Genomic DNA, 72,089 nt, shown 5'->3' with positions numbered 1-72,089 from the left:
TCTTGCTGATTCCATTAATCCTGCCCAGTCCTTTGTAAATTTTCTTCAGTTAAGTCCATTAAGTTGCCATCTGTTTCCTGCTAACCCCTAGACTGATACAAACACAAAGACATGCATAACTACAATGGAAGCAATGCATTCATTTGAGAGCTGTGCTGCTGGGATTGTGAGCAGGGAGGGGCTGCTGATAGCTGGCAAGGCTTCTCTGAGAGGCCACCTTTGAGCTCGGTCTTAAAGGGTGAATGGGACTTCAGCAGTGGGATAAGGTGCTGATGGATTTTGGGAAGAGGTATTAGCCTGAATAAAGGAACTGCTAAGGCCCAGAGCTTATTTGGACAACAGCCGCTCCACTGCATTTGCTGGAGCAAAGGGATTGTGGAGACAATCAGTTGGATCAGTTGGAGACCCAGCTAGAAAAGTCCCGGGAGGGAGGGCTTCAAATGCGAGGCTTCATTTTGGAATGAGTTGTTCAGTGAAGACCTTGCAATTTATAAATGGTTTTAGATGGGGTTCACTGGGAGTTACATAACCAAAAATAAATGGCAGTGTAGGGAACTCCAGGGCTCCACCTCCCCCCATAAAATAACAAATAAAATCGCAAAAACTGTCAGAATCAGCTTTTGGAATCTAGTCAGTGTTCAAGGGGAAATTTATAGCTGTAAACACCTATATGGAAAAAGAAGAGATATCTCTAATCAATAACCAAATTTGATGCCTTAAGAAAAATAAGAGCAGGCTAAACCCAAAGCATAAGGAAAGACGTAGCTGTATTTCACCAAACCCAATTAAAGTGGGTTTGACTCGCCAGCTCGGTGGCCTGCCTCTCAGAGAGCATGTCTATTGCTCACTAAAGGTCTGGGCACATGATTGGTGTTCAGTGTAGACTGGGAATGTCATTCTGCTGGTTCCTTACTGGTCAAGGGAAGAGGAGATCTAAGGAGCATTTTGAAAATGCTTTATAAGTAATTTGTAATAAGTATTTTGGAGCTTTAAAAAATTACAGTTATTGCTTTGACCGGTGTGCCTCCATTGGTTGGAGTGTTGCAATATACCCAAAGTTGGTGGGTTCAATTCCTGGTCAGGGCACATACCTAGGTTTTGGGTTTGATCCCCGCTAGGGGCATATATGGGAGGCACCAATCGATGCTTCTCTCTCAGGTACATGTCTGTTTGTCTCTCTCTTTCTCTCTCTACAAATTCAATGAAAAAGCATATCCTCACACTAGGGGAAAAAAAACCACCACCATTATCATTGGAATGCTAGGGCTCAGAAGCTACTAAGCATCCTATAATGCACAGGACAGCCCCTACAACAAAGAGTTACCTGACCCAAAATGTCAGTCCAAAGTTGAGAAATCCTAACTACATGGAGGAGGGTATAGGTTAGAGAGGTGTTGATGGAGGAAATGAAGGGGGGGGGGGGGGGAAGAGAATGGGAAAGGAAGGGAAGAGGAGGTGGGGGTGGTGGCCAGGTGGTGGGTGAGCAAAGGGGGCTCAGCACCTGGAGTTCTTTCTCCAGCTGAGTCTTCGAGTCTTCCGTCCCTGGAGACAGCGCCAGCCCCAGCTGGGCTGGGAGGCTGGTGGAACAATTTAGGACCATGGGGCTTGCACTGTTGAGGAGCTGGTACCCAAAGAGGGCATCATCCTCCCAGGAATTGCAAACCCACTCCGGGAACATCAGTGGAGGGGCACACTGTGAGCTGTGAGCTCCTGATCCTACTAGCACATCACTCTTCTATCCTCTCTCCCTCTTCTTTCAAATCCCTGGGTTGGAAGTGTGCATATAGGTTCTGGGAGGTTGTGGTAACTCACCAGCCAGGCAGTCTTTCCACGAGGGAATATATATGTATTTCAAAAACTTCCAGTCTTTTAATAGAATTTGTGAGATCCAGTGTCCCCTTGAGGGCCAAGTCCTTCAACCTGGGGGGGGGGGGGGGAGGCAGTGCAGAAAGATCAAGTGTCCCCTCAACCTGGCACTCACCCTTTTGCTGGGGGGGTAGGGGTGTCTAAATTCTTACCCTCAAGGAATCGCTGGTTCCTGGGAAGGTGCCGCTGAGTAGTTCCTGCCATGGGCAGGATTAACCCATCTTTCCAGGAGCCCTACCTGGAGGAAGAACATGGACTCGACGGTAAGCTGGGTGAGTTTCTCGGGATGTTGCAGGGAATCAGCTTTCTGGGACTCAGCAGTGCACCTTTCTTCTTTCCTCGCGCTCCTGCTCCCGAAGTCTCTTAACAGGTTCTGGGGTCATCACTCACGGCCCGGGCTGGGGAGGGAGACACAAGTGCACGAGGCCTCCCCCGACGCCCGTCTGCGCCCAGCCGCGCTCGGTCAGCCCCGGTCCTGTTTCACGTCTCCGGGTTGCTCCATCTCGCTCATGTTCGCTTTTCTAGAATAGCATTCCCCTGACCCCCTTCCTCCAGCCCCCCCAGTGCCCTCGGGCAGGCAGCCCAGCCCGTGGCCCTGCGCCCAGCGGGGAGGAAGGGTCTCGCCCTGGGCCCCCAGCCCGGTACTGCGATCCTCTCGCGGAATCTGTCCAGACCCAGCAGGACTCTGCGCTTGCGCAGCGTCTCCAGCAGGAGGCGTCCCAAGAGCAGGGGGGCGATGTTGACCTCAAACTCCGTCGCCTGCGGGACAGGACAGAGCTCAGACATAGGTTTGGGGGTCCTCAGAGAGGGCGGGTCAGTGAACTTTCAGAGAAGCCTGGCTTCGCTTTCCCCTCGGAGCACTGCCCAGGAGAGACCCGAATCTGGGCTGGAGGGGAGGCGGCACAGCCCACGCTGGAGGGGCGCTGCCTCCCGCCTCCCGCCTCCCCGCCTCCCGCCTCCCGCCTCCCCGCCTCCCCGCCTCCCCGCCTCCCCGCCTCCCCGCCTCCCCGCCTCCCCGCCTCCCCGCCTCCCCGCCTCCCCGCCTCCCCGCCTCCCCGCCTCCCGCGCGCGCCTCGCCCTCTCTGCTCTTCTCTCCCGGCCTCTCGATTTCTCTTTTCCTACCTGGCACCCCACCCGCGCCCGACCTCCTTCCCTGGCCCGGCTTCCCAGGCGCTTCCGTGGCCCAGGCTCCGGCGCGCCCCGCCCTTGGCGGAGTCCGGGTCCCCGCGCCCCGCCTGCTGCGCGCGGACCCGCAGCACAGTGGCCGCAGCCGCTTCCCCAGGTGCACCCGCCTCCCCGCGCTCGCCCACCAGCCACGGCTGCACCAGGTTGCTGGAGTCCGGCAAGACCGAGGCCCGGTGGCCGTGCGGAGCCTGCCCTTGCCCCTCCCGCTGGGACTGGAAGGTTTATCCCCTCAGCCCGCAAACCTTTGGCGGATGGAGGGAGGCTGTCGGGGAAGCACCGGGTATAGACTGCCCTGCGTAGCAGTAACTCTGCGGCACCAGTTGGGAAGCATCCAGGGGGACACTATGTAAAGTATATGATTGTCTAACCACTAAGCTGGACGCCTGAAACCAATACAAAATAAAATGGAAATAAAATAGCCGTTGGCACCCACACAAAACAAGAAGTGGTAAAAGGGGAACTAGCAGAATTCGAGAAACAAATAAGGAAAGGAAAAAAAAACCTGGAGAAACAAAGACAAAGTTAAAAAGAACACAACGGGGAATGGACACAGAAAGCACAGTAAGACTATAAAGGCTAGAAACCTAAAAGCAAATAACATATAACATAAACCAAAGTAATGACGAAAGGGTTAGGGAGGGAAGATAATGGGTGTAGATGACTGGCAGTGAAGTTTCTAAAGAAAACACAGTGGGCTAGGACAATGAAACATGTTTTAAAATATGTGTAATGAAAGGACACTCTCTGGAAATAAAAATCTACACATTGCAAGGATCACGTACCAGTGAAAACTGACCTAGAATTGTCATCTCAGAGATACATCCCTAAAGTTACTGGATCTTAAAGATGAATTAATAATCCTTTGGACAGAGGCACTTACAAGGAAAAAAATAAGTCGGTACTCAGACTGACTCACTGAAACAATCGATGCCAGTAGTTGTGGGTTAGGAAATATTCAAAGGAAAAGTGAGCCAAGGATTTCTTTTCCTGGTGAGCCCATGAATTCTTTCCTTAATGGTATTAAGGTGCACATAACAAAATTTACCATCTTATCTGTTAACAGTTTAGTGGTATTAAATACATTCACAGTGTTGTGCAGCCACCGCCATCTCTCCCATAACAATTTGCATCTTGTAAAACTGAAACTCTGTACCTGTTAAACAGGCACTCCACATTCTCTAGCCCCCCTACGCCCATCCCTGATAACCACCATTTCTCTCTTTATGATTTTGGCTACTCTAAGTATTTCATATAAGTAGTGTCATGTAGTATTTGTCTTTTTGTGACTGGCTTATTTCACTTAGCATAATGCCCTCAAGTTACATCCATGTTGTAGCATATTGCAGAATTTCCTTCCTTTCCAAGGCTGAATAAGGAATGTATGTACCACACTTTGTATGAGTATACCACACTTTGCTTAGCTAGTTACCTATAATAGCTAAAATGTGTTGCTTCCACATTTTAGCTATTATAAATAATGCTGCTATAAATATTGGTGTACAAATATCTTTCTAAGACTCTGCTTTCAGTTCTTCTGGGTATACACCCAGAGTGGGATTGCTGGGTCATATGGTAATTCCATTAAATTTTTTTTTTTATGTGTAAACTCCATATTGTTTTCCACAGTGGCTGTACTATTTTGCATTTCCACTAGAGTGCAGGGTTCCTATTTGTCTATATCCTTGCAAACCCTTGTTTTTCTGTTTTTGTTTTTTTTGAAAAATAGTAACCATCCTAATGGCTGTGTGCTAGTATCTCATTGTAGTTTCAATTTGAATTTCCCTAATAATTTTTAAAAATATATATCTTCATTGTTTTCAGAGAGAGGAAGGGAGGGGGAGAGAGGGAGATAGAAACATCAATGATGAGAGTCATTCATCGGCTGCCTCCTGCACGCCCCCGACTGGGGATCGAGCCTGCAGCCTGGGCATGTGCCCTGACCGGGAATCGAACCTCATCTCCTGGATCCTAGGTCGATGCTCAACCACTGAGCCACCTCAGCCAGGCAATGTTGGGCCTCTTGAAGTTGTCCCAGAGGCTCATCACACTATCTTCATAGTTTTAGATTCTTTTTTCTTTCACTCTTCTGAGTCAGTACTTTTTGCTTCCTTATGTTCCAAACTGCTGACTTGATTCTTGGCATCATCTTCTCTACTGTCGATTCCCTGCAAACTCCATTTCAGTGAGTGTATCCTTCATTTCTCACCAGTTCTTTTCAGTGGTTTCTATGTCCCTTTTCATGCTGTTGGGGTTCTCACTAAGCTTCTCGAGCATGCTCATCACCACTGTTTTGACTCTGTATCTGGTAGTTTGCTTGCCTCCATTTGATTTAGTTTGTTTTCTGGAAATTTCTCCTTTTCTTTCATTTGGGACCTATTTATTTGTCTGTGCATTTTGGCTGCTTCCCCGTGTTTGTTTCTATGTATTAGGTAGAACCGCTACATCTCCCGGACTTGATAGAGTAGCCTTGTGTAGTAGGTGTTAGGTGTCCTGTGGGGCACAGGGGCACAGCCTCCACAGGTACCCCGACTGGGCCCTCCAGGTTGGCACCTGTGTGGGCTGTGTGCACCCTCTTGTTATAGTTGAGCCTTGATTGCTGTTGGCATCACTGGGAGGGATTGACACCCCCAGGCCAATTGTCTATAAAGACTGCTGCGACTACAACAGAGGAGCTGCTGTGCAGGGGTCCACCCTATGGAGCAGGACTTGCTTCAGTGGGGCTTTGGTGCTCACCAAGTCCACCCCTTGAATGTATCACTTGTGGAGGTGGTAGGGTTGTAACCCAGTGTGGTCTGAAACTGTCCACTGGGTACGATGGCTCTGGGGCCTCCCAGAGGTGCAAAGTCAGCCACTGCCTGTGTCCTGCCTGGGGCCACTCGGCTCAAGAGAAAGAAGGATCTGCAGATGGCTACTGCTTGTGTTGGGCTTGGAAGTACCCAGGACAGGCCAAGCTGTGAACCAAGATGGGCTCCCACTAGTGCTGGGACCGGGGCCACTTAGCAAGAGGTTTGGGGTATACAAAAGCCAGATGCTGCTTGTTTGAGAGAGCTTAGAAAAGTCTGACATGTGAGACAAGAGAGGCCAGTTGTATGGACAAACCACGGGAAATGGCATGAATGGGCTGACAAGTTGGGCAGGGCAGGGACTCAGGGACTCATCAGGAAGGCAGGGCAAACAGTGTGAGCCAGGTCCATGGAGATTCAGATAAGGCACCTGCCTGCTGGCTCTTTGGGGGTGGGGTGGGGGTTTCAGAAAAGGAACAATGGCCTCTGCCAGGACTTGTGTCTGGCAGAAAGCCGCCCCCCACCAGCTCTCACCCTGATGCCAGATGCTTCAGTTCCTCCCTGTATGTCCCAGGTTTTTTTTCAAGCTGCTCCCCCAGCACTGGACTCAGAGGGAGTGAGTCCAAGTAAGTCCATGCACAGACCCTTGAAGAGGAACAGCCTGGGCCTCCAGTGGCCCTCTGCTCACTCAGCCACAATCCCTGCTGGTTTTTACGCTCAGAAGTTATGGGGACTTGTCTTGCTGGCACTGGAAGCCTGGGATAAGGGGCCACCAATAGATGAATGGATGGGCACAATGGAATATCATTAAGTTGTAAAAAGCAATGAAATTCTGACACATGCGATAGCATGGATGAATCTTGAAGACATTGTGCCAAATGAAAGAAGCCAGGCACAAAAGAAGAAATAGTGCACGGTTCCAGTGATAAGAGGGACTTAGAAGACATAGTAGAAGGAATTCCCCCAGTGGAAGGGGTGGGGGATTGTTATTTAATGATACAGTTTCACTTTGAAGTGATTAAAAAGTTCTGGAAATGGATAGTCCTGATGGTTGCACAACCATGTGAATACAGTTATACCACTGAATTGTACACTTAAAATGGTTACAGTCATACATTTTATGTCCTATATGTTTACCACAATAAAAATATGTATATGCATACACTCCTACATATATATATGCAGCACATGTCCCACTCTGTTGATTGCAGAAACAAAATATTGAAGACAAGCAGCACTTCTAGCAATAAGGAGGTTGGCTTCGTGTTGATAAAATGCTCAGTTGACCAGAAAGATATAATGATTTTAAATGTAAATGAACCTTATAACATAATCTCAAAATACAAGAAATAAAAACTGACAGAACTACATGGAGAAGCAGGCAAGTCCACAATCACACTGGGAAAGATTAATATACCCCTCTTGGCAATTGATAGAACAAACAGTGAGAATACAGATTTGAAATTGAAAAGTAAAAAATAAAAAGGAACAGAAGCAGAAAAAATGAATATAGATTTGAACGATACAATAAAGAAATGATCAAATGGACGTTTGTAAAACACAGCACCCAACACTGCATAACACACATGATTTTCTTTTCTTTCTTTTCTTCACATATTCCTTTCAAGAACACACAAAACCTTTACAAAAATGGACCACGGAACAAGAAAGCAAGTGTCAGCAAAATTACAAGACCGCAACCTGGCGAGCCCTAGTACTCAAGCCAGACACCAGCAGCAAAAAGCAGTTTCTGAAGACAGCGCGGGATCAGCACAGGGGCTGGCAGAGCAACTGAAGTGGAGTGGAGGGCTCAGAAACACGCCCAGGCCTCTGCCGTGTTGAGCGAGGTGGCGGGGTCACCAGGTGGGGAAGGGGGGGCTCGGTAATAAATACGCTGGATCCTCATCCGTATCATACATAAATCAATTTCAAGTAGATTACAGGTCTAAACGTAAAAGAGAAAACTATAAATCTTTCAAAAGAAAATACAGAAGAATACCTTCGAGACCCTGGGGAAGATTTCTTAAATAAGACACAAATAGTAGTAACCCCAAGGAAAGAGATTAATAAAATGGACTACACTAAAATTAAGAACTTCTGTTCATCAAAAAACATTATATAATTGCTGACGATAGGGGATTGGAATGTGGGGGTTTATTATATTTTCTTTCTATTTTTATGTATGCTTGAAATGATAGTTTAAAAGATTTTTAATAAAAGGTTTATAAAGAAAATGATAAGAGAACCAGTCATGTGGGAGAAGATATTTGCAGTACATATATCCTGAAGAAGACCAAACTGCTAGTATCTGGAATACAAAAAGAACTCCAATAAATCAACAAGCAAGAGACAACCTAATTATAACTAGGCAAACCCATTTGGACAGGTGCCTCACAAACAAGAGATCCATATGATCAATAGCATATTTCAAATTTCTCAACCTCATTAGTAATTAGAAAAATACAAATTAAACTTCAATGAAATACAACTCCATACTTGCCGAACAGCTAAAATAAAGACACTCAGAATACCAAGGATTAGCAAGGATGTGGAACATTTTTCAGTCACTGCTCCTGAGAGCTAAGTTCTTAGAGACACTTCATGAACTCATTAGCATTTTCTAATAAAGTTGAACTTGCTCGTAACCTATAAACTACCAATTTCAGTTGCAGGTGTACCACATTGAGAAACTCTTGTCCATCAACAGTGCGGTGGATATGTTAATTTTAGTATATTTATACAAGACAGCACGGCAAGATATGAGAATGAATGAACTGCAGGTACATGCAGCAATGTGAATTATATTACAAATATAATATTGAGCAAAGGAAGCAAGGTAAAAGGAAGTTAATGTGATTTTATTTATATAAAGTTCAAAATAGGCAAAACTAAGTAATGCATATATCCATGGAAAAACTATAAAGACAGGCAAGGAGATGATTATCACAAGGTTAGAAGAATGGCTATTTTCTGGAGGAAGCTTTGGGAAGTGTGCATAATGGCATGCTGGCAGTGTTTAAATGCTTTAAGCTTGTCTTTAAATTATATATATATATATATTATATATATAAATATAATATATATATATATATGCTCTTTTGTATGTTTTGTAGAGTCTACATTTTAAAAATTTAAGAAAGGAAACGTCATAACATATTTAAAAGATAACCATTACCATAAGTTAAATCACTGAGCTCCCAAGAAAGAGTTTTTTAAAAAGAGTACCAGAAAATGGTTCCTCAAACAGAAAAGTGTGTAATCAAAAGAACTAAAGCGCCCGGCTGGTGTGGCTCAGCGGTTGAGTGTCAACCTAGGCAGCAGGAGTCCTGGTTCCTTTCCTGGTTAAGGCAAGTGCCCAGGTTGCAGGCCTGATCCCCAGCAGGGGGCGCGCAGGAGAGGCAGCCTGTTGATGTTGAGGTCGACGGTTCTCTCTCTCTCCCTCTCCCTTCCTCTCTCTAGAAATCAATAAAAATCTGTTTTTTAAAAAGAGGCTATCTCTTATTTATTTATTTATTTATTTATTTATTTATTTATTTACTTACTTACTTACTTACTTACTTACTTACTTAAATATATCTTTGATTTCAGAGAGAGGAAAGGAGAGGGAGAGAGAGAGAGAGAAACATCAATGATGAGAGAGCCTGCAACCCGGGCATGTGCCCTGACCGGGAATTGAACCCCAATCACCTGGATCCCAGGTCGATGCTCAACCGCTGAGCCACACCCAGCCGGGCGAGAGGCTATCTTCTTGAAAGGCTTATTTAATCAATCTATCAACCAGTATCTATTGATCACCTATGGATCAAGACATCACTTCTTCATTCTCTGCCTTCCAGGAGGTTAGGACTTAATTCCCAGCTACCACCTCTTCTCCAGGCCAGTGAAGCCCAGGGCCTTCCTAAGCTTTCTCAGGTTGCAGCACATCTCTTGGTACCCGGGGCAGGCCCTAACAGACAGACAAAAGAACCGGAGCAGAGAGACACACAGACAATGAGGGACTGTTAAGATTAAGGTCTTGGTAAAGCCAATTCATACTCTACTGGTTAGAAATGCAAACAAGGAGCAGGTCATATCAAGGTAGATTAAGGAAATAGGACAGCTCGGTGGCTCTTAGCCTTTTGGATACACCCTGTCCTGAAGAATCCAATAAAAGTTAAAAACTCTCCAGAAAAATCACATTTACAGGAAATTTGTATCCAATTTCAAGGGCTTCACAGATGCATAAAACTCAGCCATGAATAAGAGGGGAAACTTCGCAAGAACACAGGCCTCAAATATTTTGTTCAGGCCTCCTGAGCCACAAAGTAAGTGATTTGGATCAGCCCAGCTCCTTGAGCAGCACAGGTTACTTGAGACCAATCTTCTGAAACCGCAAATAGCATAGAAAAGACCGGGGACGTCCCCACAGGATGGAGACCGCCTCAGAAACCTTCCTGAAAGTGATGAGCCGAGAGATGCTCAAACCGAGTAAAGGATCAAACCCTGCAGCCAGACCTTGGGGCTGGTTGCCAAAGCGGTCAGCAGTTCCCACGTGAAACCCAAGAGGCCATGAGTCCTGCGGGTGTTACAGGTTTGCACAACCCACTGTACTTAAACAGCAGAAATGGTGCTGAGCCCAGGGTGGGGCAGTTCTGTTCCTGGGTCATGCTTTAACGATGCCAGAAGTAATATGGGTATTTTTAGAAATACTCTATTGAAGATAACAGCAACTATGCTGTGATAATTGCAGGGTAAGGATATAGGCATATAAAATCTGTAATTTACAGCCTTGTAATTGAAAGAAGAATATATTGCTCGTGGACTTTCGATGGCAACTAACGTGCACCTGGTTATGGACTTATTGGTGATAGGTATTGAGCTTGTCAGCACCAGCTCACTGGAATAGCAGCCCAACTGTGTGATAGGCCTAGGAATATTGTGAGCTTTTAAGAATTTCTGTTCAAAAAATAGATTCCTACCTTCCACCCAATTTTTCTATAAACCTAAAACTCCTCTAAAAAAGTTTATGAAATCTATTAATTTTTAAAAAATGTATCCTCTGAATATAAATAATATTCCTCTTTAAAAACTTGTAATCTGTGTGTTTGTTGTTAAACAGTTACAAACCTACATTTCTTTTGTCTTCATGAAGGATGTAAGGAACACTAACTTGTGAAGTATGCACTTAAAATGAAGATGAATTACTGCTCCTGCTTAGACAAATCAGGAGAGGGTGTTAAACTGAGTGAGCAAAAAAAAAAAACAAAAGGTCCTTTAGGAGATGTGCTTTTGAGGACAGTTGAAAGTGACTGACCTGCACAACAATGAAGGGAACCAGGGACGTTTCACTGCTGGGGAGCAGTGTTGCTCTAAATAATTTTTGCTTTTACATAATTAACATAATTAAAATGCCCTAAATGGAAACGTAGTTTGGAGTATTGACTATGCATGTGATTACCCTCAAGCAGGTTATGGGTATAAACAGCTGTGCATTTTTGACACGACTGCAAATCAACAGCTCTCTTCAGAATCCCAGCCAGCCATCAACCCAGGTCAGATATATTTTCCATTCAGATGCACATTCCATACCTTAAGGCCTTAGGTAGTTTCAGAAATGACAGTTGTCCCGCACACTTCCAGGAACACCAGTTACCATGCTCAGAATGTTGCAGTAACTCTTCTATGTGTTACCTACAACTGAAGCTATAATGCTGGTTATTTTATAGTCTCTGGAACTGTGAAGGATAATCATGATCTAGAATTCCTGCAAACAGAGAGGGGAAATGCCTAAAAGAAAATGCTTAAATCACATAGTTAATCAAGCTGAGTTGTTAACATGCAATCTACGTTCTTTTTATTATTCGGGTAGTGTTAGGTACACTGAGAAGGCATCACTGGCCCAAGTTTTCTCCTCCTGGACCTGCTTGTCAAAGTTTTCTGATATGCCAGGAGAATGTCATAGTTGAGCACATTTGGAAGTCTCTTTAGATGAGTAGATATGGCTCTAATGAGGCATCACTCAGAGTGAAAGTTGGGAGAACAGAGCGATAAGGGGATAACTAATCAAGGGACCTCTGCCAGCAGCCATCTCAGCACCTTTCCACCTGCACAGCCATGTAGAGCCAAGAGCCGGATATTCCAGATCCTGATCTCCAGGGGAGCTTCTCAGAGGCAGATGTTGGGGACATTTCCCTGGAGCCAAGAGACTGAATGAAGTAGGAGGCAGACCACTCCAGTGTTACATGAGGAGTTTCTTAAGGGGACTTATGTAGGAGGCATGTCTTGAGTGGTGGCAGGACGACATGGGTGTCCTCTATGCCTGTGCCTTTGCTAACGAATTGGCAGGTGCTAAAGAATTACACACAGCAGGGCCAGATGGATGGGGTGCTGCGCCGTGACTCATCCCAGGAGAGGGACGTGCCTCATCCTGTGCGGCTGGGGCAGGGGAATGGCCTATTCCAGGGAGCAGCAATGGAGGGGGGGCACAGGGCAGGAGTCGATCAGATGGCCTCTGGGGAGATGCACTACAGGAAGCAATCCCTGTTAGGACCGGGACCTAGCTGGAGGGTCCCGCAGTGGCCACATCGTGGAACAATCTCTCCTCCACAGCAGACACGCTGCTGCTGCTTCTTTCAATTGTTTTTATTTGCAGAGGACATTTTTTAAAGCTGGGGGCAGTGAACCAAGAAAGGGCTTGCGTAGAAGAAGCAACAGGAGGGCGCCTAGGTGGGGCTGCTTTGACTCCCTGGGAAATCAGAGAGAAGGAGCCTGGGAGGCAGGGCACAGGCTTAGCCGGAGATGAGCTGCTGCTGCCCATCGCTCCCCTGGTTGCGGGTCTCACAGGGATCCTTAGAACTTCAGGAGAAAAAGCACGTCTGAGAAAGAGAGCGGGGAGAAAGGCGTGGGCATGACCCCGCAGGGAGCTCACCCAGAGATGCTTAACAGAGATTCTCTCTCAGTGTGGGTGGGAAAGACCAGCAGGTCTAACTCTGACTTGATACTTTCTTCTCTGATCATAAAACATAACAATAAACGTGCAAGACTGAGCCCTGGCTGGTGTAGCTCAGTGGTTGGAGGGGTGTCCCACGCACCAGAAGGTTGTGGGTTTGATTCCCAGTCAGGGTACACGCCCAGGTTGCAGGTTTGATCCCTGGTTTCGGTGCCTAAGGTCAGGATGTGTACGGGAGGCAACTAATCGATATTTCTCTTTAACATCAATGGTTCACTCTCTTTCACATCAATGGTTCGCTCTCTTTCCTCCCTCTCTAAAATCAATAAAAATTAAAAATAAATTTTAAAAAATGCAATACTGACAGGTCATGTTGATTCATAATAAAATGTCAAGGCATTAATTTCTCACATGCTTCACTTCAGAGGAAATTCACAATCTTTCTCTTCTCACATAAAGCACTTCTTGAGCCCAAGGAACAAACTCTTGAGGGAGCTACCCAGCCCTGACTAAACAGAGGCTTTGGCAGGTGTAAGCAGGTGGAAAGCAAAGCAGGTTGCTATGACTCACTGACGGCCATCAGAACAGTTGAACACCTAGGAAGCTATTTTGTTTTGATTCTTCCAGGCCCTTTGTACCGGATTATATTGGATCACATGCAGGATAGAGGCAGGCTTTCGCTGTGCTCTCACTTGCAATGCGTATTGCCTGCTTTAAACTCTTCTGAGAAAACTGCTTATTAATTATTTAAACCCACTATTTGATTATTTTCGGCGGTACTTTTTTTTGTTCTCATTTTCAATAGTTCACTTTATCTCCAATGACTTCTCTGCCTTCATCTTTGCAGCTTTAGTTTAGCCTTGCATCCTATTTATCTTCCCTCTCCTATTTATTTAGCTTTTTTAACTTGTATTCTCAGGATTCTAACCCATGCCTCGGCTAATAAATTTTCCAGAACTCCTAAGACTATTTAATTAAGTCATTAAACAGTGAAAAATGCCTCCAGCTCCTATAAACAATCACAAGAGCCGCCTGCTAAATGTAAACATACGTGTATGAGCCAGCGAGGTTTTCTGCTGATCACTAGGGACTTGCCCATCTGTGATTATGTGAAGACCTCAACAACTGAGCCATCCCCCCTTTTTATGGTTCCAGCACCAGCTTTTTAAAGTTATTAAATGATAATATGAACTATATCAAACACACAAAAGAATATAAGCATTTTATATACATATCACAAGATAAATCTCTCGTAACTCTCTTGTATCTTATATTATTCTGAATGACTTACAGTTTCAATTTAAAAGATCTGGGGAGCCAGACAAACACAAATACTGCATGGTATCACTTATACATGTGAAATCTAAAATAGATTTTTTTGTCAAACTCATAGAAACAGAGAATGGAACAGTGGTTGCCAGGGCTGGGGGTCGGGACAAGTGGGGAGAGATTGGTAAAAGGGCCCATGTTTTCAGTCATAACACCCTGGCCGGTGTGCCTTAGTGCGTCGGCCTGCACACTGAAGGGTCTTGGGTTTGATTCCTGGTCAAGGGCACATACCTCTGATGTCGGTTTGCTTCCTGCCCCCGTCAGGGTGCGTGCAGGAGGCAACCAGTCGGTGTGTCTCTCTCACATCAATGTTTCTTTCTCTCTACCCCACCCCTTCATTCCTCCCTTCTACCCTCTCTGGAAAAAGTATCCTCAGCTGAGCATTAACCAAAAAAAAAAAAATTGAATAAAGTCTGAGGATCTAATATATAACATGTTTACTATAGTTGATAGTGCTGCCTTGTACAATTAAAATTTGCTGACAGTAGAACTTAAGTGTTTATGTGAAAAAATAAAAGGTAACTATGGGAGGTGATGGGTGTGTTAACTTGACTATGGGATTCCTTTCACAATGCGAACATAAATGAAATCCTCATGGTATACACTTTACATATATTACAGTTTTATGTGTCAATTATACCTCAATAAAGCTGGAAAAGTTTGGAGGCCAAAGTACTTCTATGGGGGTTGGCCGCTTCCTTATGTATCTCGCTGCGCACAACATGCTCCCCATTCTCTTCCACTGGCTTACTGATCCGGCATGCTAGCAACTTTCCCCTCATGCCAAAATAACCCACGTCCATTGTAGAAAATGAAGGTAATTTGGATAAACATAAAAGAAGATAATATAAAAATTTTCCGCAATTCTACCTCCCAGAGATGTTACCTTTTTGTACATTTCCTTTCTGTGTAACCAGGGAGGAGGCCTACAGTGCTAACTCTGCCTTCCAAAGGAATTTACCCTTTTACAGCCCCTGTTGCTGCTGCGTCTTAGTTTATGCCAGGTAACTGCATCCCACAAGTCCCTCAGATTTGACCAAGGATGATGAACACGCTACTTGTACGAGTCAGGGTTTGGTCAGGAAAACAGACACCACCCTGGACTTTCCAAGCCAAATAAAGAAAATTGGTTACGCAGGAAATGGAAAAGCTCAGAGGCCAAACACAGGATGGAGATTAGCGACAGCTCTCATCAGAAGACACTGAAAAGACATGCCACAGACTGGAAGAAAATATTTATAAAGCGTATAGCATCTAATGGAAAAAATTGTAACCAGATTGTATAAAGAACTTTTATAACTGCATAATAAGAAGACAAACAGCCCAATAAAACAAAATAGGCCAAATATTTTAATAGACACATTACCAAAGAAGATCTATGAATGGCACATAAGCCCATGGAAGACAGTCAACGTCATCAGCCACCAGGGAAATGCAAATTAAAACTAGAATGACTAAGACTCAGAAGACTGTCGATGTCACGTGTTGGTGATGGTGGAGGAAAACGGAACATTGCTGATTGAGACTAAAATGGCACAACTACTTTGGAAAACAGTTGGACAGTTTCTAAGAAAGTTAAAGGTATAGTTACCACATGACTCGGCAATTCCCCCTCTAAGTGCTTATCCAAGAGAAATGAAAGCACCCGTCCATACAAAAACCTGATGATATGCGCTCATAGAAACAGTGAGTCATGTTCAAAGCAGCATTATTCATAAAGCCAAAAATTGGAAACAATCCAAATGTTTATCAACATGTAAGCAGATAAACAAATTGTGATACTTCTATACAATGAAATATCACTAGGCCAAAGAAAGGAATGGACTGAACAAGAGTTGGATGCAGGTCTCCTTGTACTTCCCATTAAGTCCAGCTCAAAATCCTGGGCATTATGTGTAAAACAAACACAAGAAGACTCTAAACAGTAGAGATAAGAAGACAGACCTGCCAGGGGCCCTGGGACCTCAGGAATGACATGGCAGAGAGTTACCTGGTTTTCCTTTTTGCCTCATATAACTGGGTCAGTATGCTTGAGAAGCTGCCAACTAGGAAACACCAATTGGCACAAACAAACCCCCCTGAGAAATCTCTCTGGCCAAAGGAAAAAGGAGCCAATTAACAGGACAGAAAACTTTTAGGCATTATCGCTCTATCCCAGCCAAACATCACAGAAAGACCCACAGTCATGTCACACACTCATCAGAAAATGCTCAATGGGGAGTCTAGACTTTCAGCCTTGCCTGGCTGTAAAGAGACACCTCTCAAGTCCCCCTCCTAGGGTGGTATCAAGAAGACTGGGTGGAGATTTGGGACTTTCACCCCCGTTTGGTGTTGCTGAGGCCTCCCTTCCAAAATGTCAGGGGAGACCACATGGGGATCTAGACTTCCATCCCACCCAGCGATACCAAGGTGCCACTCTCCCTCCCCACCAGAGTCAGAGGAGGCCAAGTGGATTGGCAGAGAGGATTTGAAAACATGACCCAACTATAAGCAAGAGCACTAAGCTGAGTGGGTGTGGGGGGGAAGCCAACCTCAAAAGGTCACATGTTATATGATTCCATTTTATATAACATTCTAGGAATGACAAAAGTATAGAGATGGAGACTGGATTAGGGATTGCCAGGGGTAAGGGACGGTGAAGGGTGGAGAAAGAGTGTGAAAGCAGGAAGGGCTTTGTGTTAATGGAATAGTTCCGGGTCTCACTTGCAGTGGGGTTTACACAAATCTACACCTGTGATAGGGCATAGAACGACACACACTCCTTGTGTTTCTGTTGATTTCCTGGTTGTGCTTTTGTCCTGTAGTTATCATTAAGATGTGCACGGGGCCTCTTTGTCTGATCTTTGCAATTTCCTGAGAACCTATAAATATTTCAAAATAAAATGCTTAATGAACCACTAATACCCATAAGAATGTGGATAAATCACAAAGACATTATGCTGAATAAATAAAGCCACGTGCAAAAGAGTATATGATGTATGATTCCATTTATATATAACTATAGAAAAGACAGATCTAACCTCTGGTGACAGCAAGCAAACATGGTTGCCTGGGAACACAGAGGTTGACTGATGCGGGGCACAAAGGAACACTGTGGGGCAATGAAAACTTTTCATACATTTATGTGGTCATAAATACAAGGGTGTATAAATCTGTAAAAACTCATGGGAATGTTTATTTAAAGTGAATGCATTTTGTCCCGGAAATAGACCCACGCCATTATGGTCAGGTAACATTTGAAAAAGGAGGCAAGAGCATCCAATGGAGTAAAGACAGTCTCTTCAATAAGTGGTGCTGGGAAAATCGGACAGATATATGCAAAAAAAAAGAAACTAGACCACCAACTTTCACCAAACACAAAAATAAACTCAAAATGGATAAAAGACTTAAATGTAAGTCACGAAACCATAAAAATCCTGGACGAAAACAGGCAGTAAAGTCACAGGCATCCCATGTAGTGGACTTTTCACTGATATATCTCCTAGGGCAAGAGAAATAAGAGAAAAAATAAACATATGGGACTATACCAAACTAAAAAGCTTCTGCACAGCAAAAGAAAACAGCCTCAAAATACAAAGGAACCCCAGAGCCTGGGAAACCATATCTGCCGAGGAAGTATCTGATGAGGGGCTAATTTTCAAAGTGTACAAAGAACTCATACTACTCAGCAAGAGGAAGACAAACAACACAATTAAGAAATGGGCAAAGGACCTGAATAGACACTTCTCCAAAGAGGACATACGATGGCCAAGAGGCACATGAGAAAATGCTCAACATCACTAATCATCAGAGATGCAAATTAAAACCACAATGAGCTATCACTTCACATTGGTAAGAATGGCTACATCAACAAATCAACAAACAACTGGTGCTGGCCAGGGTGTGGAGAAAGGGGAACCCGGTACACTGCTGGTGGGAATGCAGACTGGTGCAGCCACTGTGGAAAACAGTGTGGAGTTTCCTCAAAAAATTAAAAATGGAGCTGCCTTTAACCCAGTGATCCCACTTCTGGGAATATATGCTAAGAATCCTGAAACACTAATCAGAAAGAATATATGCGCCCCTATGTCATAGCAGCGCAGTTTACAGTAGCTAAGATCTGGAAACAGCCCAAGTGCCCATCAGTAGATGAGTGGATAAAAAAGCTGTGGGGCATTCACACCATGGAATACTACGCAGCTGTAAAGAAGAAGGACCTCATACCCTTAGGGACAGTATGGATGCACCTGGGGAAAATTACGCTAAGTGAAATAAACCAGGCAGAGAAAGAAAAACATCACATGCTCTCGCTTATACATGGAATCTAAAGAACTTCATGAACTAATGAATGGAATACATTCCATGATATGGAAGCATAGATCAGACTGACGAATATCAGAGGGATGGAAGAGGGCAGGTGGGTGGAGGGGGGGGAGAGTAACCAAAGCATTTATATGCATATATGCACAACCCAAGGACATGGACAATGGTGGGGAGAGGGACTGGGGAGGGGGATGGGACAGGATGGAATGGGTCATTGAAGAGAAAAAGGGATATCTGTAATATTTTAAACAAAAATAAATAAATAAAAATAAATAAAATGTACATTTTGGAGAAACAAGATGGCTGCGTAAGTAAAAGCTGAACCTGCTGCGTCTTGCAACCACATCAAAATTACAACTAAAATACAGAAACACCATCACTTAGAACCTCCTGAAATCTAGGTGAAAAGAAGCCCCACAACCAGGGAACTGAAGCAGCACCAAGACCGGTAGGAGGGGAGGGGACGTGGAGGGATGGGGCTGAATTGGGGAGACACAGCTGCGAGCCCACACCTGGTGCCTCAGGTTAAACCTGGGAGGGTTCTGGATGGTGGAGGTTTCCCAGAGCGAGGGGTCCCAACCCCACAGCAGGCCCCCAACCCAGGGCTTCAGGACCGGGAACAGAAGTCCCCACAACTCCGGGCTGTGAAACCAGCGGAGACTGTGGCTGAGGGTCTCGGAGGCTGCGGGAGCCCCAGCAGCTCCTCTCAAAGGGCCCCGCACGGACTCACTCGGACGCTCCCTCTGAGCCCAGCGCCGGGCAGCAGCCTGAAAGGACCTGGGACACTGGGGAGGAACTAACCTGCCTGAAGTCGGGGCGAGAGGTGGAGGGGCGGCTTCCTCCCAGGCAGAAGGGCTGGCACAGGCCATGGCTCCTTGGGCGAGTCCTCCCCGCACAAGGCCGGCAGGCAGGCGCCATGTTTGAATCGCCAGCACCTGACTCACACCTTTGGCCCCGCCCCGTGATTCCCGGAGGTCCCGCCCTCCCCACCTGCAGCTCATCCAGGCCATTTCCAGGGGCTTTTCTGTCCAAGTGGCCTCCTGAGCCCCATGCTTGGACTTTCCTAAAATCTCTCAAGTAGCAGTGTGCCCCATAGGGCTTGATAAGTGGCCCCAGGCCTGGCACCAGCGGCAGCCTGCATTGGCTCATATCTTGGCCTCTCCTGGGCACCTCCAAGCACAGCACAAGTAGCAGCCAACTACGGTTTGCTGTGTAGCTCATGCTGGGTGGCCCTGGGCAAGGCACTGGCACAGGCTGACTTTGCACCTGCCGGGAGGCCCCAGAGACGGTGCACTTGGTGGTCAGACTCGACCACGCTGGATTACAACCCTACCACATCCACGAGTGACACTCAAGGGACACACTTGGTGAACCAAAGCTCCGCTGAAGTAAATTCTGATCCATAGGGGTGTCTACAGCACAGCAGCTCTTTGGCTGTAGTTGCAGCTGGTCCTCACAGCTGATTGGCTGGGGGGTCATTTCCTCCCAGTGATGCCAACAGCAACCAAGGCTCAACTACAACAGGACAGTGCACACAGCCCACACACGGGAGCACCTAGAAGGCCCAGCTCAGGGGACTGGGGAGGCTGAGCCACTGGACCCTACAGGACACCTACTACACAAAGCCACTCTACAAATTCCAGGAGACACAGCAGCTCTACCTAATACACAGAAACAAACACCTGAAAGCAGCCAAAATGTGGAGGCAAAGAAACATGTCACAAAGGAAAGAACAGGAGAAATCTCCAGAAAAGGAACTAAATGAAATAAAACCAAGCAGGGTACTAGACACAGAGTTCAGAATTTTGGTTATAGGGATGCTCAAGGATATTAGTAAGACTATTATGAAAACAACTGAGACCATCAATGAGCTAATAAAGTACCAATCAATAATGAAGGCTGCACAAACTGAAATGAAGAATAATTTACAGGGAATCAACAGTAGAGTAGAGGACACAGAGAATCAAATCAGCAATTTGGAACATGAGGAAAGAAAAAACATCCAACCAGAAGAACAAAAAGAAAAAAGAATCCAGAAATATGAAGATAGTATAAGGAGTCTCTGGGACAACTTCAAGCAGCCCAACATTCGTATTATTGGGAATCAAAACGAGAAGAAAGAGAGCAAGAAACTGAAAACCTTTTTGAAAAAATAATGACAGAAAACTTCCCTTACCTGGGGAAAAAATAGACTTACAAGCCAGGAAGCACAGAGAGTCTCAAACAAGAGGAACCCAAAGAGACCCACAGCAAGACACATCATAATTAAAATGCCAAAGGTTAAAGACAAAGAGAGAATCTTAAAAGCAGCAAGAGAACAGCAATTAGTTACCTACAAGGGAGCACCCATACGAACTGTCAGCTGAGTTCTCAACAGAAACCTTGCAGGCCAGAAGGGAGTGGCAAGAAGTACTCAAAGTGATGAAAAACAAGAACCTACAACCAAGATTACTCTACCCAGCAAAGCTATCATTTAGAAGTGAAGGTCAGATAAAGAGCTTCACAGATAAGAAAAAGCTAAAGGAGTCCATCACCACCAGACCAGCACTAGAGGAAAATTTGAAGGGTCTTCTTTAAGAAGAAGCTGATGAACAAAGGAATCTGACAAACTAAATAGTTCCAGAGACAGTGCTGCATGTAAGAGATGATATTTCAGAGGAAAGAGGGAAGGGGGTGGAGGGTGGGAAGAGATTAACCAAAGAAGTTAAATGCATATATGCATAACCCATGGACACAGACAGTGACGGGGTGAATGCCTGGGGATGGGGTGGGAGTGAGGTGGAGGGGGTCAATTGGCCGAAAAACTGGGACACCTGTAATACTTTCAACAATAAAGAAAAATTAATTAATTAATTAATAAACTACTAATGATCAACAACAACAAAATCTGTATTGTGGGGTTTCTTTGCTATGGAGCTGAGCCTATACTTTCACTAACAAGAATACCTTTAAAATTCTGAGGGAACTGAGTTTCCCATCCAGGACTCTATTCCTAGGTAAATTACCAATCAAGTGTCAGTTGAATAAGGCCTTTTTAAAATATGAATGATATCAAAAAATGTACTTCTTAAGCACTCCTTTGCAGAAAATTTCCAGAACAGATGCTCCTGCCAACCTCCATGTGCAATGGTTACACAAAAAACAAATATGTAAGTACTGCCTCACTAACCATGGTTCTAAATATTCACGGATACACCACGGTCTCTCCCATGGGCCCATGACTTGTGTAATACCTTTTTTTAAAAAAATCCTCACCTAAGGATACTTTTTCTGTTGATTTTCTTAGAGAGAGTGGAGTGCAGGGAGGAGGCAGAGAGAGAGAGAGAGAGAATGAGAGAGAGAGAGAGAGAAACATCAATGTGAGAGAGACACATTGATTGGTTGCCTCCCGCAGTAATGCATTTTTAATCACATTGTTTATATAGATACAGGGCCTGCAAAAAAAGTTTGCTTGAGACCCTGCACATCCTAGAGGTGGACCTAGGCAAAGTAACAGAGACTTATACAACAATGAGCACACAGGGATGTAAGAATGAAGAGGTCATAAGTAAGATTTAGGATAGGATTCATCATAGTCATTAGGACAGAAGGTTTCACTGAGTGTCAGATAATGGGTGATGACAATATGAATGAACGAACCTATGACACTTTCTGGGTTAATCCACCCATTCCCTTCCTCGAGCTTTATATCCCTCATTTTTAAAGCAGGGATTACAAAAACTACTCTGGGTTTTGTAGGATTAAAGTAGACATTCATTCTCTTTTCACACACACACACACACACACACACACACACACACACACACACACACACACACACCTGATTGTCAGCTATTTGCCAGTTGTTGTTTGGAGATGGGGATGGCAGTGTATGAATCTCAAGAAAGTCAATCTTTGCCTCTTTCACTTTACAAACACTATAAAAAAGACAGTGATGCCTGAGAATTAATTCTGAAAATCCTTTGTTTATGGTGCAAAAGTAGCAACAGGCCTATAACTATTTACAAAACATCTGAAGAGCCAGTTTGGTTTTGGAAAGCCAGGAGGCAGAGCAGAGGAAAGGAGAGGAGACTATGAGAGACAAGTTGTTTTACATAATAAAGCAGGAATACTGACTCTCCTCAAGTATGCCATTGCTGGGGACAGGATGGAGGAGGGGAGGGGCGAGACAGCCTGGGAATCAGTCAAGGGAAGAGAAAGTACCATATTTCCACAACAAGGAAGCTGTGGGCTGGCCGTGGGGTGCTGGGGCTCAGCTACAGGGAAATTTCTGGTGGCAGGAATGACTGCAAAAGATGTTAAGATTATAGATGGTAATTTCAACCCTTACAAATGACCCTGTCTTTATTTAAAATTTTGATATTTTGTTCTTCATGGTTATTACCTTGATTACTGGGGTTTGGGGGGGGCCCTTCAATGTTGCACCTGAGGCTAAGTGCCTCGCTCGCCTCACCCTGGTTATTACCCAGGTTGGTGCCTTTTCAAACGTCCCGTGTGAGTCTGTTAGGTGGAGCAGCTCTGGGTCAGTGAGAGCTTTTAAACCTGGCTGAGCACAGGGTGGAGCAAGGTCCTCTACAGTGGGCAAGACATAAAAATTATCTAAAATCAGTGTGAGTAAGAAATTTGCATAATGAAGGATTACATGGTAAACCTCAGAAAGAGATGGAAACAGAGGGTGGGATGGTTGGGGGTGTTGGCAGGGACCCCGCAGAAGGAATGGGATATCTCTATCCCCCGGACCCTCTGAGGGACCTCACAACTCACTCGCCCTTGATCCTTACTTCTCAGAAACGGAGCGGGAAGTCCAAGATGCTGTGGGTCTGTCGTGCTTGCTGGTGAGGCCTGAAATGAGAGGCCCCACATTGGATGCTGGGTCCCTGAGGAAAACAGGTTCCAGTGGGGGGGGGGGGGGACCAGGGTTAACCTCTCAACCTCTTTATGGAAACAATGAGAAGAGCCAGCGTCAGAACCAGTTAATCCAAGTCATCTAGAGGTTCCAATCTCATGGCAAGAGGGTTTAGGAGGCTTATCTTGACACCACGTTTGCTTAAAACACAACTTGATAACAGATAAGAATGGAGCCTGGCGCCCATGCCTGCTCCGCCACTGAAGCTGGCAGGCTAAGGACAAGGGAGGGGCTCATGTCACCCTCTGCCCGACAGAGCCCCTGGATCCCTGTTCCACTCCCTGTTTTGGATGAACCCAACCTTTCATTTTCTTGTGTCAGCAACCAAGCAGCGAGCCCTGCTAGGGAAATCGCCCTGAGCCATGTTTCTCTACCTTTTTTCCATTACTGCCCCTTACAACGTGTTTTTCCTAGTCGCTCTCTGCCCTGGCTCCATGCGCTTGAACACGTTGGCATGTCTGTTTACGTGCAGGGCCCTGGGAGGGCCACGAGCACTTGCTGTCGCCCCACTTTGAGAGTGGACACCCTGAGGCCAGTTCCTTCACACACTTTCCAGGTTCTGTCTCCTTCCCAGGGTCTTCTCATCACTTGCCCTCCTTCCCCTGCCCCTCAGCCTCTCCCTCTCGCTGGCCCTGCTGGCCACCCGCCTCCAGCTATGGCCCTTTCTCGGTTCCCTTCCTGGCCTTATTTCTTAAATATATTTTTTTATTGACTGTAGAGAGAGGAAGGGACGGAAAGAGAGACAGAAACATCGATGAGAGAGAAACATCGATCGGTTTGCCTCCTGCATGTCGCCAATTGAGCATTAGGCCCAAAACCCTCATGTGAGGGCATGAGCCCTCACAGGGCATCAAACCACGACCTCCTGGTTCATGCGCTGACATTCAACCACTGAGCAACACCGGCAGGGCCTGCCCTTATTTCTTGAAAGGCCGGCCGCACTCCCATCTGCATTCTGCCTGCATCTCTCTACTGTTCTCCATAATTTCACAAATGAACTGTCTCCCACACACGTGCCCTTTCTCCCAGCAATCCCAGGGGAAAGAACTTTTAGCAGCACTTGCTAGGAGAGAGCAAAACGAATGCTGGTTGTTCACCACAACTGTTTCTGGCAAGCTGGAGGTGTCAAGTAACCATGGACATCGAGTAACACCGTCTTTAGTGGACCTAAGACCCCATCTGGTAAAGAACAGGACTTGTTTCAACCATGTACAAACCTGTGTGGTCAATCCAGCCTCTCCACGGAATAAGCTTAGAACTTTAATTAACATGAACATAATGAACACCCCCTTTGAAAATCCTTGACTTGTCCTGATCGGTTTGGCTAAGTGGTTAGAGCATCGGCCCTTGGACTGAAGGGTCTGGGGTTCGATTCCAGCCAAGGGCTCCTACCTCAGTTGCAGGCTGGATCCCTGGCCCCGGTCAGGGTGTGTGCAGGGTTAGGGTGGGGGGAACCAACCTCTCTGTCTCTCTCACATCGATGTTTCTCTCTCTCTCTCCCTTCCAACCCTCTCTGAAAAGCAATGAAAAAAACGTCCTCAGGGGAGGATTAGAAACAAATCCTTGGCTTATCCCTCCCCCTGACAACTCAGTCAGTCTGCTGCGGGCTGTGTCCCTCTGTCTGACAAGTAAGGACAGTCAGCTGTGTCGATTGTTCCTCTTTCATTTGCTTGTTTTATTTTGTTCCTGGGTTTTTGGTATTTTTAATTCTGGTAGTCTTTTATCCTTTGCACCCTTTTCTTGGACTCTCACCCAGAGAAGTAAAGCCATCAAGCACATAAGGATATAAGTGCAAACATGCCCTTTGTAGCGCTCATCATGTCGTAAAAGTGGAAACCACTGAATGCTCATCAGCAGAGGAGTGGCTCAGTGCACCGTGGAGCACCGTGCAGCTGCGGAAAACAACGGGCCAGATGTGTACCTACTGAGCTGCAGAGGGTCCGGGAGATCGACCTCTAGGTGAGACAAGCAAGCTTCTGGAAAGTGTATACAGTGCAGCTCAGGTTTTGTTTAAACAACCAAAACCATCAACTCCTAGAACTGTATCCATGATTCAAGATGATTCTATGAACCCATAGAAACTTGAGAAGACTCTTTGGCCTTGACCTGGGCACACCAGCTAGGTTTGGGGCAGCAAAGGTGAGGAAACAGGGCGCCGGGCAGCAAATGGACAGGACTCTGCCCGCTTTTGTTCCTTCTGAATGGACACAGCTCCTGGAAGAAAACACTCTCTGACTCTTCCCTGAGCCTGATGGTCGCCTCTCCAGCACCCTTTTGAGGTCCCACAAAGGCTGTCCCTTCCCCACCACAGCTGCCCCATGTCCCAACCCCCACTCCAATACTCCCTTGGGATCCAGAGTTGGTAAATGAGGAGGGGGGTGGTGTAAATCTGCATAAAGAGACTGAGACTTGAATTATTTTTTACATTGTTCCATATTAATCAAGTCCCTCTGAGAGACTGAGAAGGTTCTAATAGAGATCCACCAGCAGGAAAGACCCTAAGAGTACCAAGAAGGAACCCACTGGAAGGAGGGTGGCCTGGTTAAATGACCAGGCTCAACAGCAAGGCCTAAGGTTTGAGGCTGAGGCTGGAGAGGGCCCTAGCACAGCCCCTTAGCGCTACAGTCAGGCTTAGGGACGTCGCCCAAGCCTGTGTGAACTAAGAGTTGGGAAGTTCAAGTGTTTGTCACTCATGTGGCCTATGCAGGGATTCCTGCAGCACTAGAAAATGACCCATTAGATTGTGAATGATAATGTTTCCCTGGTTACACCTTTGAACAAGGACAGGAGCAAGGAACAGCAGTCAGAGAGGGTAGAGCTGGACTTCCTGCAAACAGGGATAGGTGGATCCTCAAATTAGTAATCGGAAAAACAGGTCATACAATTTCTACCCTGCAATTAGATCCTATATTTACATAGCTTAAAGTTTCGTACTTTATAATACCATGTTTGTATGCCCAATTTGTCCTCAAAGAACAAATACAAATTCATGGAGCCCCATGCCAAATGGGGGCTCCAAACACAGAGCAAGGACAATGGACTTGCCCTCTAGGTGGATGGCATGTGGAGCCACCTTGGCATAGGAGAAAGGAGGGGAGAAAATGATTCTTGTGTTTAGAAAAACACTTTAGCAGTCTTCTTTGTCTATGAAATGTAAGGTCCATCCCCTCACCCATGCCCTCTGGGGAATAACAGTGAGAGAAACCTTGATCAAGAAGCTAAATTGTTCTGCAAAAAGAAGTAATGAGAAGGTGGGAGTCCGTTACTGGCACAGAAACCAGGGCCCTGGGAGTTGAGAGGAGAGTTTAGCTTGGGCACGCACGTGTGGCAAACGTGGGTTTCCCTCCTGCAAGAGGCCCAGGCAAAAGCAAGCCCTTGGCCCATCCTGTGGCGTGCATAAGGAACAAACGGTAAGTGCAGGGACAAATAAAACATTTAAAGAAGGGGCTTGATTCTCCCTATTGAAAATAGATTTCTCCCCACTCTCCCTTTTCTTAGAGCATTCACTTTAGAAAACTGGTAGTTGGAAGTTCTTTCTGTCTCTTTAACATGTTTGTAGCTCTTTTTAGAAGCTAAATAAGCTTCTTACCAGCTTTGTGACCCAGGAACATCTTTCCCAAGGGCCTGGGAGCCATCTCTTTGAAATCAAGGAAGACAGCAGCCCTATCTCCCAGTTTCTGTGAGAGGGTGGGAGACCAACTGAGATGGGCTCCTTGCTCAAAGTTGCAAAAATACACCTTGTGGTAAAGATATAAAAACTTTGTTTTCCCTGTGATTAAGCCCATTAATAACACAGATGGCCCGGCCGGGCATGGCTCAGCGGTTGAGCGTTGACCTAGGATCCAGGCGATCCGGGTTCGATTCCCAGTCAGGGCACTTGCCCGGGTTGTGGGCTGCAGCCGATCAATGACTCTCTCATCATTGATGTTTCTATACCTCTCTCTCCATCTCCTTTCCTCTCTCTGAAGTCAATAAAGATACATTTAAAAAATAATAATAATAACACAGACGTTCACCAATTACCACGTAAGGTTAGAATGAACTATGCATGACAAACAGTGCCATCAAGCCCCTTACTTGAGAACCAGTTAGGGTTTACCTTGAGAACGTGTGTGTAATGGGTTGTATCTGCTTGGCTACATAAAAGGGTGAGGTTTCTCTGTCTTTACAGTCTCTTAGTGCATTGCCTGTGACGCACATCACACTGGTTAATGCTTCTTCAGTAAAAATTCCGATCTCTCTCTTTCCTACCTGCATGGAGTGGAGTGGTTTTTCTGGGTGGAGAAATTTTGTTTTGAATTATTTGCCCCCAATATAATGCATGTGCCCAAAAAGGAAAAAGAGAAAAAGAAGGGAGAGGAAGGGGCTGGGGGAGTAAGACCCCTCGTGGGAGGCTGGGGCCTGTGGAGGGACATGGGGAAAAGAGAATGTGGTGGGGAAAGGCAGAGGCATTTGTGGAAGTGATGCTGACATTCAGCTGGGAATTGTTTCCACTCTGTGAATAATAGAGTAATAGCAGCTCATACATACAGGGACTCTGTGCCAGGCACTGTTCTCAGTGATTTAAACATTAGCTCAGGTAGCTCATGCAGTAGCTCAGGCTACTGTTCTTAGGTGCTCACCCCCACCCCCCACTGCCCTGAGCCCTCAGAGTCCACTAGAGAGGGGAGAAAGGAATCACCGCAGAGAAGCAGGCTGATGTAGGGACTGATTCTGGAGGTAGGGAGGAAGCAAACTCTCTCTTCTAGGCCAAAGGGACCCCTATTGGGTGGACGTGGAAAGGCCAGGTTCAGTTACCGCATAGGGCAGGAATGTGGGCCATTCTGTTTGGCTCTTACAGTTTTTTGTAATATCCAAAACTGGAGGAAATTGGGGGCCAGCCTGTGGCAGACAGCGGCCCTGAGCACAGAGGACACAGGCAAGATAAGAAGGGGAAGGGCACCCAGGAAGGATCAGACACTGGGGTGAGGTCTGGAGGCTGGAAGGCAGGGCTAGAGTCCCATCTACCCTCACCAGTAACCAATATGGAAATCTTTTCGAAATTATATATATGTGTGTGTGTGTGTGTGTTTGTGTGTGTGTGTGTGTGTGTGTGTGTTTATTGATTTCAGAGAGTGGGAGAGAGAGAGGGAAACACCAATGATGAGAGTCACTGATCAGCTGCCTCCTGCACGCCCCCTACTGGAGATCGAGGCCGCAACCCGGGCATGTGTCCTGACCGCAATCCAACCGCAACGTCCTGGATCATAGGTCGATGCTCATCCTCTGACCCACGCCAGCTGGGCGCCAAGTCATTTTTGAGGGTTTGGCTCAGGAAAGCAGATTTATGTTGCCCTGGCTGAGCGCCGGTTGGGCCTCGTCTGGGGCGGAGACCTGGGAACCCTGAAAGTTGTGAGGAGGGCGGGGACCCAGCCACCTCTTAAAGGCCCGAACTGGCCCTGAGGTGCCGAACTCACGCCGGCGGCCCTGGGGAGCCGAGAGTCGCAGGCCCGGCTCCCGCTCGCCTCGGCGCCCACCTGCCGCCATGGGCCGCTACCGCGTCCGGGTGGCCACCGGCGCCTGGCTCTTCTCGGGGTCGCTGAACCGCGTGCAGCTGTGGCTGGTCGGGGAGCGCGGGGAGGCGGAGCTGGAGCTGCGGCTGCGGCCGGCGCGGGGCCAGGTCAGGGGGTGCGGCGGGGACCCCGATGCCCGGCGGCCGGGCCGGGCGGGGAGGCGGGGCGCGGAGCAGCGCGCACGGGGCGGCGGGGCCTCCAGGAGCCGGGCGCCAGGCTCAGCGGGAGAGGGACGGAGCCCGGCCAGGGAGGGGCTCATCCCTCCCTCCCCGAGCGTGGTCCTTGCAGCCTCCGCTCGGTTCCCGAGTGACCCGGGGCGGTGGCATTATGGAACCTGGGTTCAGGGGGACGGCCCCCCGAGGGCGCGGGCGCGGGGAGAGCGCAGCCAGCGGACGGGGCAGGTGACGAGGCTCCGGGTTCAACCCAAGACCCTGGGGCCTCGCCCCGCGTCCCTCGTCCTCTCGGTGCGATGGGGCGTCGGAGACCCGCCCGCAGGTGTTGGCAGGAGGCGGCGCCCTCCTTGGAGGCCTCGTCACCTGACTCCACAAAGGACCCCGCACCCCCAGCAGACGTCCCCTCCTGGGTCCCCGCTACTGAGTGTCACGGGGTCCTGGTCCCCACAGGTGGAGGAGTTTGAGCACGATGTCCCCGAGGACCTGGGGCCACTGCAGTTCGTGAAGTTGCGCAAACACCACTCCCTGGTGGACGACGCGTGGTTCTGCGACCGCATCACGGTGCAGGGCCCAGGCGCGGGCGAGGAGGCCGCCTTCCCCTGCTACCGCTGGGTGCAGGGCGAGGGCGTGATGAGCCTGCCCGAGGGCACAGGTGACAGGCTGCCTCGGGGACCTGGGTGCAGGGCTGGGGCGCCTGGGGGCTGGGGGAGGCAGGGGATAGCACTGAGGAGGGCCCGAGGGGCTTGAGAAAGGGCGAGCTCAGCAGGTCCAGAGTGGACAAGACGGGAACTGGGGGAAATTATACAAAGGATTAAGAAGCCTGGAAGGGGGCTGGAGAGGGAACTAAGTGATGTGCAGATCCCCCCTCCCAAGGAGGCGACACAGGTCATGGGCGTGCAGCAATGCTGGGAAACAGAAGAGCCAAAGCCAAGTGGAAAGGAGATCTCTCTGTGACTGGGAGCAAGTTAGGGCAGGGACAGGTAAGGCTAGGACATGAAATGGGGGGTGACCCCTGACAGGAGTCAGGTAAGGGAAGCAATAAATGACATGAGGTGGAGCTGGCTTGGCTGTGAAACATGGAAGCAACTGTGGGGCGGGGAGCACACTGTCGTGCCCATGAAGGAGGACAGCTAACGTGGCATCTGTCACCTTAGAAATAAGTAGGAGAGACGTTGAGGGAAGTGACAGGTAAGGAGGGAAAGGTGAACTCTGTCTTTGAGGCACAAGCAAGGAGGGCAGGACAAAGTCAGGTTACCAGCTGTAGGTATGTGGCGCTGAGGATCGCTGAGAGGAAGCTGGAAAAGGTAGCAAGTGGGGCCGTTCCTCAGCTCAGAACACAGGGAACATCTTGTCCCGGGGACCCGGTGATGGTGTAGGTTGCGGAGGTCAGAGAGGGAAGTGTCCCTGACTTGAAATATGTCATTTTGGAGAACAGGTTATGGTGTGGACAGAGGAGGACTTGGACAGTGGAAATTAACTAAGTAATATGGGATAATGTAGGATATGTGTGGACATTTCAGCTGATTAAGAATGAAATTTATAGATAATGAAGAACTGGGACAGATAGATAAATGTGAGTTAAGGGTTATGATAGGGTGTCAAAAATGGATTTTTCTCTCAGGACAAATATGAGATCTGAGATTGGTGAAATCAAGAAAGGGGAGTGTATGAAGATGAATGAATAGAGAATTAAGCAGGAGAGACAGAGAAAAAGGCAAAAGAGTATGATGCCATACAATTAAGAAACAGGAGATTGTGCTCCCCAGTGTTTGCAATATATCCTAATAATCCGGAAACACCTTTCAGAAAGAATATATGCATCTCTATTATCGTAGCAGCATTATTTATAATAGTCAAGATCTGGAAATAGCCCAAGTGCTAATCAGCAGATGAGTGGATTAAAAAGGTGTGGTACATTTATACCATGCAATACTATACAGCTGTAAAAAAGAAGGATTTTTTTGCCCTTTGGGACAGCATTGATTGACCTGAACAATATTATGCTGAGTGAAGTAAGCCAGTCAGAGAAAGTCAAGTATCACAGGATCTCACTTATAAGTGGGATCTAACCAACACAATAAACTGATGAACAACATACACGCAGAGGCATGAACGCATGGAACAGCTGGACAGACCCTGGTGCCGAGGGGGCAAGCAGAGATTAAGCAAAGAACTTATATACATGCACGCTTAATCAATGGATGCAGACAATAATGTAGTAAAGGCCTGGGGTGGGGCAGGGGCTGGGAGGAGGTGGGTAGAGGGAGGGGGTTACGGGGACATCTGTATTACTGTCAACAATAAAATTAAAAAGAAAGAAACAGGAGATTGGAAGAAGCCAGGGCATAGCATGGCACTGGAGAAAGCATTGATGTCAAATGCCTTAATGTCTCCCTAGCTCGCCTGCCGGGAAGCAATACCTTGGATGTGTTCCAGAAGCATCGAAAAAAGGAACTGGAGGAAAGACAGCAAATCTACTGGTGACCACCCTCCCAGTTCACATCCCCTCCCTGACAACTTCATCCATCACTGACTTCTACCCCCTACTTCCTACCCATCACTGTCTTCTACCCCCTTCCATAACCTTAATTCCTGTCTCCTAGCTGGGCCACCTGGAAGGAAGGGCTCCCCCTGACATTAGCTGCAGGTAGTGTGGATGATCTACCTCCAAATATGAGATTCCATGAGAAGAAGAGGCTGGACTATGAATGGACAGTGAATGCAGGGTGAGGAAATGGTCAGAGTGGGTTGGGGCTGGTGCACCCAGAAACAGGTAGGATTTGGTAAATTGATGGTTGTTATGTCCTTGACACCTGTTCTAGGATGATGGAGACTGCCCTGAAATATGTTTCCACCCTCCTGAGGTCATGGGACAGCCTGGAAGATTTTGATCAGATCTTCTGGGGACAAAAGACTGTCCTGGCTGGTCAGTGGTTTCCCCAGGTCTCCATAACACCTTGATGGTCCTTTTAATGAGCTATCTGTCACACTCCACAGTCCCCAAAACTACTTGCCAAAAGAGGACTTATACGTGGGGATCTCACAGAGGCCTCATGAATGAAAATCTGTGGGCTGGGTATGGAGGAGTCATGTGACTAAATCCCTGGGGTAGCCTGGAGGAGAGGGACATGGGGTTGTGGTGAACACCCTCCTCCTCCCCTCCTCCCTGACCCTCAGGGAAGGTTCAGCAGCGCTGGCAGGATGATGAGCTCTTTGGCTACCAGTTCCTCAATGGCGCCAACCCCATGCTGCTGAGACGCTCCACCTCTCTGCCCTCCCGGCTGGTGCTGCCCTCGGGGATGGAGGAGCTTGGGGCCCAGTTGGAGAAAGAACTCCAGGTACGCCCTCCAGCCCTCTATTGTCTTCACTTTGTCTTTGGGGGGAGGTGAAGTGCTGAAGGGAAGGAATCAAAGGTGTCAGGGAAGGGAGGCTGTGGTAACCAACTGTTCCTGGGTGCAAGTCCTCTGCTGGAAAAACCTACAGATGATAAAGTATGTAGAGAACAGCATGAAGGCTGGATACAGCCAATAATGTAGACCTTCAGGAATGCTGGGGAAGGAGCTTGGACAACCAGAAAAGGGGAGACTGGCATACCTGTGACAGAGAATCAACTGGCGTGTCTAATCCTAAAACTACCTCTGCCACAGACAAGCCCCATGTCTCTAGGGAAGACTCCTTTCATGGGGTCCTAACCTTCTCTGTAAAGTGAGAGGACTTGAACTTGATGCTCTGGTGCTTCCTTTAGTTCTGCCCCTGGGACTCTGGGAGGGATGTAGGATAATGGCAAGAAATGAGACTGAATGTCTTTCCATTTCTTCCCCTTTGCCCTGTCCCTCTAACCATGGATACATCCCTTCTTTCCCCAGAAGGGTTCCCTGTTTGAGGCTGACTTCATCCTGCTGGATGGAATTCCAGCCAATGTGATCCAAGGAGAGCAGCAGTACCTGGCTGCCCCCCTCGTCATGCTGAGGATGGAGCCCAGTGGGAAGCTGCTGCCCATGGTCATCCAGGTGAGCTAACCTGGGCACCCCCCTCCCAACACTGCTCTGTGTTCAACCCCAACCTCTGCCCAGGGACAAGGACAGCTGGCTCCTGTCCCCCACCCCTGCCTCACTCAGTGAGACCTGTCCTTGTCTCCAGCCTCTCCTTTCTACCTCACAGCCTGCTCACTGCTCACCCGAAATTACCTTTTGAGAGTCATAATGGTCTCTGTTGGTTCCCACCCTCAGGCTACTCAATGTCTTTCTGACCTTTGAATCTGTGGAATATCCCTTCTTTCTCAGACATCTTTTCTCCCTTAGTTTTAATCTGTTTTTATCAATCCAATGATGAGAACCATCAGTTATCTCAAATTTCAAATTTCTCTTTCCTACCCTACCATCCTAACTCACACCCTGGTCAGGTTTCTCGAAGTCACACTGCGCTCTTCCCCCTGCTAGTGAGAGGATGAGTGGAAGGGGCCTCATTCCTCCTAGTAGATTATGACCCCCTGGGAGGCAATAATCTAGTCAGCAGCGTTTCCCACACAATGCTAAGCATAGTGTCTAAGATTTGATGAGGTCAGTGAATGTTTAATTCCTCTTTATTGCAGATCCAGCCTCCCAACCCCAGCTCCCCCACCCCACCACTGTTCCTGCCCTCAGATCCTCCACTTGCCTGGCTCCTGGCAAAGACCTGGGTCCGAAGTTCAGATTTCCATCTGCATGCGCTCCAGTATCACATTCTGAACACTCATCTGCTGGCTGAGGTCATTGCTGTGGCCACCATGCGGTGCCTCCCAGGACTGCACCCTGTCTTCAAGGTACATCCCCTACCCTCCAAGTCCCACCTCACTCACATTCCAGAGAAAGGAAACAACACAACGACTCTCTAGGATTTTAAAAGCCTAAGCCATCTGTTTGGGAACATGTTAACAAAGCTTCTTCCAGTTGAACGTGTGTCCGTTATTGTAATAAAAAAATTTTATAGCAGTTTGTAAATGGAGAAGAGGAGATGATTGTGTCAGGACCCTAAACCTTTTAGCTTTATTCCTAATGTTCAAAGCATCTTTATTTTGAGATAATCATAGATTCTCATGCAGTTTTAAAAATAGTACAGAGAGACCCCATCCATTGTATTAAGTCAAGTCACTTAGCATACCTTCAGCACTTATGTAAGGGCAGCTCTGACATTCTCCAGCAGAGTCCGGCGTCCAGTAGGAGTATAATTTGATGAACAAAAGTATTGCTCTCCTTTCAGGGAGTTAGCATGGAACTGGCAAGACAAATGGTACACACCAAAAATAACCAGAGAATAGGATCTGGAAATAAGAGTTTGAAATCAAGAGAGAAAGCAATAAACACCATATCTTTGATGGAGAATGTTCCACCACAACTTAGGAATCATTAAGTAGAAGATCAAAGAAATAAAAGAGCAGCCCAAGAGGTGATTTAACCTGCCCAATGAAAGGTGCATGACATGGTAGTGAGATAAATGGAAGGAAAATGCAAAGACTTTGTGAGGAGAGGAAATAGCAGTTGCAGCATGCCTGGGTGCAAGACTGGAGAGAGCGCTCAGAGGCCTGAGCTGCTGCAACAACTAGGAGTCCATCAGTAGATACCATTGTACTGATCCAGAAATACTGTAATTTTATAAAACAGTGAGCCTAGAACTGATTGCTAGCCAGAAGGCAGCAAAAATAGACTTGTGCTTGCTTAAAAGTGTTTTTGAAATCTTGATGACCCTTCACACATAGCAGCAGGAGAAAAAAATGATAGAGGCTTATGAACCAGAGCAATTGTCAGAAACAATACAGTCAGAAGAAGCCAATTTGAGGTCAAAGATGGGATGTTCAGTTTTAGGTCCATAGAGTTTGAAGTGGTAGCAAGATACATGAGTATATAATAGGGAGAACAACTGAATTGTGTTTCTTTGAGGAGTCTCCACCCTTATCTCCAAACCTGTCCACTGCTAGCAGTGACCCCTTTGGATTCTGGGGTAACATAGACGAGGTAGACACTAACGGAATTCCTTGCTCTTGGATTTGATTGACTTCCTGAGGCCTTTGCATCACCACCATCGGTGTGTCTTAGTGGTTAAACCCACCTTTACACTTCAAAATCCCCCTTCCTCAGCCCCTCTACACCTGTCTTCCCTCACCATAACAACTCAGGACAAAGACAAAATTGTCTAATACAAAAGGACCTGCACCCGAGGATTAGATGGCCTTTTTTTTATGGTCAAGGGAAAGCAGGAGAAGTTAACAGTGCTTAATTGGTGGTGGGAAGAGATTTGACAAAGCCCATTTGCTGATAAAGAAAATGGATCAATATGGTTCCTTTAATTCTAAAACTACCCTACCCCCAATCCAAAATTGTTAAAATGCGAGATTAAAACAACTAGAGTTTGGAGGAACAGCTTTGAAAATTAATAGGAAGGCTAGTTTAAACTACAAAGATATTTATGATAGAAAATTTATTTAAAAATATCAAAAGTTAAAGGGCTGATTTTCAAAGGACACCTGTCCTCAAGGTGGAAATAATAAAGGTAATGATAACGGCCACTATTCAAGGACGTCTGTGTGCTGGGCAGTGTACTGAGCACTCAGGCACTGTACACATAAGCATCACCACAGCGCCCGTGATGGGAATAGGGTCATCCCCTATAAACAGATAAACAGAAGGACACTTAGAGGGCTTATTATCTTGGACAAGTATCAAAGTAAGAGGCAAAGTGTAGATTAAAATCCTGGTCAGTCAGACTCCAAAACTCAAGTCACAGGGCAAAAGGAGAACCTGAGACTAAGAGCAGAGAAGCAGAAAGAAACCACCCTGCAAATGCACTAGCAGGGAGGAAAGCATCAGGAGGAAAGTCACCATGCTGAGTGCCACTCCCTAAATAAGAAGGACCCAAGCATGTCCTCTATAAACCACCCCCTCTAACCTGCTCTACCCAGCTCCTGATCCCACACATCCGCTACACCTTGGAGGTCAACACAAGGGCTCGGACCCAAGTCATCTCAGATGGAGGTATATTTGATAAGGTAAGGCGGTAATGGAGTGTGGGGCCACCTAACCATCCAACTCTGCATGGCCTCCTGTCACTTTCAAGATTCCAGGCCACCTTGTATGAATTTCCTGACCCTTGAAACCAGGAGACCTGTTTTTTTATCCCAATGTCATTAAATCTGAAGAGCCCACATCTGACCCCTTCATATAGTATACCATGTTCTCCAGCTCTGTTTCTCCCCTCAAGACCTGTCATTTCCATTGGCACAGGCATGGGGCACAGGTGGAGGGGGCCATGTGCAGTTGACCCGTCGGGCCATGGCTCAGCTGACCTACCGCTCCCTCTGTGCTCCTGACGATCTGGCTGACCGCGGCCTGCTGGGAATCCCAAGTGCCCTCTATGCCCATGATGCTCTACGGCTCTGGGACATCATTGCCCGGTGGGTGAGAGTGGGAGCTGAGAAATGGAGGGGCATTGGGGACAGTGAGAATGGGGCTTTGGGCTGAGGTCAGCATTGGGCCAAAGGAACATGAAACAGAAGGTCCAGACAGGAGGAGCAGAGGACTCAATCCTGGGAGAGAGAAGGAAGAGCATGGGGACAGTGGGTGGGGTCTAAAGATGGGGAGACTGAAATAGTGTCAGCAGGCAGAGTTGGGTGGGTGGGTAAAACCATGGGACCTGGTGGAATCAGGGATTTTGTTACAAAGAGTGACTATCAACCATGTGTATGGAATTCTTGAAACTAATGATCCACATTTTCTTCCTTTCGAAACTAGTATTTTGAAAGAACTAGGGGATGTCACAAAAGGCAAGTCTTGTAAGATATGTCCCCATATACAGTGAGGGTCAGTGGGACAGAGGCCACAGAAAAGGAGCAGTGGTCAGAGGCTACAGCCTTCTACTCTCAAGGTGCTCAGCTTCCCTTCTCCTCTGGGCAGGTACGTGGAAGGGATCGTCCACCTTTTCTACCACGGGGATGACATCGTGAGAGGGGACCCTGAGCTGCAGGCCTGGTGTCAGGATATCACTGTGGTGGGGCTGTGCCAGGCCCAGGACCGAGGTGAGATCTCTCCCCAGAGAACAGAGCTCCTCAGACATTCTGCTCAGAGCCCCTTGTCAGCCATGTCCTTCTGGAGCATGACCACAACACCACATCACCCCCTGTCCCTCCACACAGAGGCATCTAGATCCCATTGCACCTCCTAAGACTCGGGACAATTCTAGAAACTCAAGGAGTGTCCTACTCAGAGAACCCCACGCCTTTTCACAGATGCCTCTAACCTGCCATGGGGCCCAATAACACCAGAACCACAGGCAGTGAGGAATGTGCCCAGGCCCTGAAGGGCTCTCTCTAGGGTTGTCTATTTTCTTACCTAAGGATATGTGAAGAGCTTGTTCCCACCACAGCCCATGGCAGCCCACCCTAGTGTCCCTCCCTTTTCCTCCTTCCTGCTCCTGTCCACACAAAGGATCCAGGCATCCTGCACACCTGCCACAGTGCAAGGTCATTTCTAGACGTGGCCTCAATACTGTGTATATTTTGACTTAAACCCAAACTCAGCACCATGATCCTTGAGACTAAGTTTCTTCGACGAAAGTGCCCCCCTCACCAGTGAACTACCTTCAGGTCCCCAACCGCTTTTTTTATGCATAATGAAGAAACAGCCTTTCTTGGGCTCTTCCTAGATGCACAGTCCTCTCTCTACTACACATAGGCCGGCCGGACTGTTTCGAATCAGCCTTTAGCTCCTTCCCCCTTCACGCTTCACACCAATACCTTGAATCCACCCACTCCCTCCGTGGGATACCTATAGGCAGGAGCTGTGAGCTGTTTCTTATAACCAGGCCCTGGGGGTACACACATCACTAAGCCACACCCCACTGTGGAGAGGAGTCTTACCTCCGAGTATTGGGGCTGTCCCTTCCCCATCCACCCAACAGCACCTCGTCAGCCCTTCCAGGACCAAAATTACTGTAATCCTTCTTAGTTCTGTCCATCAGGCTTGCTTATATTCTTATCACTAACTCAGTGTGTGTAATCTTACTTAGTTATTCTGTTTATGATCGTTCTTTCCTACCACAGCCTGTTTTGCCCACCAGCACATTCCCAATGCCTATAAAGTATCTGGTACATAGTAGCTCAATACTTTTTGAGTAAATGAAGAATGAACAGTCATTAATTCTAATATATGGACATGCCAAGAATCAGCATTTATTTCCTTATCTCCTTTGGGACTCTAGTTTCTAAACTTTGTTTTTCTCTCTCTAGGTTTCCCTGTCTCCTTCCATTCGCGGGCCCAGCTGTGTCATTTCCTTACCATGTGCATCTTCAGGTGCTCTGCCCAGCATGCAGCTGTCAACATGGGCCAGGTATGGACACCTGAAAGCCTGGGTCTCTGAGAGAAAGCATCTGGGCGAGGGGATACCTGAGGGAGAGTTGGGGTCTAGGGTCCTGAATCAGAGTTTCTGAGTGACTCCAGATTCTTCCTCCCCCAGTACGACTGGTTTGCCTGGGTCCCTAATGGGCCATGCTCAATGCGGATGCCCCCACCCACCACCAAAGAAGATGTCACAATGGCCACAGTGATGGGCTCACTACCTAACGTCTGGCAGTCCTGTATTCAAATGGCCACCACATGGCTCCTGAGCCGGCCCCAGCCTGACATGGTGAGTGGGGACCTCTCAAACCCTGAGGGAATGAAGACTGACAAGGAGACTTTAGGGTGAGGGACTGGAGTTTGGGTCCCTGTTTCTCAGAACTAGAAGATGATTATCCTTTCCTTCTGCTTCAGGTACCCCTCGGGCATCACAAAGAAGAGTATTTCTCAGGTCCTGAGCCCAAGGCTGTTTTAAGACACTTTCAGACAGATCTGGAGAACCTGGAAAGGGAAATTGTGGCCCGGAATGAGCAGCTAGAGCTTCCCTATGAATACCTGAAGCCCAGCCTCATAGAGAGCAGTGTCACTATCTGAGCCCAAATTGTTCACCCTTCAAATACTCTAGGCCACCACCGTGGTTAACATTTTCCCCTGATATTTACTTTTTCCATGGTCTGAGTTGCTATGATTCTATTTTCTCCTCTTGAGTTCCCTACCTAAATATCTCACTAGCATGAAGCACTGTCCTTACTTCGTTTTCCTAATACAATGACTTTTAACTTGAAACAAACACCCTTAGAGAAATCAACTACCTACTCATGTCACATTTTCTTTCCCCTGGAAATTTTGCCTTCTCCATTTATCATGAAATCATATATAATGACATTATATTATCATTGACACAAGTGATTAAAAATTTGTCTTAGTGGTGGAACTACTTTTTTAATACAGTGGGAGAGAGAAGTCAATTCCATTTTTTTTTTTTCCCCTGATCTGGATAATCAGTTACCACAGCACTGTTTACTGAAAATAATGCTGACATAAATCATGTAGCTTTCTATCTATGAATGAGACTAGTTCTTAGCTGTCCAGTAGTTATACCACACTCACATAACTACTACAGCTTTATACTTAACAGAGGCTGCCACTTGATGAAATATTCTTCCAATTTGTTTTTTAGAGGTGCTTTGTCTTTCCTTGGGCCTCTCACCTTCCTTAATAATATTAGGATCAGCTTTTCTAGTTTCAGAAATGAAACCTCTTATGATTTTTATTGGAATTGCTTTGTATCTATTTTTTTAAATCTTAAAGCAAGTTTGCATTTTGAAAAATGTACACTGGGTTATCTTAGGCGTTGTGAATTCAATTTGCTTAGTTTTCTCTACATATTTCACATCTGTGTTCATGAATAAGACTGGTCTATAATGATCTCTTGAGCTATGCTTGTCTTTTCGTTGTTGTTGTTGTTAAGAAGGTTGTAATTCCCCCAAAAGTAAGTTGGGTAGTGTTCCTTATTCTCTGTTATTTGGGGGAAGATTTTACCCAAGATCGGTATTACCTTTTCCTAGAGTGTTTTATACAATTTCACCTGAAGACACTACCCAATTCTGGTGGTTTTTTCATTGGAAGATTTAAAATACCTATTAAGCCCAGCCTGGCATGGCTCAGGAGTTGAGCCTCAGCTTGGGATCTTGGAAGTTGTGGTTCGACTCCTGGCTGGGGCACATGCCTGGGTTGTAGGCTCTGTCCCTGGTTGGAGGCATGAGGGAGGCAGCCAATCAGTGATGACTCTCTCATCAGTGGTGTTCCTGTCTGTCTGTCTCTCTCTCTCTCTCCCACTCTGAAATCAATCAGGATATATTTGAAAAAAAAAAAAAAAATACATATTAACATTCTTTAACAGTTATGGGGCTATTCAAGTTTTCTATTTCTTTACTCAGACTTAGCTTTACCTTTTGTAGGATTTTTTTTACATTTGATCAAATTTATTGTCATTTAGTTTTCTTAATATTCTTTTATTAATTATCCGCTGCAACTGCTATTATGGTTGCTTTTCTTTGCAAATATGACTTTCTAAATTCATTTTTTTTCTTCATCAATCTTGCCAGCAGTTTATCAGTTATCCTGATATTCTGAAAGAACCAATTTTGGGCTTTTTTGTTCCTGTCAACTGTGTCTTTGTTTTCTAATGCGTTATTTTAAGTTTTGTTAGTCATAATTTCTTCCCCTGCTGCTTTTGGGATTTTTCTTTTGTTCTTTTTCTAATTTCGTAAGTTGGGTGTTTAATTTTTTAAAAGCGTGACCTACTATAAGAGAAAGAGTGTGGTAACTGGAAGGAGATATGAAGTGAGTAGAAGGACTTTTAAGATGGGGGAAATTAACAGCATGCTTTAGTGCTGATGAGAAAGATTCAAGAGAGAAAGAAAAATTGGTAATGAGTAGGAAGAGTTAGCATGATGTCCTTGGGTAGGTAAGAGATAATGGGACCTAATTCACCAGTGGCAGAGTTGACCTATTTTTACGACAGGGATATTTCACCTACAGCAAAGGGTAATATGGCAGAACATATCAACAATTTTTTTTTTCTTACCAGGAATGATGATAATAGTTTTAGGAATAGAGATCATGATGTAGAACTGAAATCTTCAAGGAACGAGGGGAACTGATTGGAGAATAAGTAGATAATTGCCACAAGCAGAAACAGTAGTTGGTGGAAATTGATGAAGAGATTCAGAGCTGGTTATGTTTAAGGAGAGAGAGGACATGACCTAGCAGTGTCAGTGAGGAGCAAGGACACCTGTCTTAGCCCATTCAGGTTACTATAACAGAATACCACAGACTGTGTGGCTTATAAACCACCAAATCTGTTCCTCACAGTTCTGGAGGCTGGAAGTCTAAGATGAGGAGGCTGGCATCGTCAGGTGGGGCCTCTCCCAGGCTGCAGACCCACTGTCTCCTCACCTGGAGAAGGCAAGGAAACCCTCTAAGGCCTTTTCATAAAGGCACTAGTCCCATTCCTGAAGACTCTACCCCATGACCTAAGCATCCCCAAAGGCCCCAACTCCTAATTCCATCACATTGGCCTTAGGACTTCAACATATGAATTGAGAGGGGGAAGGTGGACATAAACATTGAGCCGATAACAACATTTAATCTGCCAGGGGACACAATGTTAAAATTTCAAGACTGGAGAAAGAGAATTGATGGGGTCATGGATAGGGATAGACAGAAACTCATGGAGATAAGAGACCAGAACCATCTGGACCCTCACCCAACCATCTCATGACCACATGCAGAGAAGGCCTCTAACCCCAGGCCCAACCAATAACAGGTGGGAGAGTGATCTTCACTCAGTCTTCTGCTCTCAGCCTGCATTTCTAAACATCCATTTCTGCCTCTCCTTCAACCTGCCTCCTTTATCCCCTGCCACAATTATACTCACCTGTTCCCATAATACTCCCCTTCTTTATCCCCCAAACTTTATCTTCTTTGCCTCCAAACCATCAAACTAACCATCCTATCCCTAAGCACAATCACTGTGCATAAAGACTATTGAACAAGTATGATGCCCGGGCCCTGTGCCAGGGACTGAAGGCCAATAGAGGAGTAAGGCAGGTTCCCTACATGTAAGAAACTCAGGGAGGCCAAACATATATCTAAAGAGATAATATGTAAAGACCACTCTAGTCTTTCAATAATCACTGTCCGTGGGCTTGGAAGTGACAGGACCACAGATACTGGGGGCAGTCAGAAAATGATTCCTAGAGGAGATAGGGCTTGACTGAGTTTTGAGCCGGGAAGAAAAGTTCTTGGACAAGTTCAAAGAAAGGAAATCAGAATTTCAGATTGAGTTAGTGGCTTGAGGAAAGATCCGGGAGTCAGCAGATACAAGTGGTTTTAAGAGAACAATTATTTGGGCTGGAATGGAAAGAAAGCATGGAAAAGTGATAGACATGAGACTACAAAGATAATCTGGTACTGGACTGTGAGAGGTATAATTTCCAGGTTGAGGACTAGGACAGTGGCAGGTAAGCAAGAAGGTGAGAAACTCTACATTAAAGAGAAACAATAAATATTGTTTTATAAAGTTGGCTTAGAAACTATAAGGGGATGCACTAGTGCAGGGAGAGATCTGTCATGGTCTAGGTGGTGAAAACTGAGAATGACAAGATGGGAAAGAGGATTAAGATATTATGGAATAAGAAACATTTGGACCTGGATATTAGTTAAAGTCAAAGATGAAGCCAGGGTTTTGAGCACATGGCTTTATGGGTATGAAAATGATAAAAATTGGAAAGCTTAAAGAAGGAGCCCTTTTGAAACAAATGGTTGGCCTTGGCTGTAGACAAGGTTAAGTGAGAGGTGATAGATGAGAGGTCAAGAAAGGGATGTCCAGCGGGCAGTAGGAAATTAAAACTTGGGACTCTTGAGAGATGTCAGGTATCAAAGTAGGGCTGGTGCTCTAACCACTGAGCCAAACCAGCTAGGTCTGCACTACCATCTTGGTTATAACTTTAGGTCATCTTTAATGTCTTGTTATTGTGTCTCACACACAGACACACACACCGTGTACAATGACCAGACCTGGATGCTTGCTCCTCCTGCAGTATCTCTTAAGTTCACTCCTCCATTCTCACTACTAAACCATCTCTTTTTTCTTTGAAGAGCTATTATATTTATGAGAGAAGGATAATCATTTTCTCAGGTTTGTATAATAGAAAGAATCACAAAGAAAATAACATATAAAAAGCTAAAGACTTGGTAACTACTATGGGACTTGTCCTCCTGCCATTAAAAAGAAAAATAAAGGTTGCAAGATGTCCATTTTCAAACATTGGAAAACAGGTGGTGCAGGATGGTGAAAGGAAACCAATGAAACGAACCCTATCATCGCCCAGGCTTTCTGTCTAGAGGCAATTTCTGGACTGCGACGCAAGGAGGGGAATGTCCAACAGAGCGTCACTGAATTGAGGACACAGAGATCAGAGTTCAGGGGGACGGAGACAGAATCGGGGGCAGAGCATGAGAGAGGAGGGATCTTCACAGAGAAAGCTCCAGAAATCTGCACAGGGGTCTCCTTAAGAGTTGGGTTGAATACCAGTGTGACCAAGGGTGAAATTTCATGAGCCTGGGCAAGCAGTTCCCAGAAAGAAAATAATTCCTTGTGGATATGAAAGTCAAAAATTCCCTGGGCACAGCAGGACTGGAAAGACTTCAGGTGCCCGTGAGTCGGAGTGGAGAAGCCTCCTTAAGTACTGTACATGGGCCTCAGCAAAGACACCAGTGCCAGAAGTAAGGAAGTGCTTTAAACGTTCAACAATAAAGATCAATTTTAAAAATAAAAATATGAATAACTTTTAAAAAGAAATTCCATTAAATTACCTACTCGGGAAAACCAAAAAAGGGGTGGGAACAGATTACAGGGACACAAGAGCCAAACTGAAAGAGCCACCAATGGCCAAAAATGGAATAATTTGGGCAGCAGAATAAATAATGGAGTATTGGGTTATAAGCCAGAGTACAGAATAAGTATACACAGCGATATAAATAAATAAACGGGGAGGAACAAATGTATCTTACAGAGTTTCAAATGAGCTGTGAAGATGCTACGTGCTCTGGGGGGAGGGCCATGGCTGTCTCCGCCTCTTTTGACTTCCGACTGGATTTAGTGACTCACTTCCAAAGGCTGGAGCCCCTAAAGGGAAAGACGGCATCTTTACAGTGGAGCCGGACCGGCTGCCTTACCCACGTGGTATGACACAGTAATAGTCACATCCCCAGGAATATCACTGAGATATCACACACACCCTCTATGATAACAAGTGCCTGTCACCTCTCTGCTCTCTTTCCAAAAACACGTAACACCATATCTAATCCTGAGAAAATATCAGACAAACCCAATTTGAGGGGAATTCTACAAAATACTTGACCAGGACTCCCCTAAAACGTCAAGCTTATGAAAAATAAGGAATCACTGAGAAGCTGTCACAGGGACAAAGGAGACAGACAGAACTAAATGCAGCGTGCTGTACTGAGTTGGTTCCTAAAATTTAAAAAGCATATTAGTGGAAAAACGGGTATCATCCAAAGAAATTCTAGAGCTTAGTTATACCAAAGGTGGTTTCTTAATTTTGACAAATGAACCACAGTACTATAAGCTGATAACATAGGAAGAAACATGTTGGGTAAGGCAAGTATAAGAGCTCCCTTATGCTATCTGTGCAAATTATCTGTAAATATAGTATTATTCCACAATGGAAGTTTATTAAGAAAACATGCCAGCAACATGGAAAATGCTTCTGATGCAACATTAAACGAAAATGGATGACCAAGAAATATCTGCCCAGGGGAAAAGGGAAGACAAGTCTGAAGAGAAGGGGAAGTGGAAATTGGCTCCCTCCTGCTTGACCCACCTGGTTTCAACTTCTCATTTCCAATTTTGCTGATGCAGCCCCCCAAACGCCCAGAGGAGTATCTGCCCCTTTCCTTCCTGCCAATTCAAACCCCATTCCATCATCGCCCATTAATGAAGTTCTACCACACTTGTTTGAACGGCCCTTCCTATTGCTCTGAATTCTCTCGGCCTGTGGACACTCTGCACCCAAACTGCATCTTAAGGTTCTTGTAAGAGAAGTCACACTTTCCTCCCAAGAGCTTGAAATGGCTCTGCTTCCGCCTCCTTCCCAACAAAAACGCAGGCTTTCATTTGATTTGGTTTTTAATTCAAGCCTTTATTGAAGGGGCTGCTGTGTTCAAAGACCTGTGTGAAGCAGTGCAGCAGTTGCAGCTACAAAGGCACAGAGTGGTTTAGGTCCACTAAGGGCTAGAGGTCCACGTGGATCCCTTTGCCATCTCTCTAGTTCCCAAGGCCTGTGTGTATCTGCCTAGCTGGGTCCTAGGCTGGCCTCCTCGACCCTGGGAATCCCACAATAAAACCACAAGGAGGCAGCAGTGAGGCTGAGGCTCATCAGAGAGTAAGCTTAGTGCTTGGGGATCCCAGGATCTCTATGCATCTGGGTGTGTAGGGGAGCACCAGCCCTGGGGCCAGGATCCCTTTGTGTCCTTCTTTCACAGCCCCTGCTGGGCACCAACATTCCAGCTCACTGTTTTCCTCCCCAGCCGATGGATCCTCAAAAATCTGTTTCCCAGTTCTTCTTGTACAACTTTCTCCAAATCTAGGGTAGAGATGCAGGATGTAGGAGAGATGAGATAGAAGGAGGGGACATTACTGACCCCAGGGATCAAGGGCACCCAAGCAGTGTGAGGTGAAAGCTGGAACCTGGGTCTTGAAGGAGGCAACTACAGAGAACATGTAGGGCAGGGACTAGAAGTTTCCAGAAGCTTGAGATCCCTCTTCTCTGTATCCCAAGTGGCCCTGGGACAGTAGTATATCAGGGAGTATTTCTCACCCAGGCCACTCTGAAGTGGAGCTGCCTGCTCTGGACAAGACGGAGTCCAGGACCTGGGTACTGGATCTATCCGTCCTATGAGTGCCCCCAGCTAGCCTCAAAGTCCATAATTTACATTACGATTCACTCTTGCTGTTGCACATTCTGTGGAGATGGGTGACTGTATAGTGACCTGTATCCATCATTATGGTATCGTACAGAGGATTTTCACTGCCCTCAAAATCTCTGTGCTCCACCTATCATCCCTCCTGCCCCCAACGCCTGACAACCACTGATGGTCTTATTGTCTCCATTCCAGGCCTGTGAATCAGCCTCTCATGGCCTACTCTGGACTTTAAAACCTCAGAGTCAGGTCAAGAGACTAAAGATCCTGCAGAAGGTGGGGAAAGGAAAGCGCGTAGGCGTGGACCTCAGACAGCTGTGTTCAAGGCTCTCCCACCACTCACCAGTTGTATTACCTTAGCAACTGACTAAACTCTCTGAGCATCTGTTTCTTCATCTCGCAAAAGGAGATGATATAATAACCTCGTGGGTTAGTTGTAAAAATTAAATGAGGCCATTTATTTTTAATCATTTTCTTTATTTTTTAATTACAGTTGACATACAATATTATATTAGTTTCAGCTGTACACCCCACTTATTAGACATTATATAACTTAAAGTGATCATCCTGATAAATCTCATACCCCTCTGACACCATAGTTTACTAGAATATTTCTGACTATACTCCCTGTGCTGTGCTTCACATCCCATGACTATTCTGTAACCACCAATCTGTACTTCTCAATCCCTCCACCTTTGTCACTCAGCCCCCAGCCCCCCTCCCATCTGGCAACCGTCAAAATGTTCTCTGCATCAATGAGTCTGTTTCTGTTCTGCATGTTCATTGATTTTTATTTTTATATTTAGATTTAATTGTTGATAAATATGCATTACCATTTATGGTTCATATCTATATATATATTTTTCTTCTTCTTAAAGAAAGCCCTTTAACATTTCACATAATACTGGTTTGGTGGTGATGAACTCCTTTAGCTTTTTATTGTCTGGGAAGCTCTTTACCTGATCTTCAATTTATTTTATGTTACTTTACTTTATTATTTTTAAATGTCTTTATTGACTTCAGAGAGAGAAAGGGAGAGGGAGAGATATAGAAACATCAATGATGAGAGAGTCATTGATCGGCTGCCTCCTGCACATCCCCTACTGGGGATCAAGCCCGCAACCTGGCATGTGCCCTGACTGGGAATCGAATCACGATCTCCTGGATCATAGATTGATGCTCAACTGCTGAGCCATGCCGGCCGGGCTGTCCTTCAATTTTAAATGATGGCTTTGCTGGGTAATCTTGGTTGTAGGTCCTTGCTCTTCATCACTTTGAATATTTCTTGCCACTCCCTTCTGGCCAGCAGAGTTTCTGTTGAGAAAGAAGCTGATAGTCTTAGAAGAGCTCCCCTGCAGGTAACTACCTGCTCTTCTCTTGCTGCCTCTAAGATTCTGTGTCTTTAACCTTTAGCATTGTAATTATGATGTGTCTTGGTGGGGGCCTGTTTGGGTTCTCCTGGTTTGGGGCTCTGCACTTCCTGGACTTGTGTGTCTATTTCCTTCACCAGGTAAGAGAAGTTTTCTGTCATTAATTCTTCAAATAGGTTTTCAATTTCTTGCTGTCTCTCTTCTCCTTCCAGCACCTCCATGATGTGAATGTTGGTAACCCTTTTTTTAAAACTTTTAAATATATCTTTATTGATTTCAGAGACAGGAAGGGAGGGGGAGACGGGGAGAGAGGGAGAGAGAAACATCAATGATGAGAGTCATTCATCAGCTGCCTCCTGCACGCCTCCAACTGGGGATAGAGCCTGCAACCCAGGCATGTGCCCTCATCAGGATTTGAACCTCCATCTCCTGGATCCTAGGTCGATGCTCAACTACTGAGCCACCTCGGCCAGGCAATGTTGGTACTCTTGAGGTTGTCCCAGAGGCTCATCACACTATCTTCATAGTTTTAGATTCTTTTTTCTTTCACTCTTCTGAGTCGGTACTTTCTGCTTCCTTATGTTCCAAATTGCTGATTTGATTCTTGGCATCATCTACTCTACTGTTGATTTCCTGTAAACTCTTCTTCATTTCAGTGAGTGTATCCTTCATTTCTCACCAGTTCTTTTCAGTGGTTTCTATGTCCCTTTTCATGCTGTTGGGGTTCTCACTAAGCTTCTCGAGCATGCTCATCACCACTGTTTTTACTCTGTATATAGTAGTTTTCTGGCCTCCATTTGATTTAGTTTGTTTTCTGGAAATTTCTCTTTTTCATTTGGGACCTATTTATTTGTTTGTGCGATTTGGCTGCTTCCCCGTTTGTTTCTATGTATTAGGTAGAACTGCTGCATCTCCAGGATTTGACAGAGTGGCCTTGTGTAGTAGGTGTTAGGTGTCCTGTGGGGCACAGGGGCACAGCCTCCCCAGGTACCCGGACTAGGCCCTCCAGGTTTGCACCTGTGTGGGCTGTGTGCACCCTCTTTTGGAAATTGAGCCTTGATTGCTATTGGCATCACTGGGAGGGATTGACACCCCCAGGCCAATTGTCTATAAAGACTGCTGCGACTACAACAGAGGAGCTGCTGTGCAGGGGTCCACCCTGTGGAGCAGGACTTGCTTCAGTGGGGCTTTGGTGCTCACCAAGTCCACCCCTTGAATGTATCACTTGTGGAGGTGGTAGGGTTGTAACCCAGTGTGGTCTGAAACTGTCCACTGGGTACGCTGGCTCTGGGGCCTCCCAGAGGTGCAAAGTCAGCCACTGCCTGTGTCCTGCCTGGGGCCACTCGGCTCAAGAGAAAGAAGGATCTGCAGATGGCTACTGCTTGTGTTGGGCTTGGAAGTACCCAGGAGAGGCCAAGCTGTGAACCAAGATGGGCTCCCACTAGTGCTGGGACCGGGGCCACTTAGCAAGAGGTTTGGGGTATACAAAAGCCAGATGCTGCTTGTTTGAGAGAGCTTAGAAAAGTCTGACATGTGAGACAAGAGAGGCCAGTTGTATGGACAAACCACGGGAAATGGCATGAATGGGCTGACAAGTTGGGCAGGGCAGGGACTCAGGGACTCATCAGGAAGGCAGGGCAAACAGTGTGAGCCAGGTCCATGGAGATTCAGATAAGGCACCTGCCTGCTGGCTCTTTGGGGGTGGGGTGGGGGTTTCAGAAAAGGAACAATGGCCTCTGCCAGGACTTGTGTCTGGCAGAAAGCTGCCCCCCACCAGCTCTCACCCTGATGCCAGATGCTTCAGTTCCTCCCTGTATGTCCCAGGTTTTTTTTCAAGCTGCTCCCCCAGCACTGGACTCAGAGGGAGTGAGTCCAAGTAAGTCCATGCACAGACCCTTGAAGAGGAACAGCCTGGGCCTCCAGTGGCCCTCTGCTCACTCAGCCACAATCCCTGCTGGTTTTTACACTCAGAAGTTATGGGGACTTGTCTTGCTGGCACTGGAAGCCTGGGATAAGGGGCCACCAATAGATGAATGGATGGGCACAATGGAATACCATTAAGTTGTAAAAAGCAATGAAATTCTGACACATGCTATAGCATGGATGAATCTTGAAGACATTGTGCCAAATGAAAGAAGCCAGGCACAAAAGAAGAAATAGTGTAGGGTTCCAGTGATAAGAGGGACTTAGAAGACATAGTAGAAGGAATTCCCCCAGTGGAAGGGGTGGGGGATTGTTATTTAATGATACAGTTTCACTTTGAAGTGATTAAAAAGTTCTGGAAATGGGTAGTCCTGATGGTTGCACAACTATGTGAATACACTTAATACCACTGAATTGTACACTTAAAATGGTTACAGTCATACATTTTATGTCCTATCTGTTTACCACAATAAAAATCTGTATATGCATACATTCCTACATATATATATGCAGCACATGTCCCACTCTGTTGATTGCAGAAACAAAATATTGAAGACAAGCAGCACTTCTAGCAATAAGGAGGTTGGCTTCATGTTGATAAAATGCTCAGTTCACCAGAAAGATATAATGATTTTAAATGTAAATGAACCTAATAACAATCTCAAAGTACAAGAAATAAAAACTGACAGAACTACATGGAGAAGCAGGCAAGTCCACAATCACACTGGGAAAGAATAATATACCCCTCTTGGCAATTGATAGAACAAACAGTGAGAATACAGATTTGAAATTGAAAAGTAAAAAATAAAAAGAAACAGAAGCAGAAAAAATGAATATAGATTTGAACGACAATAAAGAAATGATCAAATGGACATTTGTAAAACACAGCACCCAACACTGCATAACACACATGATTTTCTTTTCTTTCTTTTCTTCACATATTCCTTGCAAGAACACACAAAACCTTTACAAAAATTGGCCACGGAACAAGAAAGCAAGTGTCAGCAAAATTACAAGACTGCAACCTGGCGAGCCCTAGTACTCAAGCCAGACACCAGCAGCAAAAAGCAGTTTCTGAAGACAGCGCGGGATCAGCACAGGGGCTGGCAGAGCAACTGAAGTGGAGTGGAGGGGTCAGAAACACGCCCAGGCCTCTGCCGTGTTGAACGAGGTGGCGGGGTCACCAGGTGGGGAAGGGGGGGCTCGGTAATAAATACGCTGGATCCTCATCCGTATCATACATAAATCAATTTCAAGTAGATTACAGGTCTAAACGTAAAAGAGAAAACTATAAATCTTTCAAAAGAAAATACAGAAGAATACCTTCGAGACCCTGGGGAAGATTTCTTAAATAAGACAAATAGTAGTAACCCTAAGGAAAGAGATTAATAAAATGAACTACACTAAAATTAAGAACTTCTGTTCATCAAAAAACATTATATAATTGCAGACGATAGGGGATTGGAATGTGGGGGTTTATTATATTTTCTTTCTATTTTTATGTATGCTTGAAATGATAGTTTAAAAGATTTTTAATAAAAGGTTTATAAAGAAAATGATAAGAGAACCAGTCATGTGGGAGAGGATATTTGCAGTACATATATCCTGAAGAAGACCAAACTGCTAGTATCTGGAATACAAAAAGAACTCCAATAAATCAACAAGCAAGAGACAACCTAATTATAACTAGGCAAACCATTTGGACAGGCGCCTCACAAACAAGAGATCCATATGATCAATAGCATATTTCAAATTTCTCAACCTCATTAGTAATTAGAAAAATACAAATTAAACTTCAATGAAATACAACTCCATACTTGCCGAACAGCTAAAATAAAGACACTCAGAATACCAAGGATTAGCAAGGATGTGGAACATTTTTCAGTCACTGCTCCTGAGAGCTAAGTTCTTAGAGACACTTCATGAACTCATTAGCATTTTCTAATAAAGTTGAACTTGCTCGTAACCTATAAACTACCAATTTCAGTTGCAGGTGTACCACATTGAGAAACTCTTGTCCATCAACAGTGCGGTGGATATGTTAATTTTAGTATATTTATACAAGACAGCACGGCAAGATATGAGAATGAATGAACTGCAGGTACATGCAGCAATGTGAATTATATTACAAATATAATATTGAGCAAAGGAAGCAAGGTAAAAGGAAGTTAATGTGATTTTATTTATATAAAGTTCAAAATAGGCAAAACTAAGTAATGCATATATCCATGGAAAAACTATAAAGACAGGCAAGGAGATGATTATCACAAGGTTAGAAGAATGGCTATTTTCTGGAGGAAGCTTTGGGAAGTGTGCATAATGGCATGCTGGCAGTGTTTAAATGCTTTAAACTTGTCTTTAAATTATATATATATATATATATATATATATATATATATATATATATATATATATATATGTGCTCTTTTGTATGTTTTGTAGAGTCTACATTTTAAAAATTTAAGAAAGGAAACGTCATAACATATTTAAAAGATAACCATTACCATAAGTTAAATCACTGAGCTCCCAAGAAAGAGTTTTTTAAAAAGAGTACCAGAAAATGGTTCCTCAAACAGAAAAGTGTGTAATCAAAAGAACTAAAGCGCCCGGCTGGTGTGGCTCAGCGGTTGAGTGTCAACCTAGGCAGCAGGAGTCCTGGTTCCTTTCCTGGTTAAGGCAAGTGCCCAGGTTGCAGGCCTGATCCCCAGCAGGGGGCGCGCAGGAGAGGCAGCCTGTTGATGTTGAGGTCGACGGTTCTCTCTCTCTCCCTCTCCCTTCCTCTCTCTAGAAATCAATAAAAATCTGTTTTTTAAAAAGAGGCTATCTCTTATTTATTTATTTATTTATTTATTTATTTACTTACTTACTTACTTACTTACTTACTTACTTACTTAAATATATCTTTGATTTCAGAGAGAGGAAAGGAGAGGGAGAGAGAGAGAGAGAAACATCAATGATGAGAGAGCCTGCAACCTGGGCATGTGCCCTGACCGGGAATTGAACCCCAATCGCCTGGATCCCAGGTCGATGCTCAACCGCTGAGCCACACCCAGCCGGGCGAGAGGCTATCTTCTTGAAAGGCTTATTTAATCAATCTATCAACCAGTATCTATTGATCACCTATGGATCAAGACATCACTTCTTCATTCTCTGCCTTCCAGGAGGTTAGGACTTAATTCCCAGCTACCACCTCTTCTCCAGGCCAGTGAAGCCCAGGGCCTTCCTAAGCTTTCTCAGGTTGCAGCACATCTCTTGGTACCCGGGGCAGGCCCTAACAGACAGACAAAAGAACCGGAGCAGAGAGACACACAGACAATGAGGGACTGTTAAGATTAAGGTCTTGGTAAAGCCAATTCTTACTCTACTGGTTAGAAATGCAAACAAGGAGCAGGTCATATCAAGGTAGATTAAGGAAATAGGACAGCTCGGTGGCTCTTAGCCTTTTGGATACACCCTGTCCTGAAGAATCCGATAAAAGTTAAAAACTCTCCAGAAAAATCACATTTACAGGAAATTTGTATCCAATTTCAAGGGCTTCACAGATGCACTAAAACTCAGCCATGAATAAGAGGGGAAACTTCGCAAGAACACAGGCCTCAAATATTTTGTTCAGGCCTCCTGAGCCACAAAGTAAGTGATTTGGATCAGCCCAGCTCCTTGAGCAGCACAGGTTACTTGAGACCAATCTTCTGAAACCGCAAATAGCATAGAAAAGACCGGGGACGTCCCCACAGGATGGAGACCGCCTCAGAAACCTTCCTGAAAGTGATGAGCCGAGAGATGCTCAAACCGAGTAAAGGATCAAACCCTGCAGCCAGACCTTGGGGCTGGTTGCCAAAGCGGTCAGCAGTTCCCACGTGAAACCCAAGAGGCCATCAGTCCTGCGGGTGTTACAGGTTTGCACAACCCACTGTACTTAAACAGCAGAAATGGTGCTGAGCCCAGGGTGGGGCAGTTCTGTTCCTGGGTCATGCTTTAACGATGCCAGAAGTAATATGGGTATTTTTAGAAATACTCTATTGAAGATAACAGCAACTATGCTGTGATAATTGCAGGGTAAGGATATAGGCATATAAAATCTGTAATTTACAGCCTTGTAATTGAAAGGAGAATATATTGCTCGTGGACTTTCGATGGCAACTAACGTGCACCTGGTTATGGACTTATTGGTGATAGGTATTGAGCTTGTCAGCACCAGCTCACTGGAATAGCAGCCCAACTGTGTGATAGGTATATTGTGAGCTTGGAATATTGTGAGCTTTTAAGAATTTCTGTTCAAAACATAGATTCCTACTTTCCACCCAATTTTTCTATAAACCTAAAACTCCTCTAAAAAGTTTATGAAATCTATTAATTTTTCAAAAATGTAACTTCTGGATATAAATAATACTCTTCTTTAAAAACTTGGAATCCGTGTGTTGGTTGTTAAACAGCTACAAACCTAAATTTCTTTTATCTTAATTTTTTTAAAATGTATCTTCTGGATATAAATAATATTCTTCTTTAAAAACTTGGAATCTGTGTGTTTGTTGTTAAACAGTTACAAACCTAGGTTTCTTTCGTCTTCATGAAGAATGTAAGGAACACTAACTTGTGAAGTATGCACTTCTTAAAATGAAGAATTACCGCGGGTGCTTAGACAAATCAGGAGAGGGTGAATGAGCATGAAAACAAAAGGTCCTTTAGGAGATGTGCTTTTGAGGACAGTTGAAAGTGACTGACCTGCACAACAATGAAGGGAACCAGGGACGTTTCACTGCTGGGGAGCAGTGTTGCTCTAAATAATTTTTGCTTTTACATAATTAACATAATTAAAATGCCCTAAATGGAAAAGTAGTTTGGAGTATTGACTATACATGTGATTACCCTCAAGCAGGTTATGGGTATAAACAGCTGTGCATTTTTGACACGACTGCAAATCAACAGCTCTCTTCAGAATCCCAGCCAGCCATCAACCCAGGTCAGATATATTTTCCATTCAGATGCACATTCCATACCTTAAGGCCTTAGGTAGTTTCAGAAATGACAGTTGTCCCGCACACTTCCAGGAACACCAGTTACCATGCTCAGAATGTTGCAGTAACTCTTCTATGTGTTACCTACAACTGAAGCTATAATGCTGGTTATTTTATAGTCTCTGGAACTGTGAAGGATAATCATGATCTAGAATTCCTGCAAACAGAGAGGGGAAATGCCTAAAAGAAAATGCTTAAATCACATAGTTAATCAAGCTGAGTTGTTAACATGCAATCTACGTTCTTTTTATTATTCGGGTAGTGTTAGGTACACTGAGAAGGCATCACTGGCCCAAGTTTTCTCCTCCTGGACCTGCTTGTCAAAGTTTTCTGATATGCCAGGAGAATGTCATAGTTGAGCACATTTGGAAGTCTCTTTAGATGAGTAGATATGGCTCTAATGAGGCATCACTCAGAGTGAAAGTTGGGAGAACAGAGCGATAAGGGGATAACTAATCAAGGGACCTCTGCCAGCAGCCATCTCAGCACCTTTCCACCTGCACAGCCATGTAGAGCCAAGAGCCGGATATTCCAGATCCTGATCTCCAGGGGAGCTTCTCAGAGGCAGATGTTGGGGACATTTCCCTGGAGCCAAGAGACTGAATGAAGTAGGAGGCGGACCACTCCAGTGTTACATGAGGAGTTTCTTAAGGGGACTTATGTAGGAGGCATGTCTTGAGTGGTGGCAGGACGACATGGGTGTCCTCTATGCCTGTGCCTTTGCTAACGAATTGGCAGGTGCTAAAGAATTACACACAGCAGGGCCAGATGGATGGGGTGCTGCGCCGTGACTCATCCCAGGAGAGGGACGTGCCTCATCCTGTGCGGCTGGGGCAGGGGAATGGCCTATTCCAGGGAGCAGCAATGGAGGGGGGGCACAGGGCAGGAGTCAATCAGATGGCCTCTGGGGAGATGCACTACAGGAAGCAATCCCTGTTAGGACCGGGACCTAGCTGGAGGGTCCCGCAGTGGCCACATCGTGGAACAATCTCTCCTCCACAGCAGACACGCTGCTGCTGCTTCTTTCAATTGTTTTTATTTGCAGAGGACATTTTTTAAAGCTGGGGGCAGTGAACCAAGAAAGGGCTTGCGTAGAAGAAGCAACAGGAGGGCGCCTAGGTGGGGCTGCTTTGACTCCCTGGGAAATCAGAGAGAAGGAGCCTGGGAGGCAGGGCACAGGCTTAGCCGGAGATGAGCTGCTGCTGCCCATCGCTCCCCTGGTTGCGGGTCTCACAGGGATCCTTAGAACTTCAGGAGAAAAAGCACGTCTGAGAAAGAGAGCGGGGAGAAAGGCGTGGGCATGACCCCGCAGGGAGCTCACCCAGAGATGCTTCTTTAACAGAGATTCTCTCTCAGTGTGGGTGGGAAAGACCAGCAGGTCTAACTCTGACTTGGTACTTTCTTCTCTGATCATAAAACATAACAATAAACGTGCAAGACTGAGCCCTGGCTGGTGTAGCTCAGTGGTTGGAGGGGTGTCCCACGCACCAGAAGGTTGTGGGTTTGATTCCCAGTCAGGGTACACGCCCAGGTTGCAGGTTTGATCCCTGGTTTCGGTGCCTAAGGTCAAGATGTGTATGTGAGGCAACTAATCGATATTTCTCTCTCACATCGATGCTTCTCCTTCCTCTCTAAAATCAATAAAAGTTAAAAAGAAAATTTTAAAAATGCAATACTGACATGTCATATTGATTCATAATAAAATGTCAACACATTAATTTCTCACATGCTTCACTTCAGAGGAAATTCACAATCTTTCTCTTCTCACATAAAGCACTTCTTGAGCCCAAGGAACAAACTCTTGAGGGAGCTACCCAACCCTGACGAAACAGAGGCTTTGGCAGGTGTAAGCAGGTGGAAAGCAAAGCAGGTTGCTATGACTCACTGACGGCCATCAGAACAGTTGAACACCTAGGAAGCTATTTTGTTTTGACTCTTCCAGGCCCTTTGTACCGGATTATATTGGATCACATGCAGGATAGAGGCAGGCTTTCGCTGTGCTCTCACTTGCAATGCCTATTGCCTGCCTTAAGCTCTTCTGTGAAAACTGCTTATTAATTATTTAAACCCACTATTTGATTATTTTCGGCGGTACTTTTTTTTGTTCTCATTTTCAATAGTTCACTTAATCTCCAATGACTTCTCTGCCTTCATCTTTGCAGCTTTAGTTTAGCCTTGCATCCTATTTATCTTCCCTCTCCTATTTATTTAGCTTTTTTAACTTGTATTCTCAGGATTCTAACCCATGCCTCGGCTAATAAATTTTCCAGAACTCCTAAGACTATTTAATTAAGTCATTAAACAGTGAAAAATGCCTCCAGCTCCTATAAACAATCACAAGAGCCACCTGCTAAATGTAAACATACGTGTATGAGCCAGCGAGGTTTTCTGCTGATCACTAGGGACTTGCCCATCTGTGATTATGTGAAGACCTCAAAAACTGAGCCATCCCCCCTTTTTATGGTTCCAGCACCAGCTTTTTAAAGTTATTAAATGATAATATGAACTATATCAGACACACAAAAGAATATAAGCATTTCATATAAATATCACAAGATAAATCTCTCGTAACTCTCTTGTATCTTATATTATTCTGAATGACTTACAGTTTCAATTTAAAAGATCTGGGGAGCCAGACAAACACAAATACTGCATGGTATCACTTATACATGTGAAATCTAAAATACATTTTTTTGTCAAAGTCATAGAAAAGAGAATGGAATAGTGGTTGCCAGGGCTGGGGGTCGGGACAAATGGGGAGAGACTGGTAAAAAGGCCCATGTTTTCAGTCATAACACCCTGGCCGGTGTGCCTTAGTGCGTCGGCCTGCACACTGAAGGGTCTTGGGTTTGATTCCTGGTCAAGGGCACATATCTCTGATGTCGGTTTGCTTCCTGCCCCCGTCAGGGTGCGTGCAGGAGGCAACAAGTCGATGTGTCTCTCTCACATCAATGCTTCTTTCTCTCTACCCCACCCCTTCATTCCTCTCTTCTACCCTCTCTGGAAAAAGTATCCTCAGCTGAGGATTAACCAAAAAAAATTGAATAAAGTCTGAGGATCTAATATATAACATGTTTACTATAGTTGATAGTGCTGCCTTGTACAATTAAAATTTGCTGACAGTAGAACTTAAGTGTTTATGTGAAAAAATAAAAGGTAACTATGGGAGGTGATGGGTGTGTTAACTTGACTATGGGATTCCTTTCACAATGCGAACATAAATGAAATCATCATGGTATATATTTTACATATATTACAGTTTTATTTGTCAATTATACCTCAATAAAGCTGGAAAAGTTTGGAGGCCAAAGTACTTCTATGGGGGTTGGCCGCTTCCTTATGTATCTCGCTGCGCACAACATGCTCCCCATTCTCTTCCACTGGCTTACTGATCCGGCATGCTAGCAACTTTCCCCTCATGCCAAAATAACCCACGTCCATTGTAGAAAATGAAGGTAATTTGGATAAACAAAAAAAAAGATAATATAAAAATTTTCCGCAATTCTACCTCCCAGAGATGTTACCTTTTTGTACATTTCCTTTCTGTGTAACCAGGGAGGAGGCCTACAGTGCTAACTCTGCCTTCCAAAGGAATTTACCCTTTTACAGCCCCTGTTGCTGCTGCGTCTTAGTTTATGCCAGGTAACTGCATCCCACAAGTCCCTCAGATTTGACCAAGGATGATGAACACGCTACTTGTACGAGTCAGGGTTTGGTCAGGAAAACAGACACCACCCTGGACTTTCCAAGCCAAATAAAGAAAATTGGTTACGCAGGAAATGGAAAAGCTCAGAGGCCAAACACAGGATGGAGATTAGCGACAGCTCTCATCAGAAGACACTGAAAAGACATGCCACAGACTGGAAGAAAATATTTATAAAGCGTATAGCATCTAATGGAAAAAATTGTAACCAGATTGTATAAAGAACTTTTATAACTGCATAATAAGAAGACAAACAGCCCAATAAAACAAAATAGGCCAAATATTTTAATAGACACATTACCAAAGAAGATCTATGAATGGCACATAAGCCCATGGAAGACAGTCAACGTCATCAGCCACCAGGGAAATGCAAATTAAAACTAGAATGACTAAGACTCAGAAGACTGTCGATGTCACGTGTTGGTGATGGTGGAGGAAAACGGAACATTGCTGATTGAGACTAAAATGGCACAACTACTTTGGAAAACAGTTGGACAGTTTCTAAGAAAGTTAAAGGTATAGTTACCACATGACTCGGCAATTCCCCCTCTAAGTGCTTATCCAAGAGAAATGAAAGCACCCGTCCATACAAAAACCTGATGATATGCGCTCATAGAAACAGTGAGTCATGTTCAAAGCAGCATTATTCATAAAGCCAAAAATTGGAAACAATCCAAATGTTTATCAACATGTAAGCAGATAAACAAATTGTGATACTTCTATACAATGAAATATCACTAGGCCAAAGAAAGGAATGGACTGAACAAGAGTTGGATGCAGGTCTCCTTGTACTTCCCATTAAGTCCAGCTCAAAATCCTGGGCATTATGTGTAAAACAAACACAAGAAGACTCTAAACAGTAGAGATAAGAAGACAGACCTGCCAGGGGCCCTGGGACCTCAGGAATGACATGGCAGAGAGTTACCTGGTTTTCCTTTTTGCCTCATATAACTGGGTCAGTATGCTTGAGAAGCTGCCAACTAGGAAACACCAATTGGCACAAACAAACCCCCCTGAGAAATCTCTCTGGCCAAAGGAAAAAGGAGCCAATTAACAGGACAGAAAACTTTTAGGCATTATCGCTCTATCCCAGCCAAACATCACAGAAAGACCCACAGTCATGTCACACACTCATCAGAAAATGCTCAATGGGGAGTCTAGACTTTCAGCCTTGCCTGGCTGTAAAGAGACACCTCTCAAGTCCCCCTCCTAGGGTGGTATCAAGAAGACTGGGTGGAGATTTGGGACTTTCACCCCCGTTTGGTGTTGCTGAGGCCTCCCTTCCAAAATGTCAGGGGAGACCACATGGGGATCTAGACTTCCATCCCACCCAGCGATACCAAGGTGCCACTCTCCCTCCCCACCAGAGTCAGAGGAGGCCAAGTGGATTGGCAGGCAGGATTTGAAAACATGACCCAACTATAAGCAAGAGCACTAAGCTGAGTGGGTGTGGGGGGGAAGCCAACCTCAAAAGGTCACATGTTATATGATTCCATTTTATATAACATTCTAGGAATGACAAAAGTATAGAGATGGAGACTGGATTAGGGATTGCCAGGGGTAAGGGACGGTGAAGGGTGGAGAAAGAGTGTGAAAGCAGGAAGGGCTTTGTGTTAATGGAATAGTTCCGGGTCTCACTTGCAGTGGGGTTTACACAAATCTACACCTGTGATAGGGCATAGAACGACACACACTCCTTGTGTTTCTGTTGATTTCCTGGTTGTGCTTTTGTCCTGTAGTTATCATTAAGATGTGCACGGGGCCTCTTTGTCTGATCTTTGCAATTTCCTGAGAACCTATAAATATTTCAAAATAAAATGCTTAATGAACCACTAATACCCATAAGAATGTGGATAAATCACAAAGACATTATGCTGAATAAATAAAGCCACGTGCAAAAGAGTATATGATGTATGATTCCATTTATATATAACTATAGAAAAGACAGATCTAACCTCTGGTGACAGCAAGCAAACATGGTTGCCTGGGAACACAGAGGTTGACTGATGCGGGGCACAAAGGAACACTGTGGGGCAATGAAAACTTTTCATACATTTATGTGGTCATAAATACAAGGGTGTATAAATCTGTAAAAACTCATGGGAATGTTTATTTAAAGTGAATGCATTTTGTCCCGGAAATAGACCCACGCCATTATGGTCAGGTAACATTTGAAAAAGGAGGCAAGAGCATCCAATGGAGTAAAGACAGTCTCTTCAATAAGTGGTGCTGGGAAAATCGGACAGATATATGCAAAAAAAAAGAAACTAGACCACCAACTTTCACCAAACACAAAAATAAACTCAAAATGGATAAAAGACTTAAATGTAAGTCACGAAACCATAAAAATCCTGGACGAAAACAGGCAGTAAAGTCACAGGCATCCCATGTAGTGGACTTTTCACTGATATATCTCCTAGGGCAAGAGAAATAAGAGAAAAAATAAACATATGGGACTATACCAAACTAAAAAGCTTCTGCACAGCAAAAGAAAACAGCCTCAAAATACAAAGGAACCCCAGAGCCTGGGAAACCATATCTGCCGAGGAAGTATCTGATGAGGGGCTAATTTTCAAAGTGTACAAAGAACTCATACTACTCAGCAAGAGGAAGACAAACAACACAATTAAGAAATGGGCAAAGGACCTGAATAGACACTTCTCCAAAGAGGACATACGATGGCCAAGAGGCACATGAGAAAATGCTCAACATCACTAATCATCAGAGATGCAAATTAAAACCACAATGAGCTATCACTTCACATTGGTAAGAATGGCTACATCAACAAATCAACAAACAACTGGTGCTGGCCAGGGTGTGGAGAAAGGGGAACCCGGTACACTGCTGGTGGGAATGCAGACTGGTGCAGCCACTGTGGAAAACAGTGTGGAGTTTCCTCAAAAAATTAAAAATGGAGCTGCCTTTAACCCAGTGATCCCACTTCTGGGAATATATGCTAAGAATCCTGAAACACTAATCAGAAAGAATATATGCGCCCCTATGTCATAGCAGCGCAGTTTACAGTAGCTAAGATCTGGAAACAGCCCAAGTGCCCATCAGTAGATGAGTGGATAAAAAAGCTGTGGGGCATTCACACCATGGAATACTACGCAGCTGTAAAGAAGAAGGACCTCATACCCTTAGGGACAGTATGGATGCACCTGGGGAAAATTACGCTAAGTGAAATAAACCAGGCAGAGAAAGAAAAACATCACATGCTCTCGCTTATACATGGAATCTAAAGAACTTCATGAACTAATGAATGGAATACATTCCATGATATGGAAGCATAGATCAGACTGACGAATATCAGAGGGATGGAAGAGGGCAGGTGGGTGGAGGGGGGGGAGAGTAACCAAAGCATTTATATGCATATATGCACAACCCAAGGACATGGACAATGGTGGGGAGAGGGACTGGGGAGGGGGATGGGACAGGATGGAATGGGTCATTGAAGAGAAAAAGGGATATCTGTAATATTTTAAACAAAAATAAATAAATAAAAATAAATAAAATGTACATTTTGGAGAAACAAGATGGCTGCGTAAGTAAAAGCTGAACCTGCTGCGTCTTGCAACCACATCAAAATTACAACTAAAATACAGAAACACCATCACTTAGAACCTCCTGAAATCTAGGTGAAAAGAAGCCCCACAACCAGGGAACTGAAGCAGCACCAAGACCGGTAGGAGGGGAGGGGACGTGGAGGGATGGGGCTGAATTGGGGAGACACAGCTGCGAGCCCACACCTGGTGCCTCAGGTTAAACCTGGGAGGGTTCTGGATGGTGGAGGTTTCCCAGAGCGAGGGGTCCCAACCCCACAGCAGGCCCCCAACCCAGGGCTTCAGGACCGGGAACAGAAGTCCCCACAACTCCGGGCTGTGAAACCAGCGGAGACTGTGGCTGAGGGTCTCGGAGGCTGCGGGAGCCCCAGCAGCTCCTCTCAAAGGGCCCCGCACGGACTCACTCGGACGCTCCCTCTGAGCCCAGCGCCGGGCAGCAGCCTGAAAGGACCTGGGACACTGGGGAGGAACTAACCTGCCTGAAGTCGGGGCGAGAGGTGGAGGGGCGGCTTCCTCCCAGGCAGAAGGGCTGGCACAGGCCATGGCTCCTTGGGCGAGTCCTCCCCGCACAAGGCCGGCAGGCAGGCGCCATGTTTGAATCGCCAGCACCTGACTCACACCTTTGGCCCCGCCCCGTGATTCCCGGAGGTCCCGCCCTCCCCACCTGCAGCTCATCCAGGCCATTTCCAGGGGCTTTTCTGTCCAAGTGGCCTCCTGAGCCCCATGCTTGGACTTTCCTAAAATCTCTCAAGTAGCAGTGTGCCCCATAGGGCTTGATAAGTGGCCCCAGGCCTGGCACCAGCGGCAGCCTGCATTGGCTCATATCTTGGCCTCTCCTGGGCACCTCCAAGCACAGCACAAGTAGCAGCCAACTACGGTTTGCTGTGTAGCTCATGCTGGGTGGCCCTGGGCAAGGCACTGGCACAGGCTGACTTTGCACCTGCCGGGAGGCCCCAGAGACGGTGCACTTGGTGGTCAGACTCGACCACGCTGGATTACAACCCTACCACATCCACGAGTGACACTCAAGGGACACACTTGGTGAACCAAAGCTCCGCTGAAGTAAATTCTGATCCATAGGGGTGTCTACAGCACAGCAGCTCTTTGGCTGTAGTTGCAGCTGGTCCTCACAGCTGATTGGCTGGGGGGTCATTTCCTCCCAGTGATGCCAACAGCAACCAAGGCTCAACTACAACAGGACAGTGCACACAGCCCACACACGGGAGCACCTAGAAGGCCCAGCTCAGGGGACTGGGGAGGCTGAGCCACTGGACCCTACAGGACACCTACTACACAAAGCCACTCTACAAATTCCAGGAGACACAGCAGCTCTACCTAATACACAGAAACAAACACCTGAAAGCAGCCAAAATGTGGAGGCAAAGAAACATGTCACAAAGGAAAGAACAGGAGAAATCTCCAGAAAAGGAACTAAATGAAATAAAACCAAGCAGGGTACTAGACACAGAGTTCAGAATTTTGGTTATAGGGATGCTCAAGGATATTAGTAAGACTATTATGAAAACAACTGAGACCATCAATGAGCTAATAAAGTACCAATCAATAATGAAGGCTGCACAAACTGAAATGAAGAATAATTTACAGGGAATCAACAGTAGAGTAGAGGACACAGAGAATCAAATCAGCAATTTGGAACATGAGGAAAGAAAAAACATCCAACCAGAAGAACAAAAAGAAAAAAGAATCCAGAAATATGAAGATAGTATAAGGAGTCTCTGGGACAACTTCAAGCAGCCCAACATTCGTATTATTGGGAATCAAAACGAGAAGAAAGAGAGCAAGAAACTGAAAACCTTTTTGAAAAAATAATGACAGAAAACTTCCCTTACCTGGGGAAAAAATAGACTTACAAGCCAGGAAGCACAGAGAGTCTCAAACAAGAGGAACCCAAAGAGACCCACAGCAAGACACATCATAATTAAAATGCCAAAGGTTAAAGACAAAGAGAGAATCTTAAAAGCAGCAAGAGAACAGCAATTAGTTACCTACAAGGGAGCACCCATACGAACTGTCAGCTGAGTTCTCAACAGAAACCTTGCAGGCCAGAAGGGAGTGGCAAGAAGTACTCAAAGTGATGAAAAACAAGAACCTACAACCAAGATTACTCTACCCAGCAAAGCTATCATTTAGAAGTGAAGGTCAGATAAAGAGCTTCACAGATAAGAAAAAGCTAAAGGAGTCCATCACCACCAGACCAGCACTAGAGGAAAATTTGAAGGGTCTTCTTTAAGAAGAAGCTGATGAACAAAGGAATCTGACAAACTAAATAGTTCCAGAGACAGTGCTGCATGTAAGAGATGATATTTCAGAGGAAAGAGGGAAGGGGGTGGAGGGTGGGAAGAGATTAACCAAAGAAGTTAAATGCATATATGCATAACCCATGGACACAGACAGTGACGGGGTGAATGCCTGGGGATGGGGTGGGAGTGAGGTGGAGGGGGTCAATTGGCCGAAAAACTGGGACACCTGTAATACTTTCAACAATAAAGAAAAATTAATTAATTAATTAATAAACTACTAATGATCAACAACAACAAAATCTGTATTGTGGGGTTTCTTTGCTATGGAGCTGAGCCTATACTTTCACTAACAAGAATACCTTTAAAATTCTGAGGGAACTGAGTTTCCCATCCAGGACTCTATTCCTAGGTAAATTACCAATCAAGTGTCAGTTGAATAAGGCCTTTTTAAAATATGAATGATATCAAAAAATGTACTTCTTAAGCACTCCTTTGCAGAAAATTTCCAGAACAGATGCTCCTGCCAACCTCCATGTGCAATGGTTACACAAAAAACAAATATGTAAGTACTGCCTCACTAACCATGGTTCTAAATATTCACGGATACACCACGGTCTCTCCCATGGGCCCATGACTTGTGTAATACCTTTTTTTAAAAAAATCCTCACCTAAGGATACTTTTTCTGTTGATTTTCTTAGAGAGAGTGGAGTGCAGGGAGGAGGCAGAGAGAGAGAGAGAGAGAATGAGAGAGAGAGAGAGAGAAACATCAATGTGAGAGAGACACATTGATTGGTTGCCTCCCGCAGTAATGCATTTTTAATCACATTGTTTATATAGATACAGGGCCTGCAAAAAAAGTTTGCTTGAGACCCTGCACATCCTAGAGGTGGACCTAGGCAAAGTAACAGAGACTTATACAACAATGAGCACACAGGGATGTAAGAATGAAGAGGTCATAAGTAAGATTTAGGATAGGATTCATCATAGTCATTAGGACAGAAGGTTTCACTGAGTGTCAGATAATGGGTGATGACAATATGAATGAACGAACCTATGACACTTTCTGGGTTAATCCACCCATTCCCTTCCTCGAGCTTTATATCCCTCATTTTTAAAGCAGGGATTACAAAAACTACTCTGGGTTTTGTAGGATTAAAGTAGACATTCATTCTCTTTTCACACACACACACACACACACACACACACACACACACACACACACACACACACCTGATTGTCAGCTATTTGCCAGTTGTTGTTTGGAGATGGGGATGGCAGTGTATGAATCTCAAGAAAGTCAATCTTTGCCTCTTTCACTTTACAAACACTATAAAAAAGACAGTGATGCCTGAGAATTAATTCTGAAAATCCTTTGTTTATGGTGCAAAAGTAGCAACAGGCCTATAACTATTTACAAAACATCTGAAGAGCCAGTTTGGTTTTGGAAAGCCAGGAGGCAGAGCAGAGGAAAGGAGAGGAGACTATGAGAGACAAGTTGTTTTACATAATAAAGCAGGAATACTGACTCTCCTCAAGTATGCCATTGCTGGGGACAGGATGGAGGAGGGGAGGGGCGAGACAGCCTGGGAATCAGTCAAGGGAAGAGAAAGTACCATATTTCCACAACAAGGAAGCTGTGGGCTGGCCGTGGGGTGCTGGGGCTCAGCTACAGGGAAATTTCTGGTGGCAGGAATGACTGCAAAAGATGTTAAGATTATAGATGGTAATTTCAACCCTTACAAATGACCCTGTCTTTATTTAAAATTTTGATATTTTGTTCTTCATGGTTATTACCTTGATTACTGGGGTTTGGGGGGGGCCCTTCAATGTTGCACCTGAGGCTAAGTGCCTCGCTCGCCTCACCCTGGTTATTACCCAGGTTGGTGCCTTTTCAAACGTCCCGTGTGAGTCTGTTAGGTGGAGCAGCTCTGGGTCAGTGAGAGCTTTTAAACCTGGCTGAGCACAGGGTGGAGCAAGGTCCTCTACAGTGGGCAAGACATAAAAATTATCTAAAATCAGTGTGAGTAAGAAATTTGCATAATGAAGGATTACATGGTAAACCTCAGAAAGAGATGGAAACAGAGGGTGGGATGGTTGGGGGTGTTGGCAGGGACCCCGCAGAAGGAATGGGATATCTCTATCCCCCGGACCCTCTGAGGGACCTCACAACTCACTCGCCCTTGATCCTTACTTCTCAGAAACGGAGCGGGAAGTCCAAGATGCTGTGGGTCTGTCGTGCTTGCTGGTGAGGCCTGAAATGAGAGGCCCCACATTGGATGCTGGGTCCCTGAGGAAAACAGGTTCCAGTGGGGGGGGGGGGGGACCAGGGTTAACCTCTCAACCTCTTTATGGAAACAATGAGAAGAGCCAGCGTCAGAACCAGTTAATCCAAGTCATCTAGAGGTTCCAATCTCATGGCAAGAGGGTTTAGGAGGCTTATCTTGACACCACGTTTGCTTAAAACACAACTTGATAACAGATAAGAATGGAGCCTGGCGCCCATGCCTGCTCCGCCACTGAAGCTGGCAGGCTAAGGACAAGGGAGGGGCTCATGTCACCCTCTGCCCGACAGAGCCCCTGGATCCCTGTTCCACTCCCTGTTTTGGATGAACCCAACCTTTCATTTTCTTGTGTCAGCAACCAAGCAGCGAGCCCTGCTAGGGAAATCGCCCTGAGCCATGTTTCTCTACCTTTTTTCCATTACTGCCCCTTACAACGTGTTTTTCCTAGTCGCTCTCTGCCCTGGCTCCATGCGCTTGAACACGTTGGCATGTCTGTTTACGTGCAGGGCCCTGGGAGGGCCACGAGCACTTGCTGTCGCCCCACTTTGAGAGTGGACACCCTGAGGCCAGTTCCTTCACACACTTTCCAGGTTCTGTCTCCTTCCCAGGGTCTTCTCATCACTTGCCCTCCTTCCCCTGCCCCTCAGCCTCTCCCTCTCGCTGGCCCTGCTGGCCACCCGCCTCCAGCTATGGCCCTTTCTCGGTTCCCTTCCTGGCCTTATTTCTTAAATATATTTTTTTATTGACTGTAGAGAGAGGAAGGGACGGAAAGAGAGACAGAAACATCGATGAGAGAGAAACATCGATCGGTTTGCCTCCTGCATGTCGCCAATTGAGCATTAGGCCCAAAACCCTCATGTGAGGGCATGAGCCCTCACAGGGCATCAAACCACGACCTCCTGGTTCATGCGCTGACATTCAACCACTGAGCAACACCGGCAGGGCCTGCCCTTATTTCTTGAAAGGCCGGCCGCACTCCCATCTGCATTCTGCCTGCATCTCTCTACTGTTCTCCATAATTTCACAAATGAACTGTCTCCCACACACGTGCCCTTTCTCCCAGCAATCCCAGGGGAAAGAACTTTTAGCAGCACTTGCTAGGAGAGAGCAAAACGAATGCTGGTTGTTCACCACAACTGTTTCTGGCAAGCTGGAGGTGTCAAGTAACCATGGACATCGAGTAACACCGTCTTTAGTGGACCTAAGACCCCATCTGGTAAAGAACAGGACTTGTTTCAACCATGTACAAACCTGTGTGGTCAATCCAGCCTCTCCACGGAATAAGCTTAGAACTTTAATTAACATGAACATAATGAACACCCCCTTTGAAAATCCTTGACTTGTCCTGATCGGTTTGGCTAAGTGGTTAGAGCATCGGCCCTTGGACTGAAGGGTCTGGGGTTCGATTCCAGCCAAGGGCTCCTACCTCAGTTGCAGGCTGGATCCCTGGCCCCGGTCAGGGTGTGTGCAGGGTTAGGGTGGGGGGAACCAACCTCTCTGTCTCTCTCACATCGATGTTTCTCTCTCTCTCTCCCTTCCAACCCTCTCTGAAAAGCAATGAAAAAAACGTCCTCAGGGGAGGATTAGAAACAAATCCTTGGCTTATCCCTCCCCCTGACAACTCAGTCAGTCTGCTGCGGGCTGTGTCCCTCTGTCTGACAAGTAAGGACAGTCAGCTGTGTCGATTGTTCCTCTTTCATTTGCTTGTTTTATTTTGTTCCTGGGTTTTTGGTATTTTTAATTCTGGTAGTCTTTTATCCTTTGCACCCTTTTCTTGGACTCTCACCCAGAGAAGTAAAGCCATCAAGCACATAAGGATATAAGTGCAAACATGCCCTTTGTAGCGCTCATCATGTCGTAAAAGTGGAAACCACTGAATGCTCATCAGCAGAGGAGTGGCTCAGTGCACCGTGGAGCACCGTGCAGCTGCGGAAAACAACGGGCCAGATGTGTACCTACTGAGCTGCAGAGGGTCCGGGAGATCGACCTCTAGGTGAGACAAGCAAGCTTCTGGAAAGTGTATACAGTGCAGCTCAGGTTTTGTTTAAACAACCAAAACCATCAACTCCTAGAACTGTATCCATGATTCAAGATGATTCTATGAACCCATAGAAACTTGAGAAGACTCTTTGGCCTTGACCTGGGCACACCAGCTAGGTTTGGGGCAGCAAAGGTGAGGAAACAGGGCGCCGGGCAGCAAATGGACAGGACTCTGCCCGCTTTTGTTCCTTCTGAATGGACACAGCTCCTGGAAGAAAACACTCTCTGACTCTTCCCTGAGCCTGATGGTCGCCTCTCCAGCACCCTTTTGAGGTCCCACAAAGGCTGTCCCTTCCCCACCACAGCTGCCCCATGTCCCAACCCCCACTCCAATACTCCCTTGGGATCCAGAGTTGGTAAATGAGGAGGGGGGTGGTGTAAATCTGCATAAAGAGACTGAGACTTGAATTATTTTTTACATTGTTCCATATTAATCAAGTCCCTCTGAGAGACTGAGAAGGTTCTAATAGAGATCCACCAGCAGGAAAGACCCTAAGAGTACCAAGAAGGAACCCACTGGAAGGAGGGTGGCCTGGTTAAATGACCAGGCTCAACAGCAAGGCCTAAGGTTTGAGGCTGAGGCTGGAGAGGGCCCTAGCACAGCCCCTTAGCGCTACAGTCAGGCTTAGGGACGTCGCCCAAGCCTGTGTGAACTAAGAGTTGGGAAGTTCAAGTGTTTGTCACTCATGTGGCCTATGCAGGGATTCCTGCAGCACTAGAAAATGACCCATTAGATTGTGAATGATAATGTTTCCCTGGTTACACCTTTGAACAAGGACAGGAGCAAGGAACAGCAGTCAGAGAGGGTAGAGCTGGACTTCCTGCAAACAGGGATAGGTGGATCCTCAAATTAGTAATCGGAAAAACAGGTCATACAATTTCTACCCTGCAATTAGATCCTATATTTACATAGCTTAAAGTTTCGTACTTTATAATACCATGTTTGTATGCCCAATTTGTCCTCAAAGAACAAATACAAATTCATGGAGCCCCATGCCAAATGGGGGCTCCAAACACAGAGCAAGGACAATGGACTTGCCCTCTAGGTGGATGGCATGTGGAGCCACCTTGGCATAGGAGAAAGGAGGGGAGAAAATGATTCTTGTGTTTAGAAAAACACTTTAGCAGTCTTCTTTGTCTATGAAATGTAAGGTCCATCCCCTCACCCATGCCCTCTGGGGAATAACAGTGAGAGAAACCTTGATCAAGAAGCTAAATTGTTCTGCAAAAAGAAGTAATGAGAAGGTGGGAGTCCGTTACTGGCACAGAAACCAGGGCCCTGGGAGTTGAGAGGAGAGTTTAGCTTGGGCACGCACGTGTGGCAAACGTGGGTTTCCCTCCTGCAAGAGGCCCAGGCAAAAGCAAGCCCTTGGCCCATCCTGTGGCGTGCATAAGGAACAAACGGTAAGTGCAGGGACAAATAAAACATTTAAAGAAGGGGCTTGATTCTCCCTATTGAAAATAGATTTCTCCCCACTCTCCCTTTTCTTAGAGCATTCACTTTAGAAAACTGGTAGTTGGAAGTTCTTTCTGTCTCTTTAACATGTTTGTAGCTCTTTTTAGAAGCTAAATAAGCTTCTTACCAGCTTTGTGACCCAGGAACATCTTTCCCAAGGGCCTGGGAGCCATCTCTTTGAAATCAAGGAAGACAGCAGCCCTATCTCCCAGTTTCTGTGAGAGGGTGGGAGACCAACTGAGATGGGCTCCTTGCTCAAAGTTGCAAAAATACACCTTGTGGTAAAGATATAAAAACTTTGTTTTCCCTGTGATTAAGCCCATTAATAACACAGATGGCCCGGCCGGGCATGGCTCAGCGGTTGAGCGTTGACCTAGGATCCAGGCGATCCGGGTTCGATTCCCAGTCAGGGCACTTGCCCGGGTTGTGGGCTGCAGCCGATCAATGACTCTCTCATCATTGATGTTTCTATACCTCTCTCTCCATCTCCTTTCCTCTCTCTGAAGTCAATAAAGATACATTTAAAAAATAATAATAATAACACAGACGTTCACCAATTACCACGTAAGGTTAGAATGAACTATGCATGACAAACAGTGCCATCAAGCCCCTTACTTGAGAACCAGTTAGGGTTTACCTTGAGAACGTGTGTGTAATGGGTTGTATCTGCTTGGCTACATAAAAGGGTGAGGTTTCTCTGTCTTTACAGTCTCTTAGTGCATTGCCTGTGACGCACATCACACTGGTTAATGCTTCTTCAGTAAAAATTCCGATCTCTCTCTTTCCTACCTGCATGGAGTGGAGTGGTTTTTCTGGGTGGAGAAATTTTGTTTTGAATTATTTGCCCCCAATATAATGCATGTGCCCAAAAAGGAAAAAGAGAAAAAGAAGGGAGAGGAAGGGGCTGGGGGAGTAAGACCCCTCGTGGGAGGCTGGGGCCTGTGGAGGGACATGGGGAAAAGAGAATGTGGTGGGGAAAGGCAGAGGCATTTGTGGAAGTGATGCTGACATTCAGCTGGGAATTGTTTCCACTCTGTGAATAATAGAGTAATAGCAGCTCATACATACAGGGACTCTGTGCCAGGCACTGTTCTCAGTGATTTAAACATTAGCTCAGGTAGCTCATGCAGTAGCTCAGGCTACTGTTCTTAGGTGCTCACCCCCACCCCCCACTGCCCTGAGCCCTCAGAGTCCACTAGAGAGGGGAGAAAGGAATCACCGCAGAGAAGCAGGCTGATGTAGGGACTGATTCTGGAGGTAGGGAGGAAGCAAACTCTCTCTTCTAGGCCAAAGGGACCCCTATTGGGTGGACGTGGAAAGGCCAGGTTCAGTTACCGCATAGGGCAGGAATGTGGGCCATTCTGTTTGGCTCTTACAGTTTTTTGTAATATCCAAAACTGGAGGAAATTGGGGGCCAGCCTGTGGCAGACAGCGGCCCTGAGCACAGAGGACACAGGCAAGATAAGAAGGGGAAGGGCACCCAGGAAGGATCAGACACTGGGGTGAGGTCTGGAGGCTGGAAGGCAGGGCTAGAGTCCCATCTACCCTCACCAGTAACCAATATGGAAATCTTTTCGAAATTATATATATGTGTGTGTGTGTGTGTGTTTGTGTGTGTGTGTGTGTGTGTGTGTGTTTATTGATTTCAGAGAGTGGGAGAGAGAGAGGGAAACACCAATGATGAGAGTCACTGATCAGCTGCCTCCTGCACGCCCCCTACTGGAGATCGAGGCCGCAACCCGGGCATGTGTCCTGACCGCAATCCAACCGCAACGTCCTGGATCATAGGTCGATGCTCATCCTCTGACCCACGCCAGCTGGGCGCCAAGTCATTTTTGAGGGTTTGGCTCAGGAAAGCAGATTTATGTTGCCCTGGCTGAGCGCCGGTTGGGCCTCGTCTGGGGCGGAGACCTGGGAACCCTGAAAGTTGTGAGGAGGGCGGGGACCCAGCCACCTCTTAAAGGCCCGAACTGGCCCTGAGGTGCCGAACTCACGCCGGCGGCCCTGGGGAGCCGAGAGTCGCAGGCCCGGCTCCCGCTCGCCTCGGCGCCCACCTGCCGCCATGGGCCGCTACCGCGTCCGGGTGGCCACCGGCGCCTGGCTCTTCTCGGGGTCGCTGAACCGCGTGCAGCTGTGGCTGGTCGGGGAGCGCGGGGAGGCGGAGCTGGAGCTGCGGCTGCGGCCGGCGCGGGGCCAGGTCAGGGGGTGCGGCGGGGACCCCGATGCCCGGCGGCCGGGCCGGGCGGGGAGGCGGGGCGCGGAGCAGCGCGCACGGGGCGGCGGGGCCTCCAGGAGCCGGGCGCCAGGCTCAGCGGGAGAGGGACGGAGCCCGGCCAGGGAGGGGCTCATCCCTCCCTCCCCGAGCGTGGTCCTTGCAGCCTCCGCTCGGTTCCCGAGTGACCCGGGGCGGTGGCATTATGGAACCTGGGTTCAGGGGGACGGCCCCCCGAGGGCGCGGGCGCGGGGAGAGCGCAGCCAGCGGACGGGGCAGGTGACGAGGCTCCGGGTTCAACCCAAGACCCTGGGGCCTCGCCCCGCGTCCCTCGTCCTCTCGGTGCGATGGGGCGTCGGAGA

The 72,089-nt window shown here is 46.1% G+C and overlaps 2 protein-coding genes across 2 annotated transcripts in view; both read left to right on the top strand.

Moving 5' to 3' along the window:
* Positions 1 to 28,823: 28,823 nt before the first annotated feature.
* LOC148091204 (polyunsaturated fatty acid lipoxygenase ALOX12-like) lies at positions 28,824 to 38,738 on the top strand. The gene is made up of 13 exons (XM_087826475.1): positions 28,824 to 28,958; positions 29,475 to 29,676; positions 31,423 to 31,504; positions 31,628 to 31,750; positions 31,847 to 31,950; positions 32,202 to 32,362; positions 32,891 to 33,034; positions 33,616 to 33,825; positions 35,959 to 36,045; positions 36,281 to 36,450; positions 36,950 to 37,071; positions 38,281 to 38,381; positions 38,508 to 38,738. Exons 1-13 carry the CDS (start codon positions 28,824 to 28,826, stop codon positions 38,736 to 38,738), a joined length of 1,872 nt encoding a protein of 623 aa, XP_087682601.1.
* Positions 38,739 to 71,577: 32,839 nt separating this feature from the next.
* The window catches only part of LOC148091203 (polyunsaturated fatty acid lipoxygenase ALOX12-like), a 10,160-nt gene continuing 9,648 nt past the window's right edge, over positions 71,578 to 72,089 (top strand). The window contains exon 1 of the mRNA XM_087826474.1: positions 71,578 to 71,712. Within this exon, the coding sequence (XP_087682600.1) occupies positions 71,578 to 71,712 (135 nt within the window). The remainder of the gene's footprint in view (positions 71,713 to 72,089) is intronic.

Source organism: Miniopterus natalensis, chromosome 17 (assembly GCF_054644295.1).
Source record: "Miniopterus natalensis isolate mMinNat1 chromosome 17, mMinNat1.hap1, whole genome shotgun sequence".
Classification (NCBI taxonomy): domain Eukaryota; kingdom Metazoa; phylum Chordata; class Mammalia; order Chiroptera; family Miniopteridae; genus Miniopterus; species Miniopterus natalensis.
The sequence above is the reverse complement of the archived record's forward strand: the minus strand, read 5'-3'. Positions and strand labels throughout refer to the sequence as shown.

Excerpts from the sequence above, each read along its gene's own strand:
- LOC148091204 (XM_087826475.1), top strand. The coding sequence starts at position 28,824 with ATGGGCCGCTACCGCGTCCGGGTGGCCACCGGCGCCTGGCTCTTCTCG. Across the intron at positions 36,046-36,280 it reads ATGGAGGTATATTTGATAAG|GCATGGGGCACAGGTGGAGG; the intron begins GTAAGGCGGTAA and ends CCATTGGCACAG. Across the intron at positions 38,382-38,507 it reads CAGCTGTCAACATGGGCCAG|TACGACTGGTTTGCCTGGGT; the intron begins GTATGGACACCT and ends TTCCTCCCCCAG.